General features: G+C 38.3%; 2 protein-coding genes across 2 annotated transcripts; one reads left to right on the top strand and one right to left on the bottom strand.

Annotated features, from left to right (window-relative positions):
- Positions 1 to 40597: 40597 nt before the first annotated feature.
- Positions 40598 to 51982, top strand: LOC127987207 (uncharacterized). The gene is made up of 6 exons (XM_052589477.1): positions 40598 to 40939; positions 41708 to 42028; positions 42736 to 43062; positions 43291 to 43404; positions 43531 to 43571; positions 51100 to 51982. The coding sequence occupies exons 1-6, from the start codon at positions 40882 to 40884 to the stop codon at positions 51253 to 51255; spliced, it is 1017 nt and encodes a 338-aa protein (XP_052445437.1). The 5' UTR covers positions 40598 to 40881; the 3' UTR covers positions 51256 to 51982.
- Positions 51983 to 58276: 6294 nt separating this feature from the next.
- On the bottom strand, positions 58277 to 66497 carry LOC127987220 (SLAM family member 9-like). Its single transcript, XM_052589495.1, has 7 exons — positions 66270 to 66497; positions 65184 to 65826; positions 64365 to 64688; positions 63961 to 64260; positions 63767 to 63880; positions 59875 to 59930; positions 58277 to 59400 (listed from the first exon to the last, which is right to left on the bottom strand). Exons 2-7 carry the CDS (start codon positions 65230 to 65232, stop codon positions 59350 to 59352), a joined length of 894 nt encoding a protein of 297 aa, XP_052445455.1. The 5' UTR covers positions 65233 to 65826; positions 66270 to 66497; the 3' UTR covers positions 58277 to 59349.
- Positions 66498 to 72089: the final 5592 nt, after the last annotated feature.

Raw genomic sequence — 72089 nt, 5'->3', positions numbered from 1 at the left:
TCAGACAGATGTGAAAAAGTAAGTCACCCAGAGAAAGGAGATCAATATGCTAGAGAAAAAGAGGCTTGAGTGCGAATGTCCTCCTAGATATTTCTAGGGCCTTTAGATATTATTTCTCCCACCGCTTCCTGTTATCACATGACCCAAGTTCACATTTAGGCCGTCTAATGAAATCATATTAAACAGAAAGGGCTTATATCATCACCAACAACTCACAGAATGACCATCTGTGATTAAGACTAGTCTCTCTCATATGCATTTGGAAAGTCACAAATGTACGTCTGATCACCTGTTTTTAAAACCATGCATTTCTGCTCTAACCGGTCAACTGAAATCAGACACAATGGCGAAAAAAGGCTTCCACTTACAAGTCGGATATGTGACACAAACCTAGGGCTGGGCGATATATTTAACGATATGATCATGCGCATCTAATCAGTAAAGCTGCTTCCGTGATCACCGCTAAAATCTCCATCACCTGCTTATAATTGGAGTGGCATTTAATAGACAGCAGAGGTGGGACTTTCAAGTCACAAGCAAGTCTTCAAGTCATATCCCAAGTCCTCAAAGGGTTAAAGTTAATGAGATAATTAAGTGTCTATTTAAATGATGATTGTGCATTAATGATGAACACCTGCTGTTCTTGAAAATTACAGAGGATCAGATGTTGATGTTTTATTGGTTAAAGTGATGCAACCATAATGGAGATCAGTGTTTGCTTTAGTGGGGCTCTTGACCCTTGACTGTCATGTTAGATCTCTTTATGTAGCATTGCATGAGGTGCTGTAAAGCAGAGAGAAGAAATTAATCTGTATGTGATAGGTGGTCAGATTACAATCAAATTAACATTAGCTCTATTTAAGTTTAGCATAATCAACCCAGTAAAACTACACCATGGAAAGAAAAATTAAAGTGAATTTTAAATCTACTAAGTGCATACAAAATTTGAATAGCTATACTCAGTAGACACACACAGACATCAAGAACCAGCATATGACTCTCAACAGTGGTGACAATCAACAAAATGTTGCATGCTGGGTAAAACCTTAGTAAAAACTCCCATCATGCACTGCAGTATGAAAAATTGTCACCACTGTTGAGGATCGTGTGATAAGTGTGTTTGTCTAAAAACCTGAACTGATTGTTTCCTTTTGTGTCGTTCAACATTGAAGCGTTGTGATTTTTTTTTTTTTTACTTCAGTTCAGTAATAGCTGAGTGTCAGTCTACTATCCAAAGATAAACACAATTTAATGATGTTCAGTCATCATGAGTTATAAGCAGAAAAAGCATAAGATCATCTGTTACTGCAAGGTTTGATTCAGCAATGCATACATGTAGGTTGCGAAAACAATATTGCAATTGTTTTGAATCAAATTGGTTTGAATTAGTAAAAGGGTCAAGAGACTACTTAAAGCAAACCTTGACCACAATTATGGTGGCATGGTTTTTTTTTCTTTTACTTTTTTTTTTCAGTTGAAGGCTGTGGCTAAATTCAGTTGTAGTTCTTGTGTTTCTCTTTACTTCAGTGATGTTGATTGTTAACAGCAGATGTTCATCACTAATTCACAATCACCATTTAATTAGTCACTTAATTATCTCTTTAGCTTTAACCCTTTGAGGACTTGAATATGACTTGAAGACTTGCTTGTGACTTGAAAGTCCCACCTCTGATAGACAGAGCCGTAGATCGCTGACAAGCCACGCCATATCGTGTTCATTATCGAAGGCGATTCATCTGCGATAGTGAACGCGATATGGCGTGGCTTGTCAGTGATCTACAGCTCTGTCTATTAAATGCCGCTCCAATTATAAGCAGGTGATGGAGATTTTAGCGGTGATCACGGAAGCAGCTTTACTGATTAGATGCGCATGATCATATCGTTCGATATATCGCCCAGCCCTACTAACGACTACTTAATGGCACGCACATGCCCTACTCACTCCAAAGTCCCCGCTCCAAGGGGATAGGGATGATCACTTCCATTTGGAATTTGCCCAGGAACCGTTCGGTACCGGTACTAGTACCGGGACATCCCTAGCCCAGAGTGGCCCCCACAATTTCACTGATTTTGCAAGGTGAGTTAGCAGGTGTACATTAAATGTCATAGATGCCTCGCCATACAGCAACTGAAACCTTGCCACAAACTCAAAAAGCATGTTATCTGCTTTGTTGATTTCTTGGAAGGTAATGTTCTCATTCAAAAGTAGGAATATTGCTGATACCAGAAGGCTTAGGTGCTTCACATAACGTGGTTGAAGTACACCATTCAGGACTGGCAAGCTGTAAAACAGGAGCCATGCTCGCCACTCTGAGGCTTTCCAGTACTTGCATTCTGCAAGGGGTCTCGGTAGTCGTGTTATCAGGTGTGGTGGCTTTATGTCCTTGATTCTCTTTTCTAGCACCCTCATAGTGTTGGGACTCCCAGTGTAATAGGGTTGATCGCTATTTTTCAAAAGAAGCTCTGTGAGCTGTCTAATGACACCCAGTAAGACAGCATGCATATAGTCTGGAACAAAGGCCCACACTATATCAAAATAGGGCATGTTTATGAGTGGTGATGGACCTTTCACTCCTCTGACACTTCTGTTTTGTGCTACTGCTTGCTCCATATCTGCCAGCATTTTCTTCGCTTCTCTGTCAGGATATTCTGTGTCAGTCACAGTGTACTTCACCTGTTTCTCTACTAGAGTACCAGGATGTAAACAGAAGCCACAACCAAAGTACCCATTAAACTGAGTGGTGTTTTGCATGGCTGGTCTTGCCTTTGAGTCTATACAACAACATAATCCAACAATTTTGCTGTACACACATGTTCCATTTTTTCTCCAAGACACACCTCTCGATGCCAGTGTTCTGGCCTGATCAACTAAGGGTCTGAGAAAAATAGACATAACAGGCTCTTGAGTACCAAACCAAAGACCTGCAAGCACTACATTCTGAAATCTCATTTTAGGAGGGAGCTCGTTTAAATGCAGGTGTATGGGCCATATAGAAAATCTGGAAGACTTGTACACAGGCGAGCCATCAGAATTGAAATTATATGACAAATTGTTTGGATCTGACAGAATTCCACCAGGTCTTGACAAGTTTCGATACATTTCACCATCATATATGTCTGAGATAACATGCTCATTATGTGGCCTTTGGTGTCTGTAGCTCATTCTGTTTTGAATCTGAGGATTTTCAAGCAGCATCTGGATTTGAGGTGCAATTGGTATGTTGATAAAAAAGCTTGCACTGTTCAAGGAACTGATTTCAATTGAAGCACTACAGATTGCACACTGTGCAATGTTTTTTTCTTGTATGTCTTCTTTTGTTCCAATGTATACTTTACAGGTTTTGCAGTAGAAGTGGAACTCCACAATGTCAGAGTTGTTTTTAAAGACCTTATTGAACAAATATTTTGATCGGGGTAACACCTCTTTGCCAAACAGAGTATTTATGAGCTGTAATAAGTCATGAAGTTGTGTCCCTGTTATATTATGTCTTGCTGCATGACTCATCACCATGAGCAGTGCCTCAGCCTTTGTCGTTGTACATGCTGACATTAGTACTGAATCCATGTCTGTATCAAAACCTATCTGTCTGAATGGATCATCTTCTGGAATATCTGGAATTGCCGAATCAACTTCAGAAACACTGCCTTCAGATGATGAATCACAACTTAACTGCTGGGCCATGTCACTTTGTTGCAGCTCAGATGTAAGCAGAGAGCGACCAGATGAAGACATCTACAAAAAATTAAAAAGAAAACATTCCTGAGTGCATGTGTCTACATACAATGACAGTAAACTAAGAAATGTATGTGTAATGGGCTCGTATCTGCATTGCAGTTTTCATCCTGTCCTGCAGGGGTCACTCTCAATGAGTACGGTGTCATGTTCCCTCCAGAACTGCAGATGGCTCTTGCCTTATGAACTCTAGCCCTATGGTCTCTCCGCTCCTCCAGAGGGCGTCATCGCCCTGTACCATTTTCAGTGCTCTGCTCGTCAGTGTTGATTCCTCACACCTGTGTTTGACCCTTTATAAGTCTGTTTGTTCCCTGCTATTGTGTTCAGTCTTGAGCCTATACTTCCTGTGTATCCAGTTGCTAAGTTAAGTTTGACTGTTCTCATATTTGTGGACCCTTGTGTCTCTTTTTTGTTTAATGGTAGCTAAGTTTGCTACGTCTGTTTTGTACTTTGTTTTCTCTAGTAAAGATTATTGTTACTTTTTGAAGATTCAACTTCAAAAAGTAGTTTTAGCCTTTTTTGCTCTTTTGCTCTTCCGCTCTTGGGTTTAACAGTCTGGGTATCTCAGTGAGTAAATTCACCCTCTTAGAGCACCAGAGACCCGGGTTCAATCCCAGCTTGAGGCAGCCTCGTTACAGTATGACTGACCAGTAGGGCTGTGCGATATGACGGTATATGGCGTTTGACGTTGAGCCCAACCGATTATTTGGCCATCTGATATTATTGGCTAATCTGAACTAATTTAATTTAAATCAGTATTGGGGTTTATAACAGCCAATTAATGATAATGGTGGAGGATACATGTTGACAGACTAGATTGTAGATTTATTTTTGAAACAGTGTGGCAGTTCTAGCAAACAGTCCTATCATTTCTCCCTAATTCTTCGCTTCTAAATACTCTTTAACATCGCTTACATTTGCTAAATTAGATTAAATTACCCACAAATCTAGCTAATCCCATGTTTGTCAGTGAATGAGTGATGACCTTACTAAGCAGTTAAACTATAGCGTTAACTTATTCTTTATTCCATAAACATTTATGATGCAAACAAATATCATCAGTTACAGAAATTCCAACGGTAACTCATGATATTTTATTTATTGAGGAAGGTAGGTAAAGGTAAACTGGCAAGGGGGGCATGGATCAGAGCGGTCTCTAATGAGAGAAAGAGAAAGGAGACAAGCGGTACTTAAGTAGGTCAAGTGCAAATGACGAACACCTGGGTCTTATTGCATTAATTGGCATGGAGAGATGGGATATAAGCCGCTGTCGACTCAGAGATGAGAGAGGAGGACTAGGACTTGTATGTCGGAGGTGGAGAGAGTGATCAGAGAAAGTGAAAAAGTGTTGTTATTGCTGTAGTGTGGCTAAGGTGCAAGCACTGTGTGCCCGCATTTTGTTTATTATTGTTTTTAGTATACACGAGTCTCAGTCACGCCGACCCCAACTTCATCACATAAACTTCTGTAAGACGCTATGTTTCTGAATTCTCTTTTCTCATGCTCTCCATACTTGTGCATGTTATATGTGGCACAGTAATATTGTGTCGTTGAAAAACGTTCAATTATCTGTGCTCCTAAATTTTGGACTGTGCTCTTAGATTTTTTTAAATTAGTAGCACAAGTGCTCCTAATAAATAAATGTTACCGTAGAGCGCTGTTGTCAGGATATGTATCGTTATCGGGGTATGAATTAGGATATGACATTTTGATCATTGCATTCATATTTATATTCTGTATATTCTCTGATCAATATTGTATATAGCAACTCCACTGTACATTGTATATAGCTTTACTAACTCTGCACCAGTGGCGTAGCCACTAAAAATAGATGCAGAATTATTTTTTATAGTCTCAATAAAAAAATGTTTACTAAACTTGGGCTATTGTTGTTTACTTAGAAAATATATATTTTTTTAAAATCAATCCTTTCACGCGTAAATTACAAATATTTTAACTGACCCCTTGTTTCCATGGCGACGCGTCATGATTGTCACGTGACACACCGCAGCCACTAACAGATGTATCAGTATTCGTTTTATTTAATTTTTTATTTTTTATTAAAATATATACACAAACTTGCTTACCATGTCTGATATTCCGATTCTTCGTTTAAAAACCTTTATAAATTATCTTGATCTATAACGAGATGAGCGCTGCAGTTCAGAGTCCTGTCAGCCGGATTTAACGTACAGCACTTGAATTCCCCAGTTTCTCCCGAAATACATGAAGTAAGTGGCTGTTGAACTGGACGAAGAATAGAGTAAACTTTTTGTTCTGCTATGTGTGTCTGATATATGAATAAAACACGTCTGCAAATTACATTTTATTATATAGTTTTTGCAGCTTCCATAGACATCAGCAGTGTTGGGTAAGTTACTCAAAAAAAGTAATCCACTACAAATTACTAATTACTGCTCTAAAATTGTAATTTGATTACATTACTGATTACTGCATGTAAAAAGTAATCAGATTACTAATTACTTTACTTTCAAGTTACTTTGAAAACCTATTAAACATACAAGGAAAAAAACTACAAACAAAGTGAAACTCAGTTCTTTCCGTAATTTAATATTGACTGAAAAATATTAGAGAAATATGAAAACAGCAACTTGAATTAAAAATGCAATGCATTTCTATAACTTAACATTCTTAACATAAACTTGCCTAACATGAAAACTGTAGTCTTTTTAAATGTATCTACAGTAGCTATGTCTTAACTACATGGGTGTCCTTCCAAGGAAGATTCTATTATTACAAGTCCAGATGTCTGCGGTTGTGGAGACATATTCCAAACGATCGAATGTTTTTTTTAAGTACATACTCCATATCCGCATAGGGCTGTCACTTTTCGTTCGAAAATCGATTGCACAATCGATCGGACCAACCAAAAAAAGTTTCGAAAATGAAAATAGGGAATCGATTTTGAAATAATTATCGATTTATTTAAAATAATTAAACAATTAAAAATATATAGATGTAAAAAACTTGTGTTAGGGCTTACTTTATATCATGTTACGCTGGCTCGGGCTTGCGCTCCAGTTTGTGAGGTAAATGAACGTTCATGTGATGTGTTTCGATTAGCGCGAGAAAGATGTGAAATGGATGCTGAGTAGATGCAACGGGGCTTGCCTCTGGCGAAAATACGTTTTGGTTGCACCAGCAACTAAAGCAAAGTCTGAGGTGTGGAAAAGTTTTGACCGTGTTTATAATGAGAATAATGAGTGAATAATGACGCACCATCAGTGAGCGCAGGAACGCGCTGAAGACATCTACAGTGGATTCAATCATTTTCCTTCACAAAAACATGTAGACCTAGCCTAATCTCTGCGAGTAAAGGTTTTTCAAATGATAACTATATATTCATTAAGGCTTAAATGCATAATGTGGACTGAGTATTTACGCTAATGTTGGCATTATTCTATTATTAAATGTCAGCTGATATGTGGAGAAGAAAACCCGGCGGAGCCTTTATCTTAATTTCGTTATTGCCAAATACCCATCTTAATTTAAAATGTATCTTAATTTAATCTGTTAAAAAAGACTCGTTTTTATTGATGCGTTTTTTTTTTATTTATATTTATGTCTATTTAGAGTGCTGAGATGTTACGATGTTACAGAGGACTTATTTTATTTCTTTATTCCAACTTCCAAAGAGCTGTGTGTGTATGCGCATATCTGAATGTCGGGCTGCGCTGCACACGGGTTCGGGCTTTTAAAAAGCTGTCAATCAAAATGTAATACTTCTCGGGCTCCGGCCGAAACCTGTCGAGCTCGGGTCCTGTCGGGCCTAACTTTTAAGGCCCGATTAAAGCTCTAATGCCAATAAATAAGAAATATTGCTGACTTGTGCGTTTCCAAGCGCTCTCGTTCGTCCGATATGTGGCGTTGAAAAAAAAGGAAACGTCTTTTTTTTTAGACATGGAAAATCGATTTTACAATCAATTCAATTAAAAATCGAAAATGCTTTTTACACAAAAGTGACAGCCCTCCATCCGCATAGCATTTATCTAGATACCTTGCAAATATCTTTCGGTCCTGCAAGGGTACAGAGCTGTCCGTCACTACCATCGTAAGCAAGTCTCTAAATTTCCTCCACCACACACGCTGCTCTTCACCTGTCCAGAAGTTACCTTCCCTCCCGATCTTGAACAAAAATCTCCGTCCATTTTAACAGCACGAGTTCTCCAGTAATTCATTAAAGCGCATGCTCAATAACTGACGCAGCCGCCCCAAAACGTGATTAGAAATGCATTTTAATTTATTTACTTTAAGATTTTTTCTTACCAATACATTTGTAACGCAAGTAACGTAATTTTATTGACATCAGTAACTGTAATCAAATTACATTTATTTTAAATGTAATGAGTTACATTACTGCGTTATCACGAAAAGTAATTAGAATACAGTAACGCGTTACTTTGTAACGCGTTATACCCAACTCTGGACATCAGTGTGTATTTTGCAAATACCAAGTATTGTTTAACTGTGATTACGTATATTTAAATGTATGAAACCTAAAATAAACATTATGTGGCTGAAAACACTTCATATTAATTGTGATATGTGACAAGCGTTGAGCGCGTCCGTCTCTGGCTCAGTGCCAGCCAACGCGCGAAAGCTGTTTGAATCTGGCAGTTCTGTGACGCCATTCTAAATCAGGGGCGTAGATTACGCGGGGGACGTGTCCCCTCCACTTTTAATATCATGGAAATTCGTTCCCCGCACTTTTTCAGTCAAATGTGTCCGCATAGATGTTTTCAAGAGCTGCTGTAAATAAATATAGATTTAAACTCAAAGAGACAGGATAGTCTGCGCATGACCTGATATTTTATTCGGACCCAGAAGCGCTAAACACTCCCGCAGTGTGTGTTTCATTCATCCTCGAAGCCGGAGCGCGCTATCGCACAGAAAAGACATATTGGGAAACTCCTAATAAGGGCAATAACGTCCAGCTATCGCGATATGAAAACAGTTGTTTTGACAGAAGAACAGAAACTTTTGGAAGCACGAAGACATTAATATACGATGAGGACAATATATGGTTTTTCAAGTAATCTCCAGCAGGTGATAAAAACAGTATATCAACAAAACAGTGCTAACTGACATAGATTTAATACAGTATAGAGACTATTCTGCCTTATTACGTGATAAGTGTTTGTAGTATATTTATTATTATTTGTTATTGTCAAGCAGTTATAGATTTCTAAGCAAATTAAAAGCTAGAAATTAGAGGATAATTAAAGTATTCATATCTATAATTTATTTTCCAAAAAATCTATATTTTTGAATGATATACTGTATGTTGCAAAGGCTTTTTATTTCACATAAATGCTGATCTTTGGATCCTTCTATTCATCAAAGAATGCTGAAAAAAAAAATGTACTCATGTTTTAAATATTGATAATCAGCAAATCAGCCTATTAGAATGATTTGATTTCACTGAAGACTGGAGTAATGATGCTGAACATTCATGTAATGATGAGACAGAGAGGTTCGGATCCATGTGCAGAACTTTTAATGAGAATGGTCAGACAGGCAATGATCAGCAACGGCGTCAGGTATATAGGGATAACCAGAATCGGAAACAGGAACAAGCAGATGTCGGGGGCAGGCAGCAGAGAATCAGAGTCGGTATAAACAATCCAAAGGTCAGGTACAGAGAGATCAAAAACAAGGAAAACGCTCAGAAATGACAGACACAGCAAATCAAGACTTCGCAGAGAGTGAGAGTGAGTGTGCTGCTTATATGTGTGTGTAAATGAGGTGCAGGTGTGGCAAGGAGATTGACTGAGGAATGATGTGCAGGTGTGGCAGGGTGATTGTGATACAGAGACTTATGGGAAATGTAGTTAGGGTGTGGTGCAACAGATAAGAGGTGCTAGAGTCCGAGTGACATCTGGTGGTGAGTGTGGAATTGTCCTGATTGGAGTGCCCTCTACAAAAGTTCATGGGCACTCCATGTAATGATCGTGACATAGCCCCCCCAAAAAGAGCGGCTTCCAGACGCTCAAAACAATCTAGGAGGGCAGTGGAGCGGAGGCGGAACAGGGGAAGGGACGTAGGGCCAGGTCCATGAGGAAGTGGATTGGTCGAGGACCGGGGCAGAGCAGGCAGAACTGGGCCTAACATGGAGATCAGGAGTCTCTCCTGGACCTGACGTGGGAAACAAGGGGCCTTCCTTGGCCTGACAGAGGAAACAGGAACCCGCCATGGGCCTAACTCGGTAACAGGGGCCCGCCGTGGGCCTAACTCGGGAACAGGGGTCCACCAAGGCAGAGCAGGTGGCATGGGAGCCCACCAGAGCGGAGCAGGTGGAGCTGGAGCCCACCAGGGTGGAGCAGACGACCACCACAGCTGAGAATAGGGGACAGAAGCCCACCAGGGCGGAGCAGAGGACCACCACAGCCGAGATGATGGGACAGAAGCCCACCAGGGCAGACTAGACGACCACCATAGTTGAACATACATGACAGAGGCCCACCAGGGCGGAGCAGAGGACCACCACAGTGGAGTTGATGGCACAGGAAAGCAAGTCTGGTCAGGTGGGATTGAAACCGGGAACATAAACAGGTTAATAGCGGCCTCCGTGGCCGTGATGAGATGGTACCTGCCATCCGCTGCCATGACAGGACAGACAAAGAGTTGGTGTATGGTCTCCGTAGCCCTGACCGGAATGAATGACAGCTCATTGACGGCCTCCCTGGCCGTGACAGGATAGGACGAGAGCTCTGAGATGTGATGAGGCTCTGGTATATCTGTGGTGATTTGACTGGGTTCATGAAGATCAACTGTGACTTGACTGTGCTCATGAAGATCGTTGGTGACTTGACTTGGTTCCTGAGGATCAACTGTAACTTGACTTGGTTCACGGTGACTAGACTTTGCTCATGAAGATCATTGGTGACTTGATTTTGCTCATGAAGATCATTGGGGACTTGACTTTGCTCATGAAGATCATTGGTGACTTGACTTGGTTCCTGAGGATCAACTGTGACTTTTCTTGGCTCATGAAGTTTAACTGTGGTTTTACTTGACTCTTGGGTGTTAGAGGTGACTTGACCCATCTCTGGATGGTCAACCGTGACCTGACTATACTCCGGGAAATCAACGGGGACCTGATCAACGGTGACCTGACTATACTCTGGGAAATCCACGGGGACCTGATCAACGGTGACCTGGCTAGGTTCTGGGAAATCAACGGGGACCTGATCAACGGTGACCTGACAAGGTTCTGGGAAATCAACGGGGACCTGATCAACGGTGACCTGACAAGGTTCTGGGAAATCAACGGGGACCTGATCAACGGTGACCTGACAAGGTTCTGGGAAATCAACGGGGACCTGATCAACGGTGACCTGGCTAGGTTCTGGGAAATCAATGGAGACCTGATCAATGGTGACTAGCCCGGACTCTGGAGAGTCGACGGTGACTAGCCCTGACTCTGGAGGGTCAACGAACACCTGACTCGACTCTGGAAAGTCCACGGGCACCTGACTCGACTCTGGAGGGTCAACCGGCACCTGACTCGACTCTGGAGGGTCAACCGGCACCTGACTCGACTCTGGAGGGTCAACCGGCACCTGACTCGACTCTGGAGGGTCAACCGGCACCTGACTCGACTCTGGAGGGTCAACCGGCACCTGACTCGACTCTGGAGGGTCAACCGGGAACTGACTCGACTTTGGACTGCCTGTAGAGACGTGAGACGCCTCAGCTTTGGGCACCGCCTCTGGAACGGCCTCGGGCACCGCCTCGGTAACGGCCTCGGGAATGATCTCCAGGCTTTGAGGAACAGTAGACGCCGGTTTCCTCCTCCTCCGCCCTCTATGGTGGCGAGTCGGTGGCACCTGGTATGGAGGCTCAGGCATTGAGTCGGCCATCTTGTGCTGTGGCGCTGGGCTGGCGGCCATCTTGTGCTGTGGCGCTGGGCTGGCGGCCATCTTGTGCTGTGGCGCTGGGCTGGCGGCCATCTTACAGATAGGAGCTGGATACATTGGAGAAGTAACCTCCTCAACTGTAAAGGGAGCCACAAAACTCCAATACAAAGTCAATAAACTGTCCCAGGGTCCAGCTAGGGTCTCCCTCTGGTAAACTCAAGCTTATCCTAGTATCAAGACCACTCCAGAAACAGTCCTTTACCAGATCCTCATCCCCAGGCAAAAGGTGACTATACTGAATGAATTCCTCCACAAAGAGATCAATTGGTCTACCATATTGAAAGATGGAGCATAGCACCTTTATAGGGTTGCATGAACTGTTAGTTGACACCATACCTGGTGTGGGGTTCAAGAAAGCTGCTGGATCCTGGTTTGGCGAAGTCTTCTGTAATGATGAGACAGAGAGGTTCGGATCCATGTGCAGAACTTTTAATGAGAATGGTCAGACAGGCAATGATCAGCAACGGCGTCAGGTATATAGGGATAACCAGAATCGGAAACAAGAACAAGCAGATGTCGGGGGCAGGCAGCAGAGAATGAGAGTCGGTATAAACAATCCAAAGGTCAGGTACAGAGAGATCAAAAACAAGGAAAACGCTCAGAAATGACAGACACAGCAAATCAAGACTTCGCAGAGAGTGAGAGTGAGTGTGCTGCTTATATGTGTGTGTAAATGAGGTGCAGGTGTGGCAAGTAGATTGACTGAGGAATGATGTGCAGGTGTGGCAGGGTGATTGTGATACAGAGACTCATGGGAAATGTAGTTAGGGTTTGGTGCAACAGATAAGAGGTGCTAGAGTCCGAGTGACATCTGGTGGTGAGTGTGGAATTGTCCTGATTGGAGTGCCCTCTACAAAAGTTCATGGGCACTCCATGTAATGATCATGACAATTCACCTTTGATCACAGGAATAAATTTCATTTAAAAATATTTTCAAATAGAAAATAGTTATTTTAAATAGTAAAACGTTTACTGTACTTTGGATCAAATAAATGCAGGCTTGTTGAACAGAAGAGACTGTTGACTGGTAGGCTATAGATTACAGAAATGTTCTATTGTGATGTTTTATATATATATATATATATATATATATATATATATATATAGATATAGATATAGATATAGATATATAAATAATTTCTGTCCCCCTCACTTCTGAAAAGATGGCTACGCCCCTGTTCTAAATCATACTATCAGGGACACAGAAATAAGAATCCAGTATATGGTGCAATAATGCTAAAAATGTTAAAATGTAATTAACATTTTAAATTATTTTTGTTAAAATATATCTGCCGACATTTGGACTGCCAACCAATCAGCAAACAGCAGCTGACTGTGACCCCAGCAGTCTATGATATAAACAGATAATTTTTGATTGCACATTGCTAGCTAGCAATATGTCGCAGAGCTCCTTTCTTAATTTTTTTTATCAAAAAACCTTGGCTTGATGGACAGCCGGACACAAGGCCTAACGTTACACTTGAATGAGAAAGTTTCTCTCTCCCCGGACATCCAACATCAACAGACAGTGTTGCCAGATTGGAAATGTCCAAGTATCGTACCAGAAGTTCAAAATTATTGTATTTGGAAGAAACTTATTACATTTAACAATTAACTACATTTTGACACGACCTGCGAATTACCACTAGGAGTATGGTTGGACGGAAGCAGTGTGACAAAAATACTATCCCATAATTTTGCACAGTAATCTGACAATAAATGTGGCACACCCAGATTTTCATGCACACCCAGAGTCTCTTTTCTGGCTACGCTACTGCTCTGCACTTTTATGTATATAAAACACTATATTCTTGCACTTCTGGTTAGATGCTAAGTGCATTTTATTAGCTCTGTACTTGAACTCTGCATAATGACAATAAAGTTGAATCTAATCTAATCATATTGTACAGCCCTACTGACCGCTGTCACAGAACGGGTTGTGCCCTGCCCTTACCTCAAGATTTGTGCAGCTTGGACTTGGTCTAACTTCACTTTCATTTTCTCCGCAGTTGGCAGCAAGAGGCAGTACCTGAAAGCACAAAGAAACATTTGAAGGAAAAAAATCAACAAAACATGCACCAAACAGCAAATGGGTGTTTTAAAATGAAGGCTCATAAAAGTGGGATTAAGCTGTATGACTAATATCATACAACTGTATAACTGTATAAACTAACTATATGTTCAGACTAATTCAAGCTTGATTTTAAAGGGTACCTGGTGGAGTTTTTGACATAATTGTGATATTGAATATTTTTATGAGTGGGTCCCTGTTTTGTTTGTGTTATTTAAATGCATGAGGATGCACATGCCTCTGCCCTTTGGGAGACACTACATGTCTTTTGTCCACCATAACAATCCAGTTTAAGAACCGCTTTTTATTCCTGCTGCTATAAGGACTCGAAATTCTGCTTCTTACTTTTCAAATATTATCTAGGAATATTGTGATGATTATTTATTGTGTGATATGTTACATCTGCCTAGGGGTGTGCGATATGGCAATATATATTGTTTGGTGATAGAGAAAAATTATTAATGTTCTAAAGAATATGTTAAAATAGGAAATTAAACCAAGCCTTTGTATAAATCAGTCTTTCACACCATATGTTAGCCCCTTTAGTAACAAAGCTAATCACAACCCACTGGTCACCGGTGAAAGCCAAGACCTGAACAACCAGGAGTAACTTTTAGATAGGGCTGGGTATCGAGTTCGACACTTTTTAGGTACCGACTGAATTACCTCGATACTATCGAGTATCGAGATTTGTTGTTTTTCAGTACCAAATTTCGATACCTAAGGAGTTAATCTTGTAAACGTCTGTGCATGCCGCATGATTAGCTGTGGCGGAAAAACACTACCATAGTTTACGTGGTTACTCGCACATGATGTGTAATGTGTGTGTGTGTGTGTGTTTGTGTAAGCGTCATAACCATAGCCTGTGAACATAACCCACATAGATGGAAAATATGCATGGGCGTCGGAACCATTGTATATGGGTGGGACAAAACCCACCCACGTTTTAAGACCAATGATATTGGACCCACTCTTTTTTACCATCTGTAATTTAAGAGCATAATTTTAATTTTTTGAGGCAACGTTATTAAAACATTTTTTTTTTTTTTTTTTGGTATCGGAAAAAGTTCCGTTCAGGAGCCAGTATCGAAGTCAAGGTATCGGTATTTAATTTCTTTAAACGATACCCAGCCCTTCTTTTAGACAAGGAATTTCAAAGACAATTTCAACAACAACATGCAACAAGCCTGTAGGTGTGGTTGGCAGAAGAGCTCACCATGTTGGCCGTGTCACCTCGATCCAGCTGAAGATGATTGCCAGATGGAGACATTGTCTGCACAGGATCAAGAAAAACAGTACTAAATGTAGTAAAGCCCAATTATGTCATTCCCTAATTTAAAAAGTAGATCCATCTCTCACTTCAACATCTGCAGTGCCCAGGTGTGGATTGATTCTGTCCACTTGATCTATGTGGTCACCGGTGAAAGCCAAAACCTGAACAACCAGGAGTAACTTTTAGACAATTTCAAAAAAACAACATGCCACACGCCTGCAGGTGTGGTTGGTTGAAGAGCTCACCATGTTGGCCGTGTCATCTGGATCCAGCTGAATATCGCCAGATGGAGACATGGTCTTCACATGATCATTAAGAGATGACACAAGCACAGAGTAAAAAAAACTGTACTCAATGTAGTAAAGCCTCATTGGAAATTATGTAATTTTAATAAAAAAAAATGTATTACTCTCTCACCTCAACATCTGCAGATCCTGAACCATCTGCCACCTTTAAAAGAACATCTTCAGGTAAGACTGAAATCATACATTCTCTGAATACAATATAATTATGTAATATTGATACCAAACAAATTTCTCATGAACTGACTTACATCCAAATGTCCTCTTTTCGGTCTTGTACAGGGAAATGTAACTCTGCTCTTAGGCTCTAAGTACAATTTGTACTTGCGTTTTGACATTCTAAAATTAAAAAAGGACATAACAATTAACAGACATATTCATGAATAGGATGTTGAATTTACACAGTAATTACGTTACTAAAATCTATGCATCATACAACCCTTAAATAATTAAGGGTATAAATAAATCATAACATTGTTGTAAATGTTTTCTAATCCTTTAACTGTCTGTATTAATTGAACTATTTAGTAGATGACTTGGATTATTGGCACTAAAAAAAGTGACAAAGTTGCCAGATTGTACAATTGATGCAGCCTCAATTCAACAGTATTTGTAAAAATCCTCCTCCATGAAGATTATAAGGCTGCTTTATACTGCTATTGCTGAAATTTAGAGATTTGTTGATTTAACATTATAATCATTGTGGAACTGTGTTGTGTTATACAGACGTTTTTAATAAACCCTTTAACTTTATCATTCTATAGTATAGTGGGAGCTAAGACACACTATACAGTATATGACTGTAACGTTAGTCTGTAACCAAGGCAACAGTGCATCTCGCGCTTCCCGCCGTTAAGAGTTAAATCGTGAGGTAACCGTTACTTGACATTTTACAGACAAATTCACTCAACAAATCTACTTTAAACCAGGGGCGTCGCTAGGCCCTTTTTAGGGGGGCTTCAGCCCCCCTAAACTTATGCCCAGCCCCCCTAAAAAATTATTTGATTAATTAATTAGTGATCGCTTCAGTCCCCTTTAAAAACTCATTTGAGACGGTGGCAAGCTGCATCAAGTTCCGGCTCCTCCCCTTATCTGAGTCTGCATGGATTCAGCGCGTTTTTCAATCCACAGGGGCGCCGAGCAGAGCGAACATCAGAGAGTACAAGGTGTGTGTGTGTGTGTGCGCGTGTTTGTGTGCGTGCGTGTGGTGTGTGTGTTCTCGCATCCAATACCAGTACGTCTTCGCTGCTTTCACTTTCAGCCTTTATCACAGTGTGACAGATGTTTTTTCTTCCAACAAAAATGAAGCGATTAACACCCATGAAAACATACTTTAGAAAACGATCATGATTTATTTTAATTTACTTTTTGAAATTGAAAACATATTATTGTGTATTTCGGCATTACATTATGCAGCCATGCAAAATAAATTATTAACGACACACATCATTGTCTGAAAGCACTAAATGGCACAGAGAGAGAAACATCATGTGGAGTTATTTTGTTTTCTATTATTAAACATAATTTTATATTAAGTAATAATTAATCATTAGTGTATCATGATACATATATTAGAGTAAGAGTAAAGAGAGATAATAATTTATATTTCATTGTAGATGGATATACAACATTTTTTTTGTCGTGCGGGAGTAGGTCTGCAAATGAGCAACAGTCAGGTGAGAATAGAACAGACAGCCTCACACACACACACACACACACAATACCACTGTGTTCCCAAGATTCATTGCAGTCATTGAACCCTTATGTTGTTTTAATTTTCTGCCAATTTCCACGTACATTTCATAAGAAAAAGCAGTGGTATCATCAAAGGATAAACATGAATGTCCTAATACTGAATCAGGAAGTCTTTATTGTAAAAAAAAAAAAAAAATATCTACATTCCCAATTCAAAATTTTCCAATGACTGGTCACATCTAAAAAACTATATTCGTTTTTTTTACAGTGTTATATATGGCTCAGTCAGTACTCCTACTCCCATATATGAAATACAGGGAATACAATGGAATAGTGGATTGCAATAAGGTTAGTAGTATACAACCCTACCCTAATAGTAAAATAATATTTTTTAATCATACCCTTATTGTAATAATAATATTAATAATATTTTCATCCTTTCATCAACCATTCATCGTCTCCAAGGGATTATTACGATCATTGAATACATTATTATTAATATTAGAGCAGATGGGCGAAAAAGGTCGTCATATATCAAATCTGAACGTATAGATGAAAAGCGCTCTGAAAGCGCGTTCCCTCTCTGTTGTTCCTGCTATTGCCGTAAATATAGTAATACACGCGCATATAAATTTCACTCGCGGCTGGCTTGACGGTGTTTTTCTGAAGTGCGGCTGGCTTGACCGCAGTGTACTCTATATATTTCACATAGGCGAACATATTTTCTATTGTATTTTATAGTTTAAAGCAGGGGCGATTCTAAGATTTTGATTAAAATCAAAATCTTAGAATCTATTATTAAACATAAAATCAAAATCTTAGAATCGCCCCTGCTTTAAACTATAAAATACAATAGAAAATATGTTCGCCTATGTGAAATATATAGAGTACACTGCGGTCAAGCCAGCCGCACTTCAGAAAAACACCGTCAAGCCAGCCGCGAGTGAAATTTATATGCGCGTGTATTACTATATTTACGGCAATAGCAGGAACAACAGAGAGGGAACGCGCTTTCAGAGCGCTTTTCATCTATACGTTCAGATTTGATATATGACGACCTTTTTCGCCCATCTGCTCTAATATTAATAATAATGTATTCAATGATCGTAATAATCCCTTGGAGACGATGAATGGTTGATGAAAGGATGAAAATATTATTATTATTACACTGTAAAACCCGACAAGTTAACTTAACTCAAACCGTTTGAGTAAGCAGATTGCCTTGATTGAAACCCTGTAAGTTTTAAAACTGTGCATTCAAGTAATTAAGTGATTAACTGAGTGCTGATTGAGAATTAGTGATGAACAGCTGCTGTTAACAAACAGAATCACTGAAGAAAAGAGAAACACAAGAAGAAACGCCATCAGGTGTTAACCTGTACCTAGGTGTAGTTTGTTATACTTTATATTGGTATAACAACCAATTATAAATATAATTATGCAACTGCTAGGAATCTAATCTCTGATGAAATAGGTGTTGTGTAATTTGATTGATTATAGTAAAAGTGATTTTAAGAGCGAGTGGTTCTGTAATAATCAGTTAATACAAAGACTTTCCAAATAGTTTGGTCTTCTCTGGTGTCAGTCAGTCACACACAGACATCAATAATCAGAATATGAACCTCAACAATGGTGACCATAAAAGAAAAAAAAAAAAAAATCCTGCAGAGCATGCTGGGTGCCATGGATGAGTTTTGTACTACAATAGTACCCAGCATGCATTGCAGCATGTTTTTTTGTCACCATTGTTGAGGTTCATATTCTGATTATTGATGTCTGTGTCTGACCAACTACTGGGATGGAAGACAAATGTATGTGTACAAAATGTTTATGAAATCATTTTTATATTAACTGATTATCACAGAATCACTGGCTCTTAGTGTTATTTTTATTAGGTCCACTTCTACGAATTACACATTTGTTTAATCAGAGATTAGACTCTGTATAGATCAATATTTGTGAATAATAATGAAAAATTATCATCACAGCTATAACGTACAACAATCTGCACCTAGGTACAGGTGAACACCTGATGGCATTTCTTCTGGGCTTTTGAGTTACAACAAATGTGTTTTAGAAACACGGTTATAACAGCCAGAGAAAAGACTAAGACAGAAATCAAGGGTCAAGAGCACAACTAAAAGCAGACACTGATCTCTAACATGGTTACTTCAAATGAAACAATAAATCAACATCTAAACCTTAGTTCATTCTCAATAAGATCTTCTGTAGACGTCTGACAGAAATAAAGTCAGTCTGGTTATTAATAAGTGGAGCTGGTGAGGCTGTTTGTGGGTTGTTTAATCAGATCTTGAGAGATTTCATGTATTTTATTTCAGTTGATTTCATCTAAGTCTGTGTCTGAAGTCAGTTGTAGTAGTTCTTGTGTTTCTCTTTTCTTCAGTGATTCTGTTTGTTAACAGCAGCTGTTCATCACTAATTCTCAATCAGCACTTAGTTAATCGCTTAATTACTTAATTGCAATGTACATCTTCTTTCAATGAACTCAACTGAATTAAGTTCAGAGTACTCGTAACTCTTAGTTTTTTCAACTTAAATGGTTTAAGGCAATCGGTTTCCTCAAATGGTTTGAGTTAACAAAACTTGTCAGGTTTGAGTAAGGCTGTGTCTGAAGTCAGCTGTTGTTCCTTTCTCTCTTTTCTTCAGTAATTCTGTTAGTTAACAGCAGGTGTTCATCACTAAAGCTCAATTAATCACTCAATTAATCACTTAATCACTTAATTGCAATGTATATCTTCTTTCAGTGAACTCAACTGAATTAAGTTCAGAGTACTCATAACTGTTAGTTTTTTCAACTTAAATGGTTTAAGGCAATCAGTTTCCTCAAACGGTTTGAGTTAACATAACTTAAGGATATCTGTTTACTCAAACCGTTTGAGTTAAGTTTACTTGTCGGGTATTACAGGCAAGGCAATCAGTTTACTCAAACGATTTGAGTTAAGTTAACTTGTTGGGTTTTACAGTGTAGGGCTGTGTCTGAAGTCAGCTGTTGTTCCTTTCTCTCTTTTCTTCAGTAATTATGTTTGTTAACAGCAGGTGTTCATCACTAAAGCTCAATTAATCACTTAATCACTTAATTGCAATGTATATCTTCTTTCAGTGAACTCAACTGAATTAAGTTCAGAGTACTCATAACTGTTAGTTTTTTCAACTTAAACGGTTTAAGGCAATCGGTTTCCTCAAACGGTTTGAGTTAACATAACTTAAGGATATCTGTTTACTCAAACCGTTTGAGTTAAGTTTACTTGTCGGGTATTACAGTCAAGGCAATCGGTTTACTCAAACGATTTGAGTTAAGTTAACTTGTCGGGGTTTACAGTGCCTACTCAAACCTGACAAGTTATGTTAACTCAAACCGTTTGAGGAAACTGATTGCCTTAAACCATTTAAGTTGAAAAAACTAATAGTTACGAGTACTCTGAACTTAATTCAGTTGAGTTCATTGAAAGAAGATATACATTGCAATTAAGTAATTAAGTGATTAACTAAGTGCTGATTGAGAATTAGTGATGAACAGCTGCTGTTAACAAACAGAATCACTGAAGAAAAGAGAAACACAAGAACTACTACAACTGGCTTCAGACAGACTTAGATGAAATTAACTGAAATAAAATACATGAAATCTCTCAAGATCTGATTAAACAACCCCACAAACAGCATCACCAGCTCCACTTATTAATAACCAGACTGACTTTATTTCTGTCAGACGTCTACAGAAGATATTATTGAGAATGAACTAAGGTTTAGATGTTGATTTATTGTTTCATTTGAAGTAACCATGTTAGAGATCAGTGTTTGCTTTAGTTGGGCTCTTGACCCTTGATTTCTGTCTTAGTCTTTTCTCTGGCTGTTATAACCATGTGTTTCTAAAACACATTTGTTGTAACTCAAAAGCCCAGAAGAAATGCCATCAGGTGTTCACCTGTACCTAGATGTAGATTGTTGTACGTTATAGCTGTGATGATAATTTTTCATTATTATTCACAAATATTGATCTATACAGAGTCTAATCTCTGATTAAACAAATGTGTAATTAGTAGAAGTGGACCTAATAAAAATGACACTAAGAGCCAGTGATTCTGTGATAATCAGTTAATATAAAAATGATTTCATAAACATTTTGTACACATACATTTGTCTTCTATGCCAGTAGCTCGTCACACACAGACATCAATAATCAGAATATGAACCTCAACAATGGTGACAAAAAAAACATGCTGCAATGCATGCTGGGTACTATTGTAGTACAAAACTCATCCATGGCTCCCAGCATGCTCTGCAGCATTTTTTTTTCTTTTCTTTTATGGTCACCATTGTTGAGGTTCATATTCTGATTATTGATGTATGTGTGTGACTAACTGACCTCATAGAAGACCACACTGTTTGGAAAGTCTTTGTATTAATTGATTATTACAGAAACACTGGCTCTAAGAATCACTTTTACTATAGTCAAATTAATTACACAACCCATATTTCATCAGAGATTAGACTCCTAGCAGTTGCATAATTATATATATAATTGGTTGTTATACCAATATAAAGTACAACAATCTACATGTAGGTACAGGTTAACACCTGATGGCTTTTCTTCTGGGCTTTTGAGTTACAACAAATATGTTTTAGAAACACACGGCTATAACAGCCAGAGAAAAGACTAAGACAGAAATCAAGGGTCAAGAGCCCAACTAAAGCAGACACTGATCTCTAACATGGTTACTTCAAATGAAACAATAAATCAACATCTAAACCTTAGTTCATTCTCAATAAGATCTTCTGTAGACGTCTGACAGAAATAAAGTCAGTCTGGTTATTAATAAGTGGAGCTGCTGATGCTGTTTGTGGGGTTGTTTAATCAGATCTTGAGAGATTTCATGTATTTTATTTCAGTTGATTTCATCTAAGGCTGTGTCTGAAGTCAGTTGTAGTAGTTCTTGTGTTTCTCTTTTCTTCAGTGATTCTGTTTGTTAACAGCAGCTGTTCATCACTAATTCTCAATCAGCACTTAGTTAATCACTTAATTACTTGAATGCAAAGTTTTAAAACTTACAGGGTTTAAATCAAGGCAATCTGTTTACTCAAACGGTTTGAGTTAAGTTAACTTGTCGGGGTTTACAGTGCTGGTTTCCCAATAGGAACCACTACAGAGTGTTTCCAACACAAAGGTAATATACCTTGCTCCCAGATCTTGTTATAAAGTTTTAGAATTACACATTTGGCTACATCATCTATCTCCTTAATCATTTTGTAGCATATACCATCCTTCCCTGGTGAAGTATTCTTGACCCCATTTAATGCTCTCTTAAGCTTAAATAAAGTAAACTCCTTATCAAGTACGCTCTCACTATCTACCTTTTTCCCTAGTAATCCTTTATTTTCCTCCATTACTTTAACCCTCCATGATACTTCTCCATCTGTTAAGTTTTTTGAGCTATGAACCTTGACAAACCCTTTAGCAAGCATCTCAGCTTTCTCCTGATTAGTCACTGCCTCAACCTCATTATTTTTAATCACATGTATAGAGAATTCCCTTCTCATTCCTCCCATTTTCCTAATAATGCTCCAAACATCACCCACTTTAACTTCTGCCCCAATCTTACCACAAAATTCACGCCAATATTTCCTTTTTGCCTCTCTTACAACTTGTTTAACCTTTGCCTGTGCTCTTTTAAATTCTATTAAATTTGTAAATGAATGGTTTGACTTTACATTTCTGAAGGCTTTATTTCTGAATTTTACTGCTTCCTTGCATTCATCTGACCACCAAGGTACCATTTTCCTTTTCCTCATTCCGGAAGATTTACCAATAACCTCCGCTGCCTCACACAATACATTTGTTATTTTTGAGTTTAATTCATCAACATCACAACTCCTATCTGATATTATCTCCATCATCTTACCATTCACTTTATAACTATACAACCCCCAATTTGCCTCTCTCATTTTCCATCTTGAAAACCAGTTATCTTCTAGACACAATTTTTGATTCCCAACACTTAACCAGATAACATAATGATCGCTGCCAAGAAAGCTTTCCTTAACCTCCCACTGACTAACCCCTGCTATCTGATCAGATACTATCGTAAGATCTAACGCAGATTCTGTCCCATGATATGCATCAAATCTAGTACATCTTCCATCATTTAAACATATTAATTTATTGTCATCCATAAATTCCTCAATTTTACTTCCATTTGCATCCACTTTTGTTCCTCCCCACAGAGTGTTGTGAGCATTAAAATCTCCACATAATATTACCTTACCATTTTCGCCCTCATACATCCCATCTAGCATTTCTCTCACGATTTTTTTTACAAGGATTATAAAAGTTGATGGTTTTAGTCTTAGTTCTACCTATCCATATATCCACCAGGACTACTTCTGTATCTACCAGCACATCCAATTCAATATTTCTATAATTTATCCCCTGTTGAATAAATGTAGCCACTCCACCTCCTGTAGTGTCCCTGTCTTTGCGCACTACTGTATATCCATATGTAATGAAATCTAGTGTTGGTTTTAACCATGTCTCCTGTATACAAATAATATTGGGTTTGACTTCTAATTCCTCAATAAAATTCTTTAGCTCCTGACCATTAGCAATTAAGCTTCTAGCATTCCACTGAAGAATGGACAGAGTCATAATGTTTGTGACTCCTTTCGTCCAACTCCTGCTAGTAGTAAACCATTGATGCTATCTATAGTTATTTCCCCCACACCAATGTATTTCTGCGCTGCTTTTATTATGATTTTGATTTTCTCAGTTTTGCTCGTTGTTTGAGCAGAGCAATTGATAACTTCTGCTATGAAGGCTATAAACTTTACATTGTCCACTGCGATATATTTTGACTTAACCTCTTTTCCGGTCTGTCTAATTTCCTGAGAGTACCATTGCTGATTCTGTCCACGAGGCTGAATCCAGCTTCTTATTAGCAGCTTCTTATTGACGCTATCCGTTCCACCTTAAATGACGCGAACTTCCGCGTTTGCTGGCTTCTTATTGACGCTCAACTTAGGGACCGTGCGGTTTTTCTCTTTGTCGCTTTTTTTAACGGAATTGTGTTACTTTTGTGTCTATTTTCAGAATAAAAGAATATATATTTTTATGCAAATAACACTGATATATCAGCGAACATGGACTGTAATAATATAAAGGCACATAATTAGGCTACAGTATTCTTTAATAATTGTACATGTCATCAGCTCAACTTAGGGACCATTTTTCTCTTATTTACACTTTTTAGGGACCCTGATTATATTGTAGGCCTATCTATTTTCAGAAAAGAATAATACACCATTTTGAAAGGTAAATGACAAATAATAATAACATAAAATGACTGTAAAAAATATGATGAGGCCTATACATCAACCTTTAATTATTGCAAATAACATAATTTAAATGTATTTAAAAATAAATATATTGGATACTTTTTTTTTTTTTTAATTAGGCTACAAATGAAAATGTAACAAAGTAACCTGAGATTATGCTCCAGCTTGTATCCAGCCCCTTATGAAGAGATGAAACCTATCCTGCAAGGACTCCAGAACATCAAACATGGATGATTATAAATAAATGATCATTTTATCATTGCTTTAAACTGCACATGAATTGTTGCTTAAAATGCATGCTTTTGTAAATACTAATTTGTTCTATCTAATAACTGTACTTTCTGATATCTCATAAAATCCTACTGTGGTTTTGTAACAGAAATCTGCATTTTCTGTAAAGCTGCTTTGAAATATGTGTTGTGAAAAGTGTTATACAAATGAATGTATTAATTAAATTGAATTGACTTGAAAGAGCCATTGAATTGTTACTGTACATTTTAAAGTTACGGACCCAATCTGACAATACAGAAGAGTTATCACATTGTTGGCCCATTTGGGGGTGTTTCACTGATGCTTTATCCTGCATCTGTGCTTGTAAATAATCATACACAATTTCAGATATTTATACTGAAGAATTTTGAATTTATGATTATAAATCCAAAATTACCCATTACCCATTGGGGGATATCTCAGCTGCCTTTGAGGGTGCATTAAAAGTTGCACTGGGGCTTTATACCCATTGTGCTTGACTGTCACCATAAACAAATTTAGACATTTTTACTGTAGCATTGTGAAGTAGTAGAGCTACTACTCTAACGAAATACAAATTTTAAGCAGTTTTTGCTGTAGAATTATGTTTGTATAATTTCTTTACTTGACACATTACACAATGTACAATAATCCGCCTATTGCATTTTCTGCACAATTCGAGGCGCTGTTTCTCGGTAACCTCAGAGGGTGCGTTAGATTGGACATTATCCCGTTAGACTAGAGCTACTACCCTAACAAAATACAAATTTTAAGCAGTTTTTACTGTAGAATTTTTTTATGAAGCTTTAAACTTGGCACTTAACACAGTGCACAATGAACCGCCTAATGTATTTTCTGCCCATTTCGTGGCGCTGTTTCTCAGTCGCCTCAGAGGGTGCGTTAAACTGGACATGATCCCATTATAGTAAAGCTACCATTCTAAATCTCTACACCTGTATCCATTTGAAAGAAAAACATTAGCGGAAAAACTAATTGTAAAAGAACTCGGACCAGACAAGCCAGAAGTGAATATAACCCAACAGGCGCGAGAAAAGGAGAAAACCTACAAGAGATCCTTTTCCCGAGGTTGGTTCAATCTAAAGCTTTGGCTTACTAGCTGTGGTTACGCCAATGCAATATTTTGCTTTCCTTGTGTGGCAAAATGGTCTTTTTGCAGCAATATTCAACACTCAAGAGATATACAAAAGACTACGCCACCCTGGGACTATACCAGGGAATCACAGTTCACTTAAAATGTTATAAGGAACCCAGGTTCATTCCACTGAATAAAATGAGCAAGAGACGTGGGTAGCAAAATAGAGTTTGTTTATTAGTACAAAAGTTTAAAATGCAGGAATAATAGTCACCCAGCCAATTAATAAGCTGGAAATCACAATCCACAATAAGGATTCACATTTAATTCGGAGCTGTAGCCTATTGGCACCAAATAGGCTAAGAGAGGGAGCGAAAGAGGAGAATCACACCAAGTGCACACACGCACACACACACACTCACTCCAATACCCGTGATTTTATCAGTGGTGCTCACACAGCATAACACAGCACACGGTGAAGGAAAGCCTCACTGCCGTCGGACACACAGCTCCTGTAATTGTAATACAAAACAAAATAAATCAAATCAATAGAAATTAATCACTGAAAACTTATTAAATGCAGGGGAGCAAAAGAAACCCTTCCAACATAAAAGAAATAAATTCTAGCTTAAACAGCTAGATAATAACACAAAAGGAAAAGGAAAAGAAATTTAAAGACAACAATGTCCAAGAGAAAATCTCAGCATTCTGAACCAGTCCAAAATGAGAAACACCACAAAGGGAAAATGAAGAAATAAATATCTGAATGAGCGCGGCCCTCGAACTCGTTATTTCCCAACGTACGAGGAAAAGATCTTTAAAATACAGTCACAGTAGGAGCAGGTTTTAACCAACAACTCCAAAATCGGGCCGCGCTAAATCACCCAGGACAAAATGATGAAAACACACAGCAAAAATATAAAGAAAAGAAACGGAAGCAAATCCAGCAGGAACAAAACAGCAGCGTGCTACTATATGTAGTAGGGAAATGCAGCACGCACCGTACTAGCCCTAACAGATAATAAGACGATTAGTAAACTAGTTATAGTTTATGAACAGCAATCGGAAATATAAACACACATACCAAAAACGCAGCCGCTTGCCACACCAGAAAGCAGACTTCACATTAGGTGTGCTTAAAATGTAGGAGGAACTTTAGAAGGAATGGCCTTTTTTAAACTTATTTGAAATAGTTCTCAAAACTGGAGTTTCTGAGGATTTTCTTGATTTTTAACCCCAAATTGCTATCGTAAAATATCTTTATACACCAAATACTTCAGTAAAATAGTTTTATATAAGGTGTGCTTGTGGGATGTCCCATGTACTAACTGATCATTGTATTCTTCTACTTATTAGAAATGGGGTCTTTCTAGGCCTCTGAAACAGAATACATTTCAGAAAAACAGAAAACATCTTTGCAAAATGCTAGAAATGCAGTAAAACTTTTTTATATAAGGTGTGAATATAGTATGGCACCTCCAATATACAAACTGAATATTGCTTTTTTTTTCAACTTATTAGAAATGGGGGTTCCACTTTATATTGTGTCCCTAATACCTGTGTACTTAGTAATTAGATGTGTATGTAGTATGTAACCACAGTGTAAGTACACATTGGTACATAGTATCTATAGCTCTAATGTTTGAGTAACTACATATTTGTAATAACCCATTGAATGGTATGTGTAAGTACAAATGTGCAACAGGACATTGGTGATAAAATTTATTGGTAAGAAAGTACAAATGTGTAACAGGACTAATAGCAATATTCAATTTATTATGTAATTACCCCTATGTTACACTGCAGTGGCAAGTAAATTAGGCTTTACATATAAAATGTGGTTGGTGTCCACAATGTTGCACTTTAAATGAAGTCGACAGTTCCTGAGGAGTTACCATGTAAGTACACGGGAATTAAAGTGGTGCACCAACTCCTCCCACTTTACAGAACCCTAAACCCACCCATCTCCACCACCTGAATCAAATGGTTCAAATTACTCTTATACATATTGTTGTTACAAAATGTAGATTTACATGTCCTGTTATACATTTGTACTTGCACAAACCATTCTGAGGGTTGTTACAAAAATATTATAGCCATGGATACTATATACCAATGTGTACTTACACTGTGTTATATATTACGTACACATGTAGTTACATTGTATATACACAGGTATTAAGAACACTTAAGATAATGTGGGAGCGACATGGGATATTTATAGCCCAATAAATCACCATATAGTCCCATATCTGAAAATGCTGCCGTAAAATGGTTTGATATGAGGTGTGCATATAGTATGGGACATACCTTAAAGGAGCTGACATTTGTTTTTCAACTTATTAGAAATGTGGTCTTTATAGTCCTCTAAATTACCATATGGACCCATATCTTAAAAATGCTGCAGTAAAATGGTTTGATATGAGGTGTGCATATAGTATGGGACGTTCCTGATAAGAACTGACTATTCTTTTTTTTTCTTATTAGAAATTGAATCTTTACTGCCCTTTAAAGTGTAATAATGTCCCGTATCTTAAAAACGCTGCAGTAAAATGGTTTCATATGAAGGGTGCATATAGTATGGGATGTCCCTTATAGGAACAGACCATTGTTTTTTTCTACTTATTAGAAATGGGATCTTTACAGCCATTTAAAGTGTAATAATGTCCCATATCTCGAAAATGCTGCAGTAAAATGGTTTGATATGAGGTGTGCATATAGTATGGCATGTCCTTTATAAGAACTGACCATTGTTTTTTTCTACTTATTAGAAATGGGGTCTTTGTAGCGCTCCAAATAACCATTTGGACCCATATCTCAAAAATGCTGCAGTAAAATGGTTTGATATGAGGTGTGCATATAGTATGGGACATACCTTAAAGGAGCTGACATTTGTTTTTCAACTTATTAGAAATGTGGTCTTTATAGTCCTCTAAATTACCATATGGACCCATATCTTAAAAATGCTGCAGTAAAATGGTTTGATATGAGGTGTGCATATAGTATGGGACGTTCCTGATAAGAACTGACTATTCTTTTTTTTTCTTATTAGAAATTGAATCTTTACTGCCCTTTAAAGTGTAATAATGTCCCGTATCTTAAAAACGCTGCAGTAAAATGGTTTCATATGAAGGGTGCATATAGTATGGGATGTCCCTGATAAGAATTGACTATTGTTTTTTTCTACTTATTAGAAATGGGATCTTTATAGCACTCTAAATCATTGTATTGTCCCTTAGCTGAAAAATACTGCAGTAAAATGGTTTGATATGGGGTGTGCATATAGTATGGCATGTCCTTTATCAGAACTGACCATTGTTTATTTCTACTTGTTAGAAATGATGTCTTTATAGCCCTCCAAATCAACATTTGGACCCATATCTAAAAAATGCTGCAGTAAAATGGTTTGATATGAGGTGTGCAAATAGTATGGGACGTCCCTTAAAGGAACAGACCATTGTTTTTTTCTACTTATTAGAAATGGGATCTTTACAGCCCTTTAAAGTGTAATAATGTCCCATATCTTGAAAATGCTGCAGTAAAAGGGTTTGAAATGAGGTGTGCATATAGTATGGCATGTCCTTTATAAGAACTGACCATTGTTTTTTTTCTACTTATTAGAAATTATGTCTTTATATCAATCAATCAATCACCTTTATTTATATAGTGCTTTAAACAAAATACATTGCGCCAAAGCACTGAACAACATTCATTTGGAAAACAGTGTCTCAATAATGCAAAATGATAGTTAAAGGCAGTTCATCATTGAATTCATTGATGTCATCTCTGTTCAGTTGAAATAGTGTCTGTTTTAATTTGCAATCAAGTCAACGATATCGCTGTAGATGAAGTGACCCCAACTAAGCAAGCCAGAGGCGACAGCGGCAAGGAACCGAAACTCCATCGGTGACAGAATGGAGAAAAAAACCTTGGGAGAAACCAGGCTCAGTTGGGGGGCCAGTTCTCCTCTGACCAGACGAAACCAGTAGTTCAATTCCAGGCTGCAGCAAAGTCAGATTGTGCAGAAGAATCATCTGTTTCCTGTGGTCTTGTCCTGGTGCTCCTCTGAGACAAGGTCTTTACAGGGGATCTGTATCTGGGGCTCTAGTTGTCCTGGTCTCCGCTGTCTTTCAGGTCAGTAGAGGTCCTTTCTAGGTGCTGATCCACCATCTGGTCTGGATACATACTGGATCCGGGTGACTGCAGTGACCCTCTGATCTGGACACAGACTGGATCTGGTGGCCACGGTGACCTCGGAACAAGAGAGAAACAGACAAATATTAGCGTAGATGCCATTCTTCTAATGATGTAGAAAGTACGGTGTTATGTGAAGTGTTCCGGTTCCAGTTTACCTAATTAATGCAGCCTAAAAATCCTTTAACGGATTTGGATATTAAAAGCATATTAGTATGTTATGTGTATGCCAGGTTAAAGAGATGGGTCTTTAATCTAGATTTAAACTGCAAGAGTGTGTCTGCCTCCCGAACAATGTTAGGTAGGTTATTCCAGAGTTTAGGCGCCAAATAGGAAAAGGATCTGCCGCCCGCAGTTGATTTTGATATTCTAGGTATTATGAAATTGCCTGAGTTTTGAGAACGTAGCGGACGTAGAGGAGTATAATGTAAAAGGAGCTCATTCAAATACTGAGGTGCTAAACCATTCAGGGCTTTATAAGTAATAAGCAATATTTTAAAATCTATACGATGTTTGATAGGGAGCCAGTGCAGTGTGGACAGGACCGGGCTAATATGGTCATACTTCCTGGTTCTAGTAAGAACTCTTGCTGCTGCATTTTGGACTAGCTGTAGTTTGTTTACCAAGCGTGCAGAACAACCACCCAATAAAGCATTACAGTAGTCTAACCTTGAAGTCATAAATGCATGGATTAACATTTCTGCATTTGACATTGAGAGCATAGGCCGTAATTTAGATATATTTTTGAGATGGAAAAATGCAGTTTTACAAATGCTAGAAACGTGGCTTTCTAAGGAAAGATTGCGATCAAGTAGCACACCTAGGTTCCTAACTGATGACGAAGAATTGACAGAGCAACCATCAAGTCTTAGACAGTGTTCTAGGTTATTACAAGTAGAGTTTTTAGGCCCTATGATTAACACCTCTGTTTTTTCTGAATTTAGCAGTAAGAAATTACTCGTCATCCAATTTTTTATATCGACTATGCATTCCATTAGTTTTTCAAATTGGTGTGTTTCACCGGGCTGCGAGGAAATATAGAGCTGCGTATCATCAGCATAACAGTGAAAGCTAACACCATGTTTCCTGATGATATCTCCCAAGGGTAACATATAAAGCGTGAAGAGTAGCGGCCCTAGAACTGAGCCTTGAGGTACTCCATACTGCACTTGTGATCGATATGATACATCTTCATTCACTGCTACGAACTGATGGCGGTCATATAAGTACGATTTGAACCATGCTAATGCACTTCCACTGATGCCAACAAAGTGTTCAAGTCTATGCAAAAGAATGTTGTGGTCAATTGTGTCAAACGCAGCACTAAGATCCAATAAAACTAATAGAGAGATACACCCACGATCAGATGATAAGAGCAGATCATTTGTAACTCTAAGGAGAGCAGTCTCAGTACTATGATACGGTCTAAATCCTGACTGGAAATCCTCACATATACCATTTTTCTCTAAGAAGGAATATAATTGTGAGGATACCACCTTTTCTAGTATCTTGGACAGAAAAGGGAGATTCGAGATTGGTCTATAATTAACTAGTTCTCTGGGGTCAAGTTGTGGCTTTTTTATGAGAGGCTTAATAACAGCCAGTTTGAAGGTTTTGGGGACATGTCCTAATAACAATGAGGAATTAATAATAGTCAGAAGAGGACCTATGACTTCTGGAAGCACCTCTTTTAAGAGCTTAGATGGTATAGGGTCTAACATACATGTTGTAAGTTTAGATGATTTAACAAGTTTATACAATTCTTCCTCTCCTATAGTAGAGAATGAGTGGAACTGTTCCTCAGGGGGTCTATAGTGCACTGTCTGATGCGAAACTGTAGCTGACGGCTGAATGGTTGCAATTTTATCTCTAATAGTATCGATTTTAGAAGTAAAGTAGTTCATAAAGTCATTACTGCTGTGGTGTTGGGAAATGTCAACACTTGTTGAGGCTTTATTTTTCGTTAATTTAGCCACTGTATTGAATAAATACCTGGGGTTATGTTTGTTTTCTTCTAAAAGAGAAGAAAAGTAATCAGATCTAGCAGTTTTTAATGCTTTTCGGTAGGATATGCTACTTTCCCGCCAAGCAATACGAAATACCTCTAGTTTTGTTTTCCTCCAGCTGCGCTCCATTTTTCGGGCTGCTCTCTTTAGGGTGCGAGTATGCTCATTATACCATGGTGTCAAACTGTTTTCCTTAACCTTTCTTAAGCGTAAAGGAGCAACTGTATTTAAAGTGCTAGAAAAGAGAGAGTCCATAGTTTCTGTTACATCATCAAGTTGTTCTGAGGTTTTGGATATGCTAAGGAATTCGGATACATCAGGAAGATAACTTAAAAAGCTGTCTTTTGTGTTAGAAGTGATGGTTCTTCGATACTTGTAACAAGAAGTAGAATTTACAATTTTGGCTATATGAAGTTTACACAGAACTAAATAATGATCTGAGATATCATCACTTGGCTGAATAATTTCAACACTATCAACATCAATTCCATGTGACAGTATTAAATCTAGAGTATGATTTCGACAATGAGTAGGTCCTGAAACGTGTTGTCTAACACCAATAGAGTTCAGAATGTCTATAAATGCTGATCCCAATACATCTTTTTCATTATCGACATGGATATTAAAATCACCAACTATTAAGACTTTATCTGCAGCCAGAACTAACTCGGATGTAAAATCACCAAACTCTTTAATAAAGTCTGTATGGTGCCCTGGTGGCCTGTATACAGTAGCCAGTACAAACATAACAGGGGATTTATCATTAACATTGGTTTCTCTGGATAATGTTATATGAAGCACCATTACTTCAAACGAGTTATACTTGAAGCCTGCCCTCTGAGAAATCCTGAAAACGTTATTATAAATTGAAGCAACACCTCCCCCTTTGCCTTTTAGACGCGGCTCGTGTTTATAACAATAATCTTGGGGGGTGGACTCATTTAAAATAATGTAATCATCAGATTTTAGCCAGGTTTCTGTCAAGCAGAGCACATCTATATTATGATCAGTTATCATATTATTTACAAAAAGTGTTTTCGTAGAAATGGATCTGATATTCAATAAGCCAATCTTTATCATTTGTTTATCCATATTGCATTTGTTTTTTATTTGTTGAACCTCAATTAAATTGTTAACCTTAACTTGGTTTGGACGTTTTGGACGTTTTTATAGCCCTCCAAATCACCATTTGGACCCATATCTCAAAAATGCTGCAGTAAAATGGTTTGATATGATGTGTGCATATAGTATGGGACGTCCCTGATAAGATCTGACTATTCTTTTGTTCTACTTATTACAAATGGGATCTTTATATCCCTTTAAAGTGTAATAATGTCCCATATCTCGAAAATGCTGCAGTAAAATGGTTTGATATGAGGTGTGCATATAATATGGGATGTCCCTGATAAGAACTGACTATTGTTTTTTTCTACTTATTACAAATGGGATCTTTACAGCCCTTTAAAGTAATAATGTCCCATATCTCGAAAATGCTGCAGTAAAATGGTTTGATATGAGGTGTGCATATAGAATGGGATGTCCTTTACAAGAACTGACCATTGTTTTTTTCTACTTATTAGAAATGATGTCTTTATAGCCCTCCAAATCACCATTTGGACCCATATCTCAAAAATGCTGCAGTAAAATGGTTTGATATGAGGTGTGCATATAGTATGGCATGTCCTTTATAAGAATTGACCATTGTTTTGTTCTACTTATTAGAAATGGGATCTTTATAGCCCTTTAAAGTGTAATAATGTCCCATATCTCGAAAATGCTGCAGTAAAATGGTTTGATATGAGGTGTGCATATAGTATGGGATGTCCCTGATAAGAACTGACTCTTGTTTTTTTCTACTTATTAGAAATGGGATCTTTACAGCCATTTAAAGTGTAATAATGTCCCATATCTCGAAAATGCTGCAGTAAAATGGTTTGATATGAGGTGTGCATATAGTATGCCATGTCCTTTATAAGAACTGACCATTGTTTTTTTCTACTTATTAGAAATTATGTCTTTATAGCCCTCCAAATCACTATTTGGACCCATATCTCAAAAATGCTGCAGTAAAATGGTTTGATATGATGTGTGCATGTAATATGGCATGTCCCTGATAAGAACTGACTTTTGTTTTTTTCTACTTATTACAAATGGGATCTTTATAGCCCTTTAAAGTGTAATAATGTCCCATATCTTGAAAATGCTGCAGTAAAATGGTTTTATAAGAGGTGTGCATATAGTATGCGATGTCCCTGATAAGAACTGACTTTTGTTTTTTTCTACTTATTAGAAATGGGATCTTTATTGCCCTTTAAAGTGTAATAATGTCCCATATCTCGAAAATGCTGCAGTAAAATGGTTTGATATGAGGTGTGCATATAGTATGGCATGTCCTTTATAAGAACTGACCATTGTTTTTTCTACTTATTAGAAAATGGGATCTTTATAGCCCTTTAAAGTGTAATAATGTCCCATATCTTGAAAATGCTGCAGTAAAATGGTTTGATATGAGGTGTGCATATAGTATGGCATGTCCTTTATAAGAACTGACCATTGTTTTTTTCTACTTATTAGAAATGGGGTCTTTGTAGCGCTCCAAATAAACATTTGGACCCATATCTCAAAAATGCTGCAGTAAAATGGTTTGATATGAGGTGTGCAAATAGTATGGGACGTCCCTTATAGGAACAGATCATTGTTTTTTTCTACTTATTAGAAATGGGATCTTTACAGCCATTTAAGGTGGAATAATGTCCCATATCTCGAAAATGCTGCAGTAAAATGGTTTGATATGAGGTGTGCATATAGTATGGCATGTCCTTTATAAGAACTGACCATTGTTTTTTTCTACTTATTAGAAATTATGTCTTTATAGCCCTCCAAATCACCATTTGGACCCATATCTCAAAAATGCTGCAGTAAAATGGTTTGATATGATGTGTGCACATAATATGGGACATCCCTGATAAGAACTGACTATTCTATTTTTCTACTTATTACAAATGGGATCTTTATAGCCCTTTAAAGTGTATTAATGTCCCATATCTTGAAAATGCTGCAGTAAAATGGTTTGATATGAGGTGTGCATATAGTATGGGATGTCCCTGATAAGAACTGACTTTTGTTTTTTTTCTACTTATTAGAAATGGTAACTTTATAGCCCTTCAAAGTGTAATAATGTCCCATATCTCGAAAATGCTGCAGTAAAATGGTTTGATATGAGGTGTGCATATAGTATGGCATGTCCTTTATAAGAACTGACCATTGCTTTTTTCTACTTATTAGAAATGGGGTCTTTGTAGCGCTCTAAATCACCATTTGGACCCATATCTCAAAAATGCTGCAGTAAAAGGGTTTGATATGAGGTGTGCATATAGTATGGGACATCCCTTATAGGAACATACCATTCTTTTATTCTACTTATTACAAATGGGATCTTTATAGCCCTTTAAAGTGTAATAATGTCCCATATCTTGAAAATGCTGCAGTAAAATGGTTTGATATGAAGTGTGCATATAGTATGGGACATCCCTTATAGGAACATATCATTCTTTTTTTCTACTTATTACAAATGGGATCTTTATAGCCCTTTAAAGTGTAATAATGTCCCATATCTTGAAAATGCTGCAGTAAAATGGTTTGATATGAGGTGTGCATATAGTATGGGACGTCCCTGATAAGAACTGACTATTGTTTTTTTCTACTTATTAGAAATGGTGTCTTTATAGCCCTCTAAATCATTGTATTGTCCCATATCTGAAAAATGCTGCAGTAAAATGGTTTGATATGGGGTGTGCATATAGTATGGCATGTCCTTCATAAGAACTGACCATTGCTTTTTTCTACGTATTAGAAATTATGTCTTTATAGCCCTCCAAATCAACATTTGGATCCATATCTCAAAAATGCTGCAGTAAAATGGTTTGATATGAGGTGTGCATATAGTATGGGACGTCCCTGATAAGAACTGACTATTGTTTTTTTCTACTTATTAGAAATGTTGTTTTTATAGCCCTCTAAATTGCCACATGGACCCATATCTCAAAAATGCTGCAGTAAAATGGTTTGATATGATTTGTGCATATAGTATGGTATGTCCTTTATAAGATCTGACCATTGTTTTTTTCTACTTATTAGAAATGGGATCTTCACAGCCCATTAAAGGGTAATAATTTCCCATTTCTGGAAAAAGCTGCAGTAAAATGGTTTGATATGAGATGTGCTCATAGTATGGGACGTCACTGATGAGAACTGACTATTATTTTTTTCTACTTATTAGAAATGGGGTCTTTATAGCCCTCTAAATTGCCATATGGACCCATATCTCAAACATGCTGCAGTAAGATGCTTTGATATGAGGTGTGCATATAGTATGGCATTTGCTTTATAAGAACTGACCATTGTTTTTTTCTACTTATTAGAAATGGTGTCTTTATAGCCATCAAAATCACCATTTGGACCCATATCTCAAAAATGCTGCAGTAAAAGGTTTTGATATGAGGTGTGCATATAGTATGGGACATCCCTTATAGGAACAGACTATTGTTTTTTTCTACTTATTAGAAATGGTGTCTTTATCGCCCTCTAAATCATTGTATTGTCCCATATATTAAAAATGCTGCTGTAAAATGGTTTCATATGAAGTGTGCATATAGTATGGGATGTCCCTGATAAGAACTGACTATTGTTTTTTTTCTACTTATTAGAAATGGTGTCTTTATCGCCCTCTAAATCATTGTATTGTCCCATATATTAAAAATGCTGCTGTAAAATGGTTTCATATGAAGTGTGCATATAGTATGGGATGTCCCTGATAAGAACTGACTATTGTTTTTTTTCTACTTATTAGAAATGGTGTCTTTATCGCCCTCTAAATCATTGTATTGTCCCATATCTCAAAAATGCTGCAGTAAAATGGTTTCATATGAAGGGTGCATATAGTATGTGACATCCCTGATAAGAACTGACCTTTGTTTTTTTCTACTTATTAGAAATGTTGACTTTATAGCCCTCTAAATCGCGATATGGACGCATATCTCAAAAATGCTGCAGTAAAATGGTTTGATATGAGGTTTGCATATAGTTTGGGATGTCCCTTATATGAACTAACCTTTGTTTTTTTTCTACTTATTAGAAATAGGGTTGTGATGGGTGGGGCGGGGCCGCGAGCCATGAGAACGGAATGAGGCCAGTTGAGTGACTGGAAATGAGCGACGCCTGCTCCACTCACCGGTCTCGTGTCCCGCGGTGGAGATGGAAGGATACAAAAGAGGGGGCGATGACAGTGAACAACGAGAGAGGGCCAGGCCAGGCCATGATTTTAGTTTGTGTTTGGTTTTTGTTTGTAAGCGACAGTCGTCCGTGAAGGGCTGTCGCAGTGTTTTGTGTTTATTTTGTTATTAAAAGCCTTATTTGATTGATGGCCGGTTTCCGCCTCCTTCTTCCTGTGGATAAAAAGTTTTGTACTCCGCTATAGGGGTCTTTATAGCCCTCTAAATCGCCATATGGACCCATATCTCAAAAATGCTGCAGCAAAATGATTTTTTGTGTATATAGTATGGGACGTCCTTGATAAGAACTGACCATTGTTTTTTTCTATTTATTAGAAATATTATCTTTATAACCCTTTAAAGTGTAATAATGTCCCATATCTCAAAAATGCTGTTGTACAATGGTTTGATATGAAGTTTGCATATAGTATGCGATGTCCCTTATAAGACCTGACCATTGTTTTTTTCTACTTGTTAGAAATGGGATCTTAAAAGACTTGTAAAGTGTAATATTATCCTATATCTCTAAAAGGCTCCAGTAAAATAGTTTTATGTGAGGTATGGATATAGTATGGGATGTCTTCTTTAAGAACTGTGCCCGGTTGCATGAAATTCCTTAAGTGAGGGTTTCCCTGAGGGAGAAAAAATCCCTGAGGTAAGGGATTTCATTAAGAGCATTGCAAGAAACCTCTTAACTGTCGCCCTTACCTAAGTGTTTATACTAAGCGTTTCACAGTAGTTTCTGACAACATACGGCAAAGATCGCCGCGGTTGCTATAGTTACTACCTCTAACAGTAAACTGAACATAATGAACCACAAAGCCAAACCCTTACTAAAATCACAATTGTATTAATAGATTTTTGATATGGAGAGTACAAACATAACAGAAAGAAAAAAAAAACATAAACCAAACTGGAAAGAGGACGAAAAGGCAATTATTGTTTTCGAAAGAACAGAACTGAAGTTAAAAGCTATAGACCAATTGCATTGACGTCGAATTTATGTAGACTAATGGAAAGAATGGTGGTTAGGAGGTTAATGTATGAGGTTGAAAAGAAAGATCTACTCTCTAAACATCAGAGCTGGTTGCGCAGTGGTCGAACAACAATGGACCCTGTAGTTTGTTTGGAGAATCTGATAAGGAAAGCACAAAATAATAAAGAAGTAGTTCTGGCTACTTTGTTTGATATAGAAAAAGCATATGATATGCTATGGAAGGAGGGATTATTGATCAAGCTGAATAGGATGAACATAGGTGGGAAGATGTTCAATTGGATTAGCGACATTTTAAAAGACAGAACAATTGAAGTCAGAGTTGGGGTTAATGTTTCCAAGACATATTCTATAGAAAATGGGACACCTCAGGGCAGTGTGTGTAGTCCAGTGTTTTTCAACCTAATGATTAATGACATATTTGAGTCAATAGAAGATATGAGAATAAACAGAGCATTATATGATGATGATGGAGCTTTGTGGGTAAGAGGGCATAATATAGAAAACATTACAGCTAAGATGCAACTAGCTATTAACAAGGTTGAAAAATGGGCATTTCAATGGGGTTTTCATTTATCAGTGGAAAAGACACAAGTTATCTGTTTTTCAAAGAAAAGAAATAACCCTACTGTAGAACTAAAGCTATATGGACAACAATTAAAGCAAGTTCATACTATTAGGTACCTGGGAGTGTGGCTTGATGTAAAATTAACGTTTAAGGAACATATCCAAAAATTTTTGGAAAAATGCAAAAAGGGAAATAATGTATTGAAATGTTTAACAGGGCACAAATGGGGAGCTTCAGGAACATCCCTTAAAAGAATTTATATTGCTTTGATTAGATCAGTATTTGATTATGGATGTATTGTGTACCAATCTGCATCAAAGACACAAATCAAAGAACTGGACAGAATGCAGGCTAAAAGTCTAAGAGTATGTAGTGGGGCGTTTAGAACATCTCCTGTACCAGCGCTACAAGTAGAGACAGAAGAAATGCCATTTAACCTCCGGCGCCTGAAATTGTGTATGGCTTATTGGATCAATTTAAAAGGACATAATGCATCACACCCTACTAAGGAAGTCCTAAGTGAGTGTTGGGAATATGGGAGATCGCAGATATGTAGCTTTGGGTGGGATGCCAACAGATTAGCAAATCAGTTAAAGATAGAGGATATACATTGTAGCAAGACCTTGCCTCTGGCAATAACCCCACCTTGGTTGTTTTGTACTCCCAGGGTAATCATAGAAACAAAAGATATGGTAGGGCAGTATATTGAGAATATGTGTTACAATACTGCAAAAATATATACAGACGCATCAAAGGATTCTGAGGGTAAGACTGGAATTGGGGTGTATATTCCTGAATCAGAGATATATATCAAAAAGCGAACTACTGATCATTTATCTATCTATACTGCGGAGATGGTAGCCATTATTATTGCATTGCAATGGCTAGAAGAGGCTAGGCTCCCTAAAGCTGTTATCTGCTCTGATTCTATGTCATCATTAACATCTATTCAGAATGGTGAATCAGGGTGTAGACAGGACCTCCTGAATGAAATCAATCAAATCATGTTTACAATGAATCAACAGGGAACAATAGTGCAGTTTGTATGGGTCCCCGCACACAAAGGTATAGAAGGGAATGAACAAGCTGACAAACTTGCAAAAGAGGCAACAAAAGAAGAGGAAATTCAAATAAATGTTCCACTTAGTAAGTCCGAGATAAAGGTAATTATCAAACAAAAAGTGAATGCAATGTGGCAGTCTGAGTGGGATCAGGAGAGGAGGGGTAGACATTTATATAAATTACATCAAGAAATATCAAGGAAAAGGACCAGTGACACAAATAGAGGTTTGGTTTAACAGATTACGAATAGGACACACTGGTTTAAATAGCAATTTATTTATCATAAAGAAACATACATCTGGGAATTGTGAGGTTTGTGGAGAGAGAGAAGATGTGGAGCATGTCCTTTTAAGATGTAGAAGGTTTAATAGGGAAAGAGAAATACTGAAAAGGGCAGTTAATACAGCTAAGAAAGTATTCTCCTTGGAAACATTACTGGCAGAGCCCAGGTCAGGAAGCATAAATAGCTCTATAGTAGCATTCATCAAAGATACTCAGTTAGCATGTAGGATTTAGAATTATTATTATTATTATTTTTTTGCTTTATTCAGTTTCTTTAAAAACCCAAAAAGAACTGCACCTCAGTCCAGCAGATGGCGGTAATACACTGTTTGTAAACTGCCATAAAACAGAAGAAGAAGAAGAATGGGGTGAATTAGTTTGTGAACCTGTTGAATGATCCAGACTCCGGAGCAGATGGGGGCGGTAATGCACCAATTATGCTGGATGCCAACCGCCGTTGAAGAAGAAGAAGAAGAAGAAGAAGAAGAAGAAGAAGAAGAAGAAGACGAAGACGAAGACGAAGACGAAGAAGAAGAAGTGTTTTTTGATATTGAATCATAAATATATATCTATGGCAAAATGTGGCTGGCTTGTTCGCGGTAGCTCCGACTCGACGCATCGGTTCATAAGTATCATATAGTCCTCACCAAGAACCACCAAACAGTCTCATAATGTCGAAGACCAAATTGGCAAAACACGAACGAAGGCTTGGACACAGCACTTGAAGCTGAATTTTTTTTTTTTTTTTTTTTTTTTTTTTTTGATTTCTGTAAAATCTGCCTTCTTTTTCAACGGAAAAGTGATGAATATATTCACTTTTTCCCTGATGTTAGGATGTGTATGCCTGTTCTTCGTGTATGGTAAGACTTTATTTGTTATTTTATTTATTTGTCTCTTAAATTCTTAGGTGAAACCTATCATTTTGTAATTCTTATCACTATCATAGTTCATGGCGTCATCACAGATCAATGTCTTAATTAAAATATAATAAATATAAATTACAATATTTTTGACATCTAATATGAATCTAAACATAAATATTATTTCGGATAGCTCTAAAATTAGCCATAGTCCTACTGTTAACATGAACTTATCTAATATACATAGCATGCAAAGACATATATCTTAAACCTGGGGACATTCATTCTGTAAGTTTAAAATAAAAACAATTTTTATTAGGAAGAAAATACCAGTAAGTTATTTAAAACCCTTTAAATTGGTTGTTTATTATTTTATGATTAGAGTAAAGCATGCAAGTTAACTTTGCTCTAATCACTGCTTGGATAATTAAATACAGATATAGACAGTGTGACATGAATCAGGATTAGGGTTTTATTATATTAATTACGGTGCAGAAGATCATCTATGAGAGTGAAAGTGTGAATTGATGTTCTTCTGCTGTTTGTTTGGATGAGACATACAGCAAGACCAGGTAACAGCTTGTGTAAAAGAGTGCTCCTCTTTTATCTTCTCTCAAACTTTGAAACTGTAATGTCAAGTTACAAACATACATACTTAGATTAATGGCGTTAAAAAAAAACTATGGTCAAGCTACTAATTTAAGATGTAATCAGCCACTACAATTCTCCTTATGTTGATTTGCAATGAACTGTTTGTTTCTTCTTCAGGTGCGTCTGCTGTTGATCCAGACAGAGCGTCAGTGTCAGTGATGGAGGGAGATACAGTGACGTTACACACTGGTGTTGAAATGAACCAAAGAGACAGAATGATATGGATTTTTGGAGAAGATCGCCTAGCTATAATTAATGGAGATAAACATGAGCTCTGTGAAGATGTTGAGTGTAAAGAGAGATTCGGAGACAGACTGAAGCTGGATCATCAGACTGGATCTCTGACCATCACAAACATCACAAACACAGACTCTGGACTTTATAATCTGAAGAACACCACCCTCAACACTGACAATATCTTTAGTGTTACTGTAGATGGTGAGTTGTTAACATTTTTTAAGCCAAGTTATCTATGTTTAAATCACATCAGTTTAGTGTGTTGTGTTTTTGTATCAAGTTTAAACTGCAATACTAAAATATTTTAGTACAAATGGTGATAGATGCTAACAGATATCAAAGAATAGCCTTTGCCAAGCTTGACTATTGCATTCAGAGTAAAAAAAAAAAAAAAAAACTGCCACAAACACAAAGCTGAGAAGTCTTTCTGCTCAACATCATTTCTCTTTTATTTCATTAAAGGTAGCATTGCTTTAGCTATCACTGTTATAAGGTCATCTGTGAACAAAGTCTTTAGAGTAGTGACAGTTGCTCATTTTAATACCTTTGACTCTTAGCAGTCATTTCTGTGATTGGTGACTGATGATCTTCAATGCTAAAAGATTGTTGTTAATAGAAATGTTAAAGCAATGAAAGTGCATCTATTATAAAAACAAACATTTAGTGAGCGTTTCTTTTAGTTCATGAGCTGCACTTGACAGTTTCTCATGAGACTCTTATCTTCTGTTACGGTCCGTTTAATTGAAGATTTGATGAAAAATAAGTCTGTGATGAGCAAAAATGGATAAAGGATTTTCAGTCTGAAATTCATGGAAAATGCAACCGCAATGTTGTGTGTTCCCACCCCCCATCACTTTCATTCTTTTGTTTGTCGTTGATCCTCCAGCAGCTGTTGGTTTGTGTTTCAGGTGTTTCTGCTGCTGAACGAGATAAAATGAAGAGAAAGTCAGTGGAGGAGGGAGAATCTGTCACTTTAGACACTCGTGTAATAGAAAAACCAACTGATGTGATGAGATGGAATTTTAATGACTCGCTCATCGCTGAAATCACTGGAGATCAGAGTAAGATCTGTTCAGATGATGAGTGTAAAGAGAGATTCAGAGACAGACTGAAGCTGAATCAGACTGGATCTCTGACCATCACAGACACCAGAACCACAGACTCTGGAGAATATAAACTACAGATCATCAGCAGCAGATTCACCATCATGAGGAGCTTCACTGTTACTGTCTCTGGTGAGTATCATCTCGTCATTCAGTGCATGTTTGCTTGTTATTTTAGATTACAGTTCAATATTTTTAGGTCCACTAAATGAGAAAGTGGATTGATCTTTAAAAACAACGCCAGGTTTATTTATCAGTTAAAATCAAGCAACACTGATGATCCAGGGACAGAAAGTGTAAATATCAGTCAAAGATTTTGATCAAATCAGTCAAATCTGTCTATCTTTCTGTCTGTCAAAGATGTTTCAGATTCAGGATCGTCTTCAGCTGCAGTTGTTGCTGTTGTTGTTGTTGTTCTTCTTCTTCTGCTCGTTGCTGCTGTGGTTTACTACAAGCACCAAGCAATAATGCAATGTGAGTATTATATTCAGTTGATTTAACAAGAAGGAAATATGAAGATTGTTGTATGAAAATGTACATATTTTGTCTTTGTACAGCAAAGTCAGCAGTGTTTAATTAAGTTTATTGTTGTTCATACAGTCATCAGGAGGCAGCGCGAGAGACAGGAGCGCCGTGAACAGGTAAGATTTTATCTGCAACTGTACATTTATTCTGTTCTGGTGTTTCTGGTGTCATTCACTTTCAGTTATCAGGGCTCTGAACCGGTTTAAAGAACGTAAACGAAAACCGGAAACGATATTTTGACAGGAACAGAACCAGATTTTTTTTAGTTCCGAACAGAATCGAAAATTTGAAATGGACATTAACCGGTTAATAACGTTATTTTATCGTTCTGTTTAATATTTGAAATTTGCTGTCAACTAATCACGAATTCCAGCAGTACAGCATACGCAAATGTGAAGCTGAAGCCAGCTAGTGAAATGTCCATTCAGCTGTGAACTCAGTCAAGTCTCAATGGCAATGCACCGCCTTCAGGGCTGGATTAAGACCAAATTGGGCCTGATGACGCAGCGCAAAAAGGGCCTATTTTTTCTAGGCGTTGGTGCATGTGCATTTGACGCAACCGAGTGCATCGCGGAACAATATTTGATTGGTGAATGCAGACGCAGGCGGCAAGATATTATTGTGTATGGGTTGCGGGAAAATAAAGTTATTTGCGGGACTCCCGCAAAGTGGAAATATCTAGCAAAGTAAAATTACTAAAAACAGATAAACCTTTATTTATAATAGACTAAAATAAAATAGATTTTGCGGAATGGGAGGATGCTGATGAAACCATGGACAGCGACGTGTAATTCCATTCCGAAATAGCGAGAGATCCAGTGATGGAAAAGGCGATGTCAAGAGTTTCCGAGATTAAGCAAAGTAACACGCCATGTAGGCTACTTTGCATTCCATCTCCCAGCGCACCATTGGAGAGGGCTTTCAGTAATTGCAGTCACATAAGTGGGCAGAGACAGGTTAATCTGAAGCCCTCATCAATGAACGACATGCTATTCCTGCACGGACTATATTAGTAGTCGTAGTCTAAAATTTTTTTTTTATTCCGTTTATTTTTAATTATCTATTTATTTTGCTAAATATTTAAAATTGGTCTATTTTTTTTGTTTGTTAAATGTTTGAGGAAAAGAAGGCATTCTTAAGCAGTATAGGCTAATTTTCCTTTGAACATGAAATAAATCCAGGTTTATTATTATTATATAATTCATTAGGCTATACTATAGCCCCACGGTTGTCAAACTGGGGTACGCGTACCCCGAGGGGTACGTGGACTGATTTCAGGGGGTACGAGAAAGAATATCTAAGTCATGCCTTTTCAAACGTTTTCTCTGTCCCACGGTGGTAACTTCTTAGGCGATCCTTAAAAATATTTTGGTTTGCCGTAACAAAAAGGATTGGCAGGTCGGACTAGCCATATATATATATATTTTCAAGATTCAAAATGTAAAAAAAAGTACAATTTTTGTAATGGTGATTACGTAGCTATTGATTTAAACAAATAGTATGCGGGACTTCACTGACAGAATTTCGTGCCAAGTTAAAGAGGTGTCGAGAAAAAAAAAAAAAAGATTTTGATAATAATAAAAAAAATAATAATTATATTTATATATTAAATAACAATTAGAAAACCTGTATAAACTGAACACCAAACAATATTAACTATTGAGCGGTGGGGACGCGTTCATAAGGGTGGCGCTGCCAATAACGCATAAGCTGCCACAAAGAACTGGGAAAAGTAATGATAGATTATTAATATGTCAAATATATCAAGGAGACATTTCAATTGTTTATTAATAGACAAGTGTTTTCTGTGTAAAAGATGAAGTTGACTATGCTGACTCGCGATCTTCGCAGCAGTGAGCACGCCAGAGATAAATATGATTAGCCTAAGCAGAAAGCAGTCTGTTTTCTTTCGTTTTGAATTCTTTTGTTAAACATGTTTAAGTACACATTTCATGCTTTCTTTATGTATATCTCTAAGGTCTGTATGGCAAGTAGCTTATACGCTGAGTTTCGGTTCAAGAGACGATCTCCAGTTCACGCGCTGGCGACTCTGTGTCCTGATTTATTGCCTGCTATATTTTCTTGTTATTTGTTAAGACAAAATTAATACAAAACGAAATTCACTTTAAAGAAAGGTTTTCTACAAAAACAAACTCAATGAAGTGGTCAAAATCATGTCTGCCCACTCCATTTGTCTTTCGATATTTTCGGGATTATCATGCTTTTACCTTTCATATAAAATAAAATAAATATATATAATTTTATTTAAACATGAATATGAAATTAAATCGTTTTTTTAAAGACTGGGCTACAACGCATAGTAGGCTAAAGTAGCATATAGGCTACAGAGAAATTTAATGTAGGAGCGTATTAATTACCGGTGAGAGCTACGATTTTTTAGTTCAATCATCGAATATTATTTTGCTTGATATTCCAATTTTTTATATTTGGTGTTTTATGTGTGAGATCTCTGTGAAAGTTTTAAAGCAGTTGTGTAGTGCCTCTTTCAGTGTGCTCACGTCCGTAGCATTGTTTGTTCCTCATAACTGCGAACACGAAAAATAAAATAAAATGAATATATTATGTTCTGCGGAGAGCCAACCCTTCTTCATCCGGTGGGTATATTACTTTAGGTTTGCCAGTGTAATTCATAGAATTACTACTAAAACATATTTTACCACCTAAAAGTTAAAGATTTTTTTGTGTCAAATACGGACCATAACGCAACCTCTTCTCATATTAAATATAAAACGCTGCTTTATTAAGTGAGTATGGTAGCTATATAAACAGACGTTTCAATATATTAAACGCATTTTCTGATGAACGCATTTTTCTCCCCGAGTGTCGCGATTTCGTTTTCATTTCATATAGGCCTAGCCTACAGCCCTTATAATCATAGATGGCGCCACGGTATTTTTTTTTTTTTTTCTTTTTTGCTGATTACAGCTCTGCGTCATATTCAATTAAGTTTATTTGCCAAACAGGACAGATAAAAACAATCAAAACAAACAAACAACAAACAGTAAGAAAAAAGCAAATACAATAATTAAAATACATACAGACATTTCAGCCAATGCACTCTCAGTCTGGATGTGTACCTGTAGCAACTCACTAAGGGATCATAATAAACGTTGCTATGACGACAAATATTATTTGTCGCGCGGCGCGCAAATAAAAAAAAAATCCTGTCAGAAATCATCCCAGTTACGTCTATTTGACAAAACAAAAAAACAATTTCAATCGATGGATAAATGGTTGAAACGGGTTCAGGCCATACCCAGAACGACAACAGAAACTTCACAGGAGTCACCTGCTGTCGGGACAAGCTTTTCAGGTCAAGACACTATCATAGCTAATCCTAACTCTGACGAAAGGCCTGATGCTAGCCAAACCATTAACATGGACAGTGATGGAGACGGGGAGACACAGACTCTTCCATCAAGACAACAAGGCGATGGTAGGGAGGCACACTCAAAGAAAAGAAGATATAACGAAGATTATATAACTCTGGGCTTTACATACACAGGCAATTCAAATTTCCCTCAGCCACAGTGTGTCATATGTGCGCAGGTCCTGTCTAATAACTCGTTGAAGCCTTCACTCTTAAAAAGACATTTAGAAACGAAACATGGCAATTTGAAAAATAAGCCACGGGAGTTTTTTGTGCGACAATTGAGACTGCTTTCTAACAACAAGAAATGTCTGATCGCGCCAGATGCTGTAAATAAGGCAGGAGTAGAAGCGTCTTATACATGGTCAGTTACAGAGTGGCTAAGGCAGGCAAGCCTCATAATATTGTGGAGGAGCTGATTGTCCCTGCTGCCATGGACATGGCTGAGAAAATGTTGGGGGAAAAGGCTAAACATACTTTGCAGAAAATGCCTTCATCGGACAATACCGTGTCCCGACGGATCAGTGACATGTCAGCAGACGTTTTGAGACAGTTACTATGTCGCATACATGCCAGTGAATTCTATGCATTACAGCTAGATGAGTCAACAGATGTAGCAGGCCTGGCTCAGTTGTTGGTGTACGTCAGGTACATATATGGAGGGTCAATCCATGAGGACATCCTCTTTTGCAAATCGTTACCGATGAGGACAACGGGGCAGGACATTTTTGGACTCATAGACAGTTTCATACGATCACACGGAATAACCTGGACTAAATGTGTTGGAATATGCACAGATGGTGCCAAAGCAATGACGGGGAGGCACAGCGGAGTGGTCACCCGTGTACAAGCAGTGGCTCCAGATGCCACTTGGGTCCACTGTAGCATACATAGGGAAGCGCTTGCCGCCAAAGGAATGTCAGACAGCCTGGCACAGGTGTTGGACGACACAGTAAAGATGGTTAACTTCGTCAAATCAAGACCCCTAAACTCGCGCATTTTTTCCACCTTATGCAGTGAGATGGGCAGTGACCATTTGAAGCGCGCTTTTGCTCCACACTGAAGTGCGATGGTTATCCAGAGGGAAAGTTTTGGCACGCTTTTTTGAACTGAAAGACGAGCTGAAACTGTTTTTCATCGACAATCCTTTTCGCTTGTCAGATAGGTTGCATGATGATGAGTGGCTCACAAGACTGGCCTATTTGGGAGATATCTTTGGCCGTCTAAATGAGCTCAATCTCGGGCTGCAAGGTCGCTCTGTGACAATATTCAATGTGCGAGACAAGGTAGAGGCCACGATTAAAAAGCTGAACTTCTGTTCTGACTGTGTCAAAGACAACGACATTGGCGCATTCCCGTCACTGCAGGATTTCCTGTGTGAAAACGAGCTACGGCTTGCCGACAGTGTCAGATGTGACATACGGAAACACCTTGGCGACTTGGCAGCGCAATTACGCAAATACTTCCCCGAAACAGAAGACCACGACACATGGATTCGTAATCCTTTTTCGTCACCCAGCACATGCCAGCTTCCTATGCTAGAGAGAGAGAGCCTCATTGAAATATCCACGAACGGGTCGGTCAGAATCGAGTTCGGTCAGAAGACACTGACAGACTTCTGGATTAGTTTGCGGGCAGAGTATCCGGACCTGGCAAACCGAGCGATTAAGACGTTGATGCCTTTTGCTACAACATATTTATGCGAGACTGGATTCTCAGCTTTGGTCTGCCTTAAGACCAAGTATAGGTACAGACTGTTTGTGGAAAACGATCTAAGACTGAAACTGTCCCCAATTCGGCCTAACATCGCTGCATTGTGTAAGAACATCCAGGCACATCCCTCACATTAAACTGGTGATGTGGATGGAGAGGTGGTAGGCCTATTCTGTGTGGTTTACTACAATTTAATTTACTGTTTACTATTTAGTTTACTATTGTTAATGTGTTCTCATTTTTATTATTATTTTACAGCAGAAAAGTTAAGAAAATATAGAATGTTATCAAATGTGAAAAGCAATACTTATCAGTATGTGAAAAGTTAACAATAACTTAAATGAGATGTTGGACATGTGTTGTAGGCCTATTGTGTGTGAGATTGGGTGCATATTTTTTTTAAATCATTATATTCTGCACATTTGTATCATATGTTGACTTTTGATGAGATTTGTATAATTTGTTTATGATTCTATTCACTATTCTCGACAAAATTGATAAAAATAAATATTAATAAAAAATTAAAAAACTTGTTGTTAACAATTGGTGGTGTTGGGGGTACTCCGGAAGATCTAGAATGTCTCAGGGGGTACATGCCTGTTCAAAGTTTGGGAACCACTGCTATAGCCTAATAGGTATATTTTTTATTTAGGCCTACATTTCTTACTTGTGTACTGTATTTCTATGTTCTAAGTTCCTTGTTCGTTCCTTTCATCCATTTAATTAAACACAAATAAAACAAAACATTTGTTTCTTTTTTAAATAGGCGGTAGCGGGACGAAACTTGATCGTTCGCGGGTGGGAGCGGGAGAAAATAACATATTTTTGCGGGAGCGGGATAAATTCTTGCGGGAACGGGACGGAAAAATCCATCCCACGCAGGTCTCTACACTCAAGCACCAGCATGCTTAGCCTTTCCTGCCCAACTGAGGACCCCAGCTCTCCTTTTAATTATTCCCAACTTTGAGAAGCTCCGCTCGCCAGAGTCATTGGACATTATCATGCATAGATAGATGCACTAACCAATTTCGACATACGGAAACGTCTGAGAAAGATTTAACGATGACAAAAGCTCTAAAAGTTTTTTAGAGAAAAAAAAATATTTCATTCAGAAATAGACATAATGCAGACACAAAATGTTTACAAATATTAGGCTATTTTTTTATAATCATTTGTTATTCAAATACATGGCGAATACGGAAACTTGGATTTTGTGTCGAATGAGAAACCCAACGTTGGTTTCAGTTTCGTTTTAGTCTAAATTAATTAGTTTTGGTTTGTCGTTAATATTGCTATAGCTTCTTATTTTTGTAATTGTTGTTCTTTTCTAAATACTGTTAATTGAAATTATTTTGTTGTGGAGTGAGGGGAACTAAAATAGTCTAGCAGAGCTTCACAAATTCCCCAGAAGCTGAACAGTTTTCATTTGCTATTAACCTCAAAAAAATTATTGAATGAAATTTGGAGTCCGACTGTCGGACGCATATACAGCGTTACTTATTGTACATTTACTATTATTCTATATTCTTTATATAAAATAACATTTTAGCATCCAGATAGGTCGGGAACATAGAAAAATTTGGATTCGTGTCGAATGAGAGAGGTAGGCTTCAGCTTCTTACATTAATTTGTTTTTGGATTGAGGTTTTTATAGCCTAAACTTTAGAGGATTTGATTTGAAGAGAAACTAATAAATGTTTTTATTATGTTTTTAAACATTTTGCTTTAGACTACAGGCATTTTAGCCTTCATTATTTCGGAAAGTAATAGGGCTAATAAAATGTGAGCCGCGACTTACGTTTTTTTTTTTTTTTTTTTCACAAACGCAATCTTATACAAGTGTTTTTTTAACAATGCAGCAAACATTTTTAAACATCTTAAAAATACTTTTAAAGTGTTGATAGATATAAAAATAAAAATAAAAAAAATAAGTAGGCCTAGCTTACATTTGGACAAAATCTGGTGCAAGCTGTTAGATCTGTATTTGTTCCTTTTTTTGAGTAAGGAAAACGCTATACTTTATTATTATTATTATTATTATTATTATTAAATTATTATTATTAGGCAAATTATAGGCAAATAATATTGTTTTTTAAAAATAACGCTATTAACCCTTTCCTCCCGAACCGGTTTCGGAACGGTAATAATAGAGGAACGCAGAACAGAACCGTTAAAATATCGATTCTGCTCGGAGTGAACCAATTGAATTTTTTTTTTCGTTTTCAAGCCCTGGTTATTATTAAGTTGGACAAAACAGATCCTTATATTGCTTGATATTGTGAACTTACATTTCTTATTTTAATTTATTATCATAATCATAAACACACAAACTTGATATTTTAGTTATTTAGTAACTAATGAATCTGAAATCTTGCACATTCACAGTAAATATTCTCAGAAACTCCTCAATAAACTAAAAAACTAACAACATAAAAACTAAAATAACAACTTTATATCTAGTTTGTAGTATTGTATGTTTGTGTAATTAAATTATCAATCCTGTTTGTTTATTTTACCTTCTGTGAATCTGTTTCTTACAGAGAGATGATGCTCAAGCCCCTGAACAGATTGAAACTCTAATGCAGAGGTCTTCTACTGGGACATCTCGTGAGACGGAGGCTGCTGGTGAGACGGAGGCTGCCGGTGAGACGGAGGCTGCTGGTGACACTGAGGCTGCTGATCAGTCACAACTGTAACATTATTCTTTTATTGAAAGGGAAAATTAAGAGAAGATGGGACATTAGAGAAGAGCATCAGCAGAAATTCTCATTGTTCACAGAAACTGTCACAATATCAAGGTGTCAGTGTCATTAATATTAGGGATGCACCGGTTGACCAGCCATAAATCGGAACCGGCAGGTTTTTGCTTAAAAAACGTGATTGGCAGTCGGACGGTTTTTGGTCTTTTTTCGGCCAGTTTTTCCGGAAGTGGTCCCACGTGCACCTACTACATTGTAATCGTTCGCTATGTCATTATGGAAGTATTTCGAAATCTGTGCGTAGGACACAGGCAGCCGATCAGTACTGGAAGTGCAGAACTTCATGTCTGAGGCACAGATGGCAGGAAGTGAACAGCAGCTTGTGTACTGCAGCTCAAATAAGAGCCCCTCTTCTGCACGCACTGAAGCTGCACGAGGGTATACTGTACCGGTCCGTGCCCTGAACACGACTAGACCGTGATGAGATGTTCAGATCAACTTCTCACGTGTTGGATGAGAAACGAAATGGACTAAACTGACAAAACTGAAATGTGTTTTTCTTTTTTTTTTTTTGTAAAGTATAACTTGCATACACGTTTGAAAAGTCAGAAGTAAACCTCAGTTCTGTATAGGATGATTATTTTTATTTTACCTTGAAATTACATTGACTTAATTTGATTTATAAATCACTTGCTGTAACACACTGAAAAAAAGTGTTTCATTCATCCTATTAAACTTTTTTAGGGTAATGATTCACATCTATATTACTTGAGATAGTAGTTATTTATTTTTCATTGGCTCAAGTTAAAAATCTAGATGTGAATCATTATCCTAATTTTTTTATTTGATGAATGAAACACTTTGAATCTTTGTTTTATTCTCACCAACATTATTTGATCTTAACATTTTGGAATAATGTATTTATATAACATACTTTTATTTAGTCTCACTGGTAAAGACCTTTTTTTAAAAATGTAAAAGCGAATTTAAAAACTAAAACAAATACTGAACGCTGATTAAGAAACATCTTGTTGAATGTGTGTTGATTGTGTTGTTTGGACTGTAGAACTATGCAGTTATTGCCTTTAATTTCACATGGTTACAGACAGTTAATCTTTTAATTTAAGGCCAGTTCTCTGTAGTTTCAACCTAATTCAAATACAAAAGCTAAATTCTGATGTCTGTACCATCTGTTTTTGTATTGAACGTAGGCTTACTCTGCAGTAACTGCCGTTAATTTCAGATGGTTGCAGTTAGTTTTCAATAGCCAAAAGCCAGTTTGGCCTATTAAATACCAAATAAACATCTTGTTTATTCAAACTTTCTTTCTTTCTTGTTTGTTGCTTAAAGATAAAAAAAAATCGGAAATCGGTATTGGTATCGGAATCAGCAAGTTTGCTTGTAAAAATTCGGAAACCATGAAAAAATCATGATCATGCATCCCTAATTAAGTTATTTCACTTTGGCATACTGATAAAACTATTTACACACTACTTAAACAACACTTCAACATTACTTCAAACTGATGTTTTCAGAGAGATCACTGAGAAACATTTCACTGAAACTTTGTGTTTTTAGTGATTTAGTTCGCAAAGCTTTATTGTTAAAAAAGGCAGAAAGTTCAGATTCTACAAGGAATTGATCAATGAAATCTCACAATTGTGTGCTTAAACAAGACTCTGAAACTCAGGAACTGAAACTTTGAACTGCCATGTAGGCTACAATAATACATTGTATTATATATATATATATATATATATATCTCCATATAATGTCTTTGTAAGATGATATTTTTCTACAGTTTCAAAACAGAAAGATGAACCAACTATCCAACCTAATGTGTGGATAGTTAAGTGAACATAAGTTGATTAAGTGTTTTTATTATTATTATTAACAATATACAAGCTATTGTTCTTTTTTAATTTATAAAAATCAGTAACTTGTAATTTGACAGCAAACAGACAAGTCAAGCATAAGCTCACTTTATACTAAAAATAAACTTTAAAAAGTGTATTTAATTGTTTTGTCTTTCTTGAACTTATTTGTTACAATCAATTATTTAATGGCTTAGTCCTAGTGGGAGGTGCTTATACTTTTTAAGTGTTTCTCTCAGTCTGATAAAAGGAGCTCGTAGAGTGAGTCGGTGAAGTTTCTTGCTTGATTTTTGGGTCAAATTATTGACATAGCCAAAAGTTTTGTAAACTTTGTACAGGTTTTTTTTTAATACTTTTTGGGTTACACTGTAAATATCTGTGGCGAGTGGGGCGGGGCCGAGAGGCGTGGGAACGAGGAGTGAGGCCAGGTGTAGTGATTGGAGATGAGCTGCACCTGCGCCCCACCGCTGGTATCGAGTCCCACGTAGGAGATGGAAGGATATAAAACTGGAGCGACTATAGTGAAGGACCAGAGAGGACCAGGCCTGGGACATATTTTATGTTTTGGCTTTTATTTGTGCGCGTCAGTCGCCGTGAGGGGCTGACGCGCTGTTTTGTGTTTATTTTGAATATTAAGATTTTGTTTTTGATTGTGCGCCGGTTCCCGCCTCCTTCTTCCCAATGAATAGGAAGGACATATCGTTACAGTGGTGCCGAAGCCCGGGAGAAGGAGGGACGCGCTGCTGAAGATCCCTCGCCGCTGTGGTGAATCCGCGGTGCCCTCGAGCAGGCGAAGTATCTAATATTATTCCAAGAAATTTGTTTTCATTCACCCTTTCTAGTACCACATCATGAATCTTTTAGCTCAAGCTCGTGTTAGTCTTAATTTGTCGATTACTGTATATAATATATTTGGTTTTACTTGGATTAAAAGATTTTAGATTGGATTAAAGAGTTTATTTCGATCAAACCATTGCTTGATTCTGGATAGTTCTCTGGTCACATCAGTAATTAGATGGTGAAGATTATCCCCAGATACATACTGTGTTGTGTCATCTGCAAATAAAACACATTTTAACAAATTGGATAGATGTCATTAATATATAAAATAAACTACTTGGGACCAATCATCAAACCCTGGGGAACCCCACAAGTTAATTTACACATTTCTGATTGATGATCATTAAAGTGTACATACTGGTATCTATTGTCAAGATAGCTTTCTAACCATGAGTAAGCACGGCCCCTATACCATACTGCTCTAGTTTATTCATTAACAATTTATGATCTATGGTATCGAAGGCTTTTTTGAGGTCGACAAAATGCCCAAAGTAAAATACTTTTTGTCTACTGAAGTTGCTATATAATCAACTAATTTAATAACTGCCATTGAAGTTGATCGCCCGCTCCTGAATCCATACTGATTGTCACTCAATATCATGCATTTTTCTATGAAACTATCAAGCCTCTTCAGAAAAAGTTTTTCCAATATTTTTGAGAATTGGGATAATGAAATTGGTCTATAATTTGAGTATAAATGACTGTCACCACTCTTATAAATTGGAATAAATTTTCATCTGATCTGGAAACACGCCAGATTTAAAGGACAAATTGAAGATATGGATCAGAAGTTCTAATATTAAATGGATTATATTTTTAACTGATTTCATATCAGTACCTGTCCAATCTGTTGACCTTTTATTTTTAAAACCATTCACAATGTCCAGTATTTCATTATTGGTAATGTCAGACACATAGATGGAGGAAATCTTCCTACTGATATATTCACAACTCTTTGTTTTTACTTTTTGAGTCAGTAATACCTTTTGCCAGATTTAAACCAACATTAACAAAATAGTCATTGAATTCGTTTGCAATCTTCTTTGGATTTCTAATGAGGAATTCATTTTCATTTTTTTAAATAACTTGTTTTATATATATATATATATATATATATATATATATATATAAATATATATATATATATATATATATATATATATATATTAGGGGTGTAACGATACGCGTATTCGTATTGAACCGTTCGGTACGACGCTTTCGGTTCGGTACGCGGTACGCATTATGTATACCGAACGGTTCGTTGGAGTAATTAATTATATTTGAAAAAAAAAAAAAAAGAGAGAGAAAGAAATATAATGATATGCGTTCAACAAGGTAGCCCAATAACCCAAACAACGTAACAGGCAACGCCCCTGACACTCCCGAAGAAGAAAAAAACACCATCTTATATGTTTATGTTAGGCTACTCAGCAGGCGCTCGCTCACTCAGTACGCGCTGAAGGCTCGTTGCAAAATAGCCAATGCGTTTAACAGACTAGAAATGAGAAGATCCTCCAATAACCAACAGGTCTGGTGTTTGGGTGCACTTTGGATTCCCTTTAAGCTATAATGGTGATGGCAAGAGAGTGGTGGATAAAAAAACAACGGTATGTCGCATCTGCAACATGACAGGGTACACCAGCGGGAATACAAAAAAAAAAAAAAAAAAACACCAGCGGGAATATCTGGGATATATGCGTCAGTACTATCTGGGAAAAGACGAAAAAAAGGAGACACATGCACGCAGCAAACTATCCCTGCAGCATTTAGAAACTATAGCTTACAGGGAATCCAACCCAAACACCAGACCTGTTGGTTATTTTAGGATCTTATATTTCTGGTCTGTTAAATGCATTAGACATTTTGCAACGAGCCTTCAGCGCGTGCTGAGTGAGCGAGCGCCTTAGGGGCCGTTCACATATCGTGCCTAAAAACGCATGGAAAACGCTAAGCGCGTCTTTCTCCTCCTTTCCAAAGCGCTAGGGCAGAAGCGCTCATGAGGCGTCTGTCTTTGCTAAGCAACAATGACGTGCTCTCTCCATGAGACGCGGAAATTTCAGCGAAGGATAAATGGATTTGCAGCTCTAAAAATCGCTTGCAGTAGCTCTGCTACTGAATTTATTTCAAAATTGCAATCCATATACAACTATGATCAGCTGTTCCTTCATCTTGGCTGAGCTCTCAACGTTGTTACGGGAAAGGATGAAGCTGATTGGTTGGTTCTTGTCACATGACCCGCGGTGCGCTTGCGGCATTCTGAAAAGTTGAGATGTTTTTACATTTTGCTGTATCTAAAACGTACCGAACCGAACCGAACCGTGACATCAGTGTATCGTATCGAACCGAACCGTGAATTTTGTGAACCGTTACACCCCTAATATATATATATATATATATATTAGTTCTTTCCAAGTTCCTTGTATATTTTGCCTTTGTTGTTCTAAGAGGGTGTACAAATATTGCGTTTTACTATTTCTAATAATACTTATTAATTCATTTTTATATTTTTTGTATTTTTCTTCCGACTCAATAGTGCTGTTTTTTTTTTTTTTTTTTTTTTAATTTCGCATACAGTGTATTCTTCTTTTTGCATGCATTTTCAATGCCTTTAGTTATCCATGGCTTGTTTGCTGATTTATTTCCTTGGTTTTGAATCTTCTTCACGGGACAATTGATATTATACAGCTCTGTGAATCTATACAGGAAAGTATCATATACCACTTTTGCACCACTTTCTGCAAAAACATCGCACCAGTTTTGGTTACTAAGCTCCTTTTTGAAATCTTCAATATTTTTTGCCATGCAGCCTTTTATGAATTTATTAATGGTCTGAGACTTGTTTACTCTTCTAAAAAATGTGGAAATATTGCAAACACTGGCAAATGATCACTAACATCCCAAGTAATTAGGCCCCCAACAACTCCTCAAATCTATTGGTAAAAATATGATCTATTAGTGTTGCTGTTTCTGTTGTAATTCTGCTTGGCTTGTCAATGAGTGGACATAAAATATGGCTATACATTATATTTATAAGCTCAGAAGTACCTTTGACGACACGTTGATTAAGTATATCGATGTAGAAGTCTCCAGACACAATTTGTACTTTGTCAGTAGTCATGTTGTTAAGCAAATCTGCCATTTTTTTTTATTAAATATTGATGAACTGGTTCCAGGTGGACTGTACACACAGCTAATAATCATGTTTCTGAAGAGTTCTACTTCAATTTCCACTGTTACACAATCCGGAACATTGTTTATGCTGTATGAAACATTTTTTAAAATTGTACTTCTTAATGATTTATCTATATACAAAGCAACTCCTCCGCCCTTTTTTGTTGTTCCTACTGGTACAAGTCATATCCCTCAAGACCAACGTCATCCACTTTGTCATCAAGCCAAGTCTCTGATATAGCTATCATTGTAAATTTTTTAAAGGACTTAAGAATTTCTTTGATATTATGATGCCTTAGTATGCATTAATCATGATACAGGCTTTATAGGGTTAATAACTACTGAAGATGGAAGCAGCATTTTTATGTTTTGTTTCAAAACTTACTGGCTGCTGAATACTTTTATTTAAATTTTTTTACTAAAATTAAGCATCTTAAGGGTGTTTTTAATACATTTCACAAATGTTTACTGAAAAAAAAACTATTTGTTTTCCACAAATGTTTACTGAGAAAACAATATTTGTTTTTTATTATATATCGATGTAGTATTTTTTGGTGTAAAGTATAACGTTCTGCCTTTTTTTGTCTGTAGCGCATTCAATGTAAAGCTTCCTATTTCACATTATTTTGTAATCTGTTTTTCCTCTTCATCTGTGTCTCTTTCAGTTGAAATATGAAGCTCATTCAGCTGGCTGTTTGTACAGTATTATTTCTAACATGTAATTGTGTTTTGTTGGTGTGTTTGTAGAAAAATATCACTAGATAGAAATGACACACACACACAATCTTATTTTAGACACTAGATGGCACCACTAGGATTTGAATTCATCTGAATTTTCTGGGCTTTTTTTTGTCTTTAATCAGATCACAGACGTGAGTGCCTCAGTCATCTTAAGAATAAATGTAGTCTATGTACAATACTGGGTGTTAAGGATGTGTTCTTTCAAGAACAGTTGTTCTCTAAAAAATGCTGGGTTATTTCAACCCAACTTTAGGTCAAATATGTAGTGATGCCCGATTCGCGAACGAATCGTTTGATTTAACCGGTTCTTCTTAGTGAACCAATTGAACTAGTTCACCAAATCAAACTGAATCGTTTGAAACGATTCACGTCTCCAATTCCAAAAATTACGTAAAGGTCCCGTTCTTCGTGATCCCATGTTTTAAACTTTAGTTAGTGTGTAATGTTGTTGTTAGAGTATAAATAATACCTGTAAAATTCTGAAGCTCATAGTTCAATGCCAAACGAGATATTTTATTTAACAGAATTCGCCTACAAAAAATGACCCATTTGGACTACATCCCTCTAGTTCTTGCAGTAATGACGTCACTAAAACAGTTTTTTGACTAACCTCCGCCCAAATGAATACACAAAAATGGGGTTGTGGTCTTGTTGTGCTCCGACGGAGAAGAGGAAGAGTTGTGTTTGCACTATGTCGTTGAAATGCTGTTATTTTCATCTCCGAGTCAAATCACCTTTGTTTGGGCTTCCCAGGGACGCTGTACTTAGAGATCAACGGTTACAATTTATGTTTAACTCGGTTCCGGAAAATTATAATGCACATGTAAAACTATGTGCAGCATCTTTTGCTGCGGACAGCGAGCTTCCTCAGTCTCAATCAGTTTAAAGCCGGATTTGCACAAAGATTATTCTTGAAAGATGGAGCAGTTCCCTCTTTGTCTGGAGAAGGTGTTGTTTATGGACCACAACCAGTAAGTGTATTTTATTATTTAAGTTGGTGCATTTAACAGTTTCTGTAACTTATTACACAAAGGGCCACGCTGTTTAGCTTTGTGAACTAGATGCTAGGGCTGTGCAAAAAAATCTAATGCAATTTTCATGCACATCTCGTCATCAGTACACTGAACCGAGAACCGTTTCTGTCGGACGCGTCTGATTTGAGAACCGACGAAATCAACCACAAACGTCCAGCAGTAGATGCTAATTCAGAAGCTGTTTATCTACTCACCAAATCAACCCACATTTATATACAGAGGTAGATAAATTATAAAATATACAACACTTTGATGAGGCATCTGTGTTTGTATTTTTAAGTCAAACATTAAAAACGTTTTAATATGGGCAACACAATATAGATCATTCTTAGAAAACCATTTAATTATTCCATCTTTAAACACATCAAACCCCTCAAGTCCTATGATTAACCCTTGACTGAACCTGGTATTTAGAAAAGGTTAAAGTTGGGTCATCTCATGGTAATTGTTCCATACTCCACGTGATCCTCCTGTTGAATTTTCTGTAAAAAAAAACAATGCATAACAAATTTTTAAATAACATGTTGAAAGTTCATTCTGAACATCCCTATAATGCAATGTGAACAGCACACAATTTATTCTGAATCTGCCTTTATAGGTTTCATTTAAAATTCAAAGCTTGAAATCAAGTGGCCTTGCATGTCTTTACACTATTGTAGAAGGAAAAGCAGTGGTGTCAAAAACTGACTTAAGTAAATATAACATCAGAGCCTCATGTTAAGCAATTGAAATATGAGCAAGACATACCCTTTATGTCTCTGTTATATGGTGCAGTGGATGTTGTGAGTATTATGGGATATTTGTCAATGTTTCAATGTTCTTATGGCCTTTATAAATATTTCTGAAATTTTGTTGTGTGTGATGAATGTGACAGTCATTATACAGACAAAATACAAACACAAACAGATCTGCATCTGATGTGCTGAAATGATACAGAGAGATATAAATAATCTTACATTTCTTTTGTAGAACGTGGGTTCAGCATAAGTGATCTGTTCTTCACGAGTCTCATCTGTGTGAACAATACAAGATGTGTTAAAACAACAAACTCAGTCTGTTACTTTACAGCATAATTTTAATTATTAAGACTGTCAAAGTTAAAGCATTATTGTACACGATTTATTAAATGTCAAAAGTCCCCTTCTTCGTGATCCCATGTTTTAAACTTTAGTTAGTGTGTAATGTTGTTGTTAGAGTATAAATAATACCTGTAAAATTCTGAAGCTCATAGTTCAATGCCAAACGAGATATTTTATTCAACAGAATTCGCCTACAAAAAATGACCCATTTGGACTACATGCCTCTAGTTCCTGCAGTAATGATGTCACTAAAACAGTTTTTTAACTAACCTCCGCCCACATGAATTCACAAAAAGGGGGGCGTGGTCTTGTTGCGCTCCGACGGAGAAGAAGGAACAGCTGTGTTTGTGTTTGTCGCCGTGTTGTCGAAACGCTGTTATTTTCATCTCGGAGTCCAATCATTTTTGTTTGGGCTTCCCAGGGAAGCTGTACTTGGAGATTAATGGTTACCATTTATGTTTAACTCAGTTCCCGAAAATTATAATAGACATGTAAACCTATGTGCAGCACATTTTGCTGAGGACAGCTTGCTGAGGATAACTTCCTCAATCTCAATCAGTTTAATGCCGGATTCGCAAAAATATTATTCTTGAAAGATGGAGCAGTTCCCTCTTTGTCTGGAGAAGGCGTTGTTTATGGACCACAACCGGTAAGTATTTTATTATTTATGTCAGTGCGTTTAACAGTTTCTGTAACTTACTACACAAAGGGCAACGCTGTTTAGCTTTGTTAACTAGATGTTATGGCTGTGAAAAAACGCGGATTATTTTTGTGATTGTTGCGGGCAAAAATCCTTGATTTTGGGGCAGGTTTTCTTAAAAAATGCGATGCAATATACGGGATATTTTTGCAATCTTATGCGATGAAATTGCGGGAACTTGCAAAAACTGCAGTTTGATGAAAAAAAGAAAAAAAGGTGACCCCCCCCCCCCCCCAAACACCCTGTTCTCACTAGGCTACTTACTACCTTACTGTAAAGAGTCATTTCTTATGACTTCCTATGATAAGCAAGCATACTAAATCACATAATATTTAAGTTCTCATTATGTTTTATTTCAGACCTTAATTAACTCATGGCTCAAACTCATGAGTCAAACAAGTTCTCTAGCTTTACAAAAGGAATATTCTATAACTTCTGTAAAAATTAATACAAATAAAATATACATACAAATATACAAATGATGTTTTAAAGGTATTTGAAAAAATGCGACCCCCGCATAAATATGCGGCCCTTGGCTGATTATGCATTAAATCAGGCGATCGCATAATCGATTTTCATGCGCATCTCGTTAGTAAAAATGCTCCTGTGATTATAAGTACATCTCCAGCACATGCTCCTGCCCACTTGCTTCTCAAAACTAGCCCAATCGCATTTCCAGGAGGGCAGCGTGCGCTCAGCTGCTGTTGAATCACAACACAGGAACTAGCTGGCCCAATCAGAACTTGTCATGTATTTCTGAAGGAGGGACTTTATAGAACAGGGAAGTTATCAGCCCATTTTTATGACCGTGAAAACAGCGGTATACAGATAGGTGAATTGTGTGAAAAATACTGTTTTCTTGCAAGCGAAACATGAACATAAGTTATATTGCACACTGTAAACACAATCAAAGATTCAAAAAAGCACGAAAAACAGGACCTTGAAAAGCTGTGAACAACATTAGCAAATTTAATTTGATGCTATAAGTGTTCGCATACACAGACACACACACACATACTATATAAACATACACACACACAAATAAAATGCTTATCATTAAATTTAGATTGACAATCTTTACACATAATTTATAAACCTAACCAACACAGAATGTTTCTGTTAATGGTAAAATTTTAACATCATTGAAGCTCAATAACAATTTTTGAAGATCATTGAAGATCAAAAACATTTTGTACATTGTTTACACCACACAGAGAGGAGCTTACAAAGCCCTCCCCCTCCCCCACCTCGGAGCCTCAGACCACATCACTGTTATGCTAATGCCTGCATACAGACCACTCATTAAAGTCGCCAAACCAGTTCAAAAACCATAAATTCAGTGACAGCAGAGACACTAGGAACCTGTGGCAGGGTATACAGACCATTACGGACTACAAGCCCCCACCAGGGACCTGTGATGACAACATCACTCTGCTGAACGAGGTGAACGCCACCTTCGCTCGCTTTGAGCAACAAAACAGCACCATTGCACAGAGGACTCCACCCTATCCCGGCGACCAGGTGATGACGCTGACCTCAGACAGCGTGAGGAGATCCTTCAGCAGGATCAATGCACGCAAAGCTCCAGGCCCTGACAACATCCCTGGGCGTGCACTGAGAGACTGTGCAGCAGAACTCAACATCTCACTGAGTCAGGCTGTTGTTCCCACATGCTTCAAAACTACAAACATCATTCCAGTTCCGAAGAGGCCATCTCCATCCTGCTTCAATGACTACCGTCCTGTTGCACTTGCCCCATCCTCATCAAGTGCTTTGAACGGCTAGTCATGCACCACATCAAGTTCCCAAAGGATGTGTGCTGAGCCCCCTCCTCTTTACTCTGCTGACCCATGACTGCACACCATCATTCAACTCCAACCTCTTTATTAAGTTTGTGGATGACACAACTGTGGTGGGTCTCATTAGCAACAAAGATGAGACAAACTACACGAGTGAGGTGAGCCGCATGGCCAAGTGGTGCAGTGACAACAATCTCTCTCTGAACGTGGAGAAGACGAAGGAGATTGTTGTTGACTTCAGGAAAGCACATACTCGTTCCTCCAACCATCAACGTTGCGACTGTGGAGAGAGTGAACAGCACCAAGTTCCCGGGTGTGCACATCACAGAGGACCTCTCCTGAACTGAAAACACAGCAGCACTGGCCAAGATATCACAGCAGTGTCTCTACTTCCTACGCAAACTGAGGAGAGCCAGAGCCCCACCCCCATCATGTACACCTTCTACAGAGGGACCATTGAGAGCATCCTGTCGAGCTGCATCACTGTGTGGTATGGCGCCTGCAACGCATACTGCCGAAAGACTGCAACGCATAGTGAGAGAAGCTGAGAAGATCATTGGTGTCTCTCTCCCCTCCCTCCAGCACATTTACGGAACCCGTCTCACTCGTAAATCCCTCTGCATTGCAGGTGATCCCACCCACCCGTCACACAGCTTCTTCAGTCTGCTGCCATCAGGGAGGACACTGCAGAGTCTTCAGACCAGGACCAGCAGACTGAAGGACAGCTTCATCCGTCAGGCTGTCAGGAAGCTGAACTCTCTCCCGAACAGGCACCACTGAACTATGACCCCCCCCCCCCCCAGACCCCCCCCCCCCACTAATATATGATAACATGCACCAGTCACTTTGTGCAGCATTGGTCTGCTCACTACCTCATTCTCCATGGAACTGACATCATTCCACTACCGCATTAGTCAGTTAAATAAAATAACTGCTCTTGAGCCCTATGTCACTTTAATCAGACTTAATAAGCTTTTGTTTTTGCACTAAAAAACTTTTTATCTGCACTGTTGTTCACTTCATTGATTTGCACTCTATCTGCCTTTTGCCTCACGCTGCTTTATTTAACTTTATTTTTAATTTTATTATGTGTCTTTTTTAATATTCCCTTATTGTATAGTTGTATCTACATTTTATAGTTTGATCTAGATTTTTAAGCTTTAACTACAGAAATTATCAAAATTAATAATAATTGGAGCTATAAACTGACTCAAATACTTAATTTTTCAAAGTATTATTTATTGGTTAAAATGTATTGGTTAACACTTGCCTTCTTGATTAGTTTTGCTGTTTTTCCTGAAGAAGCAAAAGATCCCAAGTGCAGCTACAATCAACAGAGATCCAGCAGCCGAAGATATCAGCACTATCAGAGAAACTGAAACTCCTGGAGTAAATGAAGGAACAGCACATGATGAAGAGAAACATTAATATAAACAATAAACACACATATCACTATGTCCATACCTGAACATGTGTGACAGAGTTTGCTGATGTCCAGATGTGTGGTCTGGTTTGTGGTGGGATTGTTGATCACACAGCTGTAGCTGTTTTTCTCCTGATATTCCACCTCCAGAGGTAGAGAGAGACTGATGCTGAGATCAGACACACTGATGCTGGACAATAAACTGTTTCCTTTGTACCAGGAGAGAGTCACATGACCCACATTCACCACTGAACACAACAATGAACAATTCTGCTGTGATGATGAAGATGAGGATGAACATTGTGAAGAGTTACTGCTGATGACAGGAACAGGAAGACGAGCTGAAAACAAGATAATGTAATGTTAATTATGAATAAATTACACAAAATATTTAAATATTTAATAAAATAATATATGTGATGGAGAGAAAATGATCTCTACTCACCAAAGACAGAAACACTGAAAGTTTTTGATGAAACTTTTGCTAGAATGGTCTCTACTTCATAGAGTCCAGCGTGTTGAGTTGTGATGTTTGTGATGGTCAGAGATCCAGTCTGTCTGTCCAGATTCAGTCTGTTTCTGAATCTCCCATCAGGGAATGTGGGGAAGATTTCAGAGGTGCTTTTTATTTGAGCTATCAGAGACTTTTCTGCTCCAAACTTCCACATTATTGTATCTTTTTCATGTATTTCAGTAACATCAGTGTGTAGAGTGACAGAATCACCCTCCATCACTGACTGTGTTTCATTTGTCTCAGAACCAAACACACCTGAAGAAATAAACAAAGAGCAGATTTGTTAACTGTTAGGTTACAAAGCAAGAAATCAGTTTGTAACATTTGAATGTGAAATGAATAACAGCAGCAGAGAGCAACATAAAACAAATGGTGACATATTAACACACACGTCTAGATCAAATTTGATCTGTAATGCATTTTTTATGATTTGTAGAGTAAAATAAATGTGTGAAAGTAGAATGCTACTTTCAAGCTACATTCACACAGTTATTTTGCTCCACAAGTTGAAATATCCAGGATATTATAAATATTAAAAAAATAGATGTATTTATTTAATTTTCTTTGGTTAACTATTACTGCAAAAGTATGTATAAAGAAAAGAAAAACATTGCTGGTAAGGATCTGCATTTGTAATCTTTGAAATTAAGATTTTTAAAACAACAAGAAAGAAATCACAATTTGAACAGAAATCCCTTATTACTCTGAAAGGGAAATAAATGGCAGTATGAAAATGCTCTTGTAACTTACCGATCAGATGACAGCAGCTCAAACAGAAAAAAATAAGCATCTGGATCATTTTTAGTTGCTCTGTGAAAACCCTAAACTAAAATCTCTGCAGATAACCGTCAAACTGATTAAAATAACCCCAACAAGATCTGTTGTTCTTGCTGTGAATCCTCCCCCAAAAGAACTGGACAACCCTCGAATGCAGACGCACATGATCTGTGCACAAGTTATACATAGTTACATATCCTTATTAACATTTTGATTGTTAACTGCTAACATTTTTTTCTATCATTTAACATTGACAGTTTTAAAAGGTAATTGCCTGAATATGTTACTTATTTACTATAAACTAAGAATATTATTGGATGAACTACATTTTATGGTGGAGTAAAATCAAGCCTAACAAGTGATTTTAAAACGGATGTGTATTTATTCACGTCTCAATTCAAAGTGTATGGAAAAAGTACACAGCTAAAATAGAGCTTCAGTTTCTAAAGTTATCTTGTGAGTCAAACTGAAAGCTGTGGTTGTTTCTTTAGAAATGTGGTTGATCTGTTGGATGGACAAACAGCTTGTATGGGCACGTAGAGTATGTGTTTAGTTTTTTAGGTGAAGGGCTTCTTCCTGTGCTGCCTTTATGAGCTGCTTTTGAAGACACTTTAATCTGCAGAAACAATAAGAAACTGTGAAGGAGAAAAACTATAGCAACACAATAATATATAACACATATTACAAGTGTAGTATGCTAATATAAAAAAAAGGAAAAAAAAAGATAAAAAAGAAAGAAATGAAAACAATGAATATTTTTTTTTGTTGAAAAAAAAAGAATGCTGTATTCATATGGGAAGCTGCACTAAGAAACCATGTCAAATACACACACACACAGTGATGTTCTGAATATGTTGTCAAATGTAGCACAGACACATCTTCGCTCTATAGTGTCCAGATAGTTAATGATAAAGACAGATGGTCATTATATTGACTCACAATCATTTTTTTGGAAACCTTGACTGATAGTTACTTCTTTCTACTTTTAAACTGACAAATGGCTCCATCTGGTAGATAAATGAGAAAAGCAGCTAAAACAAAATCACAGCAAGGACTCACCTCAAGTCTGAGCTTCTGGGCTACATTTCCCAAAACCATCGAAAGTCTAATTTGGCTACATTGTAAAATCTGATGAAATGAAAGGTCTCTACAATCAACTTATCTCATGATGAAACACAGCTCTGGTCTCTATATGGCTCCTGCTCCTCCATTTTTACCCGACTTTCACTTTGTTACTTAGTAAAATAAAAGCATGTTTATTATCTCCAGAATCTGTGGTTCTGGTGTTCATGATGTTCAGAGATCCAGTCTTATTCAATAGATGATTAATGCCCTAAGATTCAAATAATACTGCACCTGCTCGTTACGGGCTGAGCAGTTACACCTGCAGCCCATCAAAGCCTAGCTTTGTAAGCAGCACCAACGGACATAGAGGTGAGAGATGTCTCCAAAGACTCGGCTAACTTATTTCTGTTATTTCCTCCCGATAGCAGTGTATGACCGCCAGCCCACGACATTCACAGACTACACGGACCCACACAGCAAAAAAGGAGAGAGAAGGCCGAGCCAGAGCACCGGAAACCCCTCACGTTGGCTACTTTACCCTCACATTGGTTAATAAAATCCACCTTTCAGGGAACTCACCTTGATCCTCGTGTCATGTGCTTCTTCACCCCGTCACACTGGTGGAGAATGCAGGTATTACACTGAAGAAGTTACCGTCCAGTATCCCACCACATTCATTGTCACCCCACTTTGCTTGCTATGGACGTTTTTTTTTTTTTTTGCTGATTGTCTGGCTCAAGTCCCCTTCCTGTTTCCCCAGGTGGCGCTCCTCCCCCAAAGATGGAAGATCTGCTCAAGCACCTCACCGAGGTGAGCATTCGCCAGCAACAGATCATGGAGCACATGGCCTCCCGACAAGGAGAAATCGGAAAGCGAGCTGGCCACCCTCTGCATAGCCACCACCCCGCGATCTCCGCTACCTGACCCCCGAGCCCAGGCTACCCATCTCATCCCCAAGATGATGGTGCATGATGACGTCGAGACATTCCTCCAAATGTTCGAGACGATCGCCGCCCAGAGGCGTGACCCAGGGATGAGTGGGCACGGATCATGGCGCCGTGCTGACGAGAGAAGCGCAACAGGCATACTTTATGCTTACCCCTGAGCAGAGCCATTCATATGAAGTGCTGAAGAAGGAAATCTTGGGGCGGGTTGGACTGTTGCCCTTTAGCGCCACCCAACTCTTCCACGACTTGTCCTACAACCCACGGTGGCCGGCCCGTGCACAAGTTACTGACCTCTCACGCCTCGCCCAACACTGGCTACTGGCTGAAGGTCCCAATGTACCCCAGGTAGCGGAGCGCGAAGTAGTGGACAACCTCTTATGGGCCCTTCCCCGCCCTCTCCGGCAGGCAGCCGGCATGCGGAACCCCACCAACATCGACGAGCTGGTGGAGGCCATCGAGCTGGCGGAGGCCACCCAACACTGGGAGGCTGGGGAGCGAGCGCTGCTCTTTTGCCCAAAGGGTGGTCCAGGAGCTACGCTTGCCAGAGGGCACCCGGCGACCAGAGAGCAGGCCGGCGGTTCCCGGGCCACAGGATGAGCCCATGACCACTGAAGCTCCCCACTCCCCTGCACGGTCTTGGCTGGCAGGCTGTGCCATACATGCGGAAATGGGCCCCACGGGCAGAAGTGAAGATAAATGGCCGACTGATCCTCGCTCTCCTCGAAACTGGCAGCGCGATCACCCTCATTGAGCTGACAGTCCTTCCTCCATGGGCCGAACCCAAAGCCAGACTGCCCATCACCTGCGTCCATGGCGATACCAGGGAAGTACCGGCACGCCGCGTCACTATCACCATGCCACCTGGCGCCTAGCCGGTAGAAATCGGGATTGTCAAGGATCTTCCAGTTCCGGTCCTCCTCGGCAGGGATTGGCTAGGGTTTGACCGCCTACTTGCCTCCACTAGCCAGCCTGTCAGCCCCGCCGGGAACCGCCCACAGCATTAGATGACCAAAAAGCCCCGACGACGCCCCGTGCTGCTGGCTTTGGACCGCTCCAAAGAGGGTGAGTGGTACAATCCTAACCCTTACCTCTACTATGACCTGTTCCAGCAGGTTACCGGGGCCTTCACCAGAAAGCAGCACGAGGATGACCGCCTCAAACACTGCTGGGCCCGAGTGAGGATCGCCGATGGGAAGGAGCTCCAACTGGAACCTCATCCAACGCCTCACATAAGCGACTGCTTCCACTGGCCGGGCCTGGAGGCTGAGGTCAAACACTTCTGACGGCCCTGTCCTACCTGTCAACAGACGTCTCCACGCACCCCTCCCCCCAGCCCTCTGATTCTGCTTCCCATCATTGAGGTGCCCTTCGAGCGGATCGGAATGGACCTAATGGGGCCGCTGTCGAAGTCTGCCCGGGGACACGAACACATCCTGGTCATCCTGGACTACGCCACCCACTACCCTGTGGCCATCCCCATCCGTAAGGCCACAGCAAAAGTCATCGCCCAAGAGCTCTTCCTGCTGAGTAGTCGGGTCGGCCTACCATCCCAAATACTGACTGACCAAGGCACCCTCTTTATGTCCCGGGTGATGGCTGACCTCTGAAAGCTCCTCCAAATTAAACAACTCCACACCACCGTGTATCACCCCCAAATGGACGGCCTGGTCAAGTGGTTCAACCAAATGCTCAAGCAGATGCTGCGTCGAGTGGCTACTGAGGACAAGCACGACTGGGATAAGATGCTGCCCTATGTCCTGTTTGGCATCCGGGAGGTACCCCAGGCTTCCACCGGCTTTACCCCCTTTGAGCTCCTCTTCAGCCGACAGCCCTGCAGCCTGCTTGACGTCGCCAGAGAAGCCTGGGAGAAACCGTCTGCCATCCACCGCTCTACGATAGAACATGTCCGGGAGATGTGGGAGACATGTTCGGGAGATGTGGGAGAGGATCGACAGGGGTCATCCGGGAACACCTTGCCAAAGCCCAACAAGCCCAGCAAAGGGACTACTACAGGGCGGCTCAGCCACTGGAGTTTCAGCCAGGAGACCACGTCATGGTCCTAGTCCCCATCGCCACCTGCAAATTTTTGGCCAGCTGGCAAGGTCCCTACACAGTCACAGAAAGGATTGGCCCTGTCACCTACCGAGTCTGGCAGTCTGGAAGGTGGAGGGAAGATCAAATATACCATGTGAATCTCCTGAAACGCTGGGTCGGGACCGGGCCCCAGCTTGCTGTCCTTTCTCATCTACCTCCTGTGGCTGTTGACATGGACCCCCACCTCCCGGCCACCCAAATGTCGGAGCTGCAACACCTGGTCAGTCAATTCACCGATGTGTTCTCTTCCCAGTATGGGCGGACCCATGTCCTCAAGCATGATATCTACACAGCACCCAGAGTGATCGTCTGGTAGCAGCCCTATTGTGTTCCGGAGGCTCTGCAACATTTCATCGAGGAAGAGGTACAGGGGATTCTGAGGTTAGGGACCATTGAGCCATCACACAGTCCCTGGTCCAGCCCCATTGCCATGGTTCCGAAGCTCAACGGCACCTTCCGCTTCTGCAAAAACTTCCGCCACTTGAATGAAGTATCTGAGTTTGACAGCTACCCGATGCCGTGAGATGATGAGCTGTCGGACTGCCTGGAAAGGGCCTGGTTCATTTCGACCCTTGACCTCACCAAGGGCTACTGGCAGGTCCCCTTAACCGAGTAGGGCAAGCCGAAGACGGCGTTCTTGATCCCTAGTGGCCTGCACAGGGCTCCCGTCACCTTCCAACATCTGATGGACGTCCTCCTGCGGCTCCACCAAGCCTACCTGGACGACGCGGTCATACATTCTTTTTTTTAAATTAGATTTTCAATTTTTGACAAACATGCCAAAAAGAAACACAACAAACAACAACACATCTACCAATCCCTCCCACCCCACCCCGCGGTCTCTTTTTAATGGGGTACAAAATGAACAGATAAGTCTACAAAAAAAAAACAGTCACTGGAATGGTTAAAACATTTATAAAAAACAATAAAAAGAAAAGAAAAATAAAGAAATGGGATAAAGTGTTAAAGTGTTCAAACTGAGTCCTGAACATTGCTTTGTGCAATATACTTGGAGACCTTTTCAGCAGCTATTGTCCATATTTTAGTGTTGAGATTTGAGCCAAGTTCACCCGAGCTGTGGATTTTTCTATCATTATAATGTTCTGAAGTTGAAACAACCACTTGAATATATCCAAGTTATGTGGTGGGAGCCAGTGTTGAGCTATGAGTTTTTTTTTGCAGACGTTAAACCGGCCAGGTAGACAACTTTTGCAGCTTAGAGAAGTCAAACTGAGAGTCATCATTCAGTAATAATACAGAGGGTGTCACTGGAATAGGATATTCATTGTTTTTGTGTAAGATACCACATACCTCAGTCCAAAAATGTTTAACCTAATGTGGGTCAGGACATTTATCACAAAAAGGACTGAAGGAGGCTAAGCTCTCCTCTATCTTTCTCCAAGGAACCCTAGAGAGCGGGTCTAGCCAATCCTTAATTAATTTGATTTGAGAGGACCTATGATACAATTTGAAATTCGGAAGCGCTAATCCTCCATTATGTTTTGCACGCTGCAGTGTTTCAAATTTCAGTCTGGGTTCCTTGCCATTCCAGATGAGTTTACAAATTTTAGAATTGAGTTTATGCCAAAACATTTTAGGTGCATGTAATGTAATGATAATGGCAACGAGATCCATTTTTGGAGATCTTGTTCAACCTTAGTTAGAATTTGAAGATAATTGGCATCAGGTATGCCATGAAGGGAAGAGTGAACAACAATGCCTTAGTAACTTAGTGAAGATTGTATGGAGATGTTACAAGGTAGTCTAACTTTCTTAGTCATGCTATTAAATGGAAGCAAAGAGGATTTATCCCAATTAATTTTATACCCAGAGAGCCCACTGAACTTTTCACAGTATCTGGGGAAATTAAACTTGAAGATCCGATATAAACAGTAAAATATCAACAGACATTTTCCTGTCTTATCAGTTGGGCTAGGGGCTCGAGTGACATTGCAAATAGCATAGGGGATAATGGGCACCCTTGTCTTGTGCATCGTTGTAAATTAAAACCCCTTAACTGTCACACATTTTTTAAATAGGCATTAAAGTGCACTATCCAAACTAAAATTGCTGTAATTTATGAACACTTTGGAATATAAACATAAGGTTGGTCTCTTTTTAAAGATAATAATTAGCAGATTTTGGCAAATGTGGAATGTTTTCAAAAAAGTGAAGTATCAAAAAGTTATAGAAGTTTAGGTGTTCTGTAAATAATATGCGCAATATTAATTTTATTATATTTTATTTATTATAAATATTTTACATAATAGGTTTGACTCTAAAATTGGTATAAAATTAAAGCCTTGTGTCTAAATAAGTTATGTTATAAATTAGAAGTTGATATAAAAAAATTGAGGTTCCTGTGAGATTTTATTTAGGGCGTCATACCACACACAGCCACTGGGAGTCATCGAAACAATTTTGAATTTTGCTTAATGAATTTTTCTCGAGATTTCTCTGTGAATTTTACTTCTATCTCAAAATAACCAACAAATATGAAATCCTGAACCTCAGACCTTTCCAATGATATGTTTGTTGCCAAGATTATAAAAAGTTTTGGTTCTAGAAGACCGTAATGCATTGTGTTTTATGACACTTGGCCCTGCCCACAAAGGGGGAGGTGACCGCCATTAGATTTTACCATTTCCATGGTAAAGCAATGTCCGATTTCAAAATGGTTTTCACAGGATGAATCTTGGGCTTCTAAGCTTTCCCGGATCTGGGCCAACACTATGTTGCTGTCTGGGTGGGATTCATGAATGACATGCAATAG

This window comes from Carassius gibelio, chromosome B22, assembly GCF_023724105.1.
Source record: "Carassius gibelio isolate Cgi1373 ecotype wild population from Czech Republic chromosome B22, carGib1.2-hapl.c, whole genome shotgun sequence".
Taxonomy (NCBI): Eukaryota; Metazoa; Chordata; class Actinopteri; order Cypriniformes; family Cyprinidae; genus Carassius; species Carassius gibelio.
The sequence above is the reverse complement of the archived record's forward strand: the minus strand, read 5'-3'. Positions and strand labels throughout refer to the sequence as shown.

Excerpts from the sequence above, each read along its gene's own strand:
- LOC127987207 (XM_052589477.1), top strand. The coding sequence starts at position 40,882 with ATGAATATATTCACTTTTTCCCTGATGTTAGGATGTGTATGCCTGTTC. Across the intron at positions 43,063-43,290 it reads CTTCACTGTTACTGTCTCTG|ATGTTTCAGATTCAGGATCG; the intron begins GTGAGTATCATC and ends TGTCTGTCAAAG. Across the intron at positions 43,405-43,530 it reads GCACCAAGCAATAATGCAAT|TCATCAGGAGGCAGCGCGAG; the intron begins GTGAGTATTATA and ends TTGTTCATACAG.
- LOC127987220 (XM_052589495.1), bottom strand. The coding sequence starts at position 65,232 with ATGATCCAGATGCTTATTTTTTTCTGTTTGAGCTGCTGTCATCTGATC. Across the intron at positions 64,261-64,364 it reads TTTCAGTGTTTCTGTCTTTG|CTCGTCTTCCTGTTCCTGTC; the intron begins GTGAGTAGAGAT and ends TCTTGTTTTCAG. Across the intron at positions 59,401-59,874 it reads CCACGTTCTACAAAAGAAAT|AAAATTCAACAGGAGGATCA; the intron begins GTAAGATTATTT and ends TTTTTTTTACAG.